This window comes from Phalacrocorax aristotelis, chromosome 8 (assembly GCF_949628215.1).
Source record: "Phalacrocorax aristotelis chromosome 8, bGulAri2.1, whole genome shotgun sequence".
Classification (NCBI taxonomy): domain Eukaryota; kingdom Metazoa; phylum Chordata; class Aves; order Suliformes; family Phalacrocoracidae; genus Phalacrocorax; species Phalacrocorax aristotelis.
Window position 1 is genome coordinate 20,023,099 of NC_134283.1, and position 67,073 is coordinate 20,090,171.

The window sequence follows — 67,073 nt, forward strand, 5'->3', positions numbered from 1 at the left end:
TTTACCAAGACCATGTAATCCCATATTTCTAGCAATTTGCTCAGCCTCTAAGGGACCTACTTCTAGCCCTAAAGCTAGAACCCGTCCATGCAGAGCTGGGGCAGATGTACAGCTGCTTTCCAAGAAAACCCCTGCAAAATTACTCTGTGGGTTTCTGGGAGGCTAGTGGGGAAACTCTGGTCTGGACTTCCAAGTGTCAGAGTTGGAATTTGAAAAATGCCATGGGAAAACTCTAAACAGGACATTTAGGGTCCTGGTCTTCTAAGATTTTATTGTTTAAAAAGCAATCTGCTTGACTGCAAGCAGACTATTTAGTGTTGCCACTTAATGGATTCTGCCTACAAGTGGGATCTTCTGGAAGCAGAAGAATAAATGAAAACATCACCATCCCATAATTGCCATCTGTCTGATATTCTGTAGCTGCCTTCATTAGAATGGACATTTCACTTTCTTTCTAATACTGCCTGGTTTAGTTTTAAAAACATAAAACCTCAGTACACATTTTCTCTACCACACATTTAGAGTTTCCCATTCTCCCCTCCAAACACCTTCACATTGTTTCCCAAAGATGCCAGTATGATTGTGCCCTACAGAATGAGGGGGACCACAATCCTTTTCACTTCTCCTCTGAATGAAAGCACTGTAGGAAGAACTCCTGCAGTAATGTTTATTCAGCTGTGAAACAGTCTTCCAAAGGAAGTAGCAGAATTGCTAACACCTGAGTCATTTTATCACAGTGACCCAAAGTACCACAGAATGTATGTCCTATACCAGCAGAGCAGAGGTGATCCCATATTGCCAAAAAACTGTAACCCCATGCTCGCTTGTTTGAAGAATGCGAAATCACATATAAATCAATAAAATTAAGGTTGTGCATCGGTTCTTCTTACTAGGCAATAAACACTTTGTTAAGCACCTGATTCTTGTTCTTTTCCAATCCATGTTGCATGGAAATGCATGCAGTTTCATGTCTTTCCTCTGGATAGGTGACGGTGCATAGCCAGCAGAAAATGGACACTCTGGAGAACACATACTTACTGAATGACTTAGAATAATGAAGTGATTGGAATTTAACAGTTTTAATGTAATCCCCCAATACACTCTCCCTCTAAGTATTTAGTTGTAAACCTAATCTTCCTCGTAAACTACTCCCTCTTTGATTTCTCAGGATGTCAAATACATTTTCAGTATATTTACTCATTTCATTGGCACAGATATCTATCCACAGGAAACATGACATTTACAGTGAAACCAATCACAGTCCTAGTACACATGTTAACCATAGCACTTCTGCAGTATCATAAGTATAATTCTTTGGCCTGGATCAGAAGTAGAAATAAAAGATGGCAGAGAAGGAATCAAATTCAGATGGCTCCATAATGCCCCCTGCCTAACGTTGTCTCATGGTCTTATCCATTTTCTGCACATGCATGACAGTAATCCAAAGGACTGTGCACTTATTAACTGGTCAACCTGTAAAAGAAGGTCCTGTTTGTGTTACTGAATTGCTAGCACTACAATGGAACAAATTTTAATCACGTAAATATTAATTTTTAAAAAATTCATTTCATGTTGGTGTAAGTGCAGAAACTTTAGATTACGTCTAATTTTTTTTCAATTTGAATCTTCAGACAGAGTAAGAAATATCACCCAACTGCAGTTGCTGAACCAATTCAGGCTCCAAATGGTTAACCTCTTAAAAAAAAAACAAACACACACTAAAAGCCCACAGCATTTTTCCTTCTGGGCTTCCTCGCTCCAGCTGAAACTGAAAACAGAAGTGCCAGAATACCACAATAAAGGCTGCTCTTACTGTATTTTTGAACTGACTAGAAGAGACACAAAGATCAAGAAACCCTGTGAGACGTAATAAAAGACAAGCACTTGAAAACTGAATTGTGATGTGGCCACCAGAAATACTACTCTCAGAAGCAAAAGTACTTGCAAGGGCATCCCTAGAGAATGGACTGCCAAGCCCTGGCTCAGCAGCTCTTCTCTTTTTTCAAGCTAGATTATGCAAGAATCTTCTGCGAGCGCATGGACAAGAAAAGCAGCATTGGCTTTTCTCAAGCATCAAGCTATCATGAAAATCTAGGAATTACCATATTAGATTAGGCTATGCCCCCTATCAAGTTCCTTTTAGCCATCATTAGTCCCAGATGCTCCAGAGGAAGCTGAGACAGTTCTAGTATATCATATTCCCCAGGAGACCTTTCCCCTGTTTCCCATAGTCAGCATTTGGATGAAGCACTGAAGCATCAGAGAACAACTGCCACTTCTGTGCTCAAAAGAGCTCAGAGGAAACACATATAACTTGGCCCCTAACTGGTAGGCCTCTGGATCCTTTCAGAGTAATTCATGGCTAGCTCTAGTCCAAAGAGCATCTCATTCATAAATATTTTTAATAAAGCAATGGAAGCCACCCACATTCTACTGGAACGGTATGGGTTTGTGTTTCTGAGCTCTTGAACCATTTCAGAAAAAAACTGATGCACACCAAGATCTTCTTGAATCTCATATCAGGCAGTAAGTGATATTTTGCATAGTGAGCTGATTTATTTTTTAATAAAAAGGAGTCATCTAATTAAATTTCTTCTATGAACATACGGAACAGTAGCCCTGCACTCAAATGTTTATGTAAGATGAATACACAGCTCAGTTTTCTCCCCTATTACCTTATCAGAGGCAGCAAGGCAGCCTCAGGCAGGCCTCTGTCTCCTTGGGAACGTCACTGGGGAGGTGTACCACTTCAGACTTCTTCAAAATAGGAAAACATTTCAAAACTAACCATACACTTTAATTACTTGAAATTAGAAATTCCTGGTTTTGTGTGTTTACAGCTGAAAAATGTTAATGTGTGCCAGTTGTGTCAGAAAGTTTGATTAAGCTGTTTAAACTGAACTTGAAAAAACTTACAGCACTCCAAACACTCTATGATCAGAGTATCTTGGAGGGCTTTCCAAAGTGACATGTAGAAGTCAGAACCGCTTTAGTAGTCTCCTCACTGTTCCCAGTGGACCACAGCTTGCCTTGCAAAGGCACACACCCAACATAGTTGGCAGAAGAGGTTTCTATATGGCAGTTTTACAAAGACTAAGTAGCATCTTAATCACATCTAAGGTCACTATCTGAATGGTAAACTGGAGTTACAACTGAGGTTCAGATGAATATACCTGCTGTGTAGTAGGGTATATGCCTAACTGGCAGATATGAAATGAGATAAAGGTGAGGCTGTATGGGTTAGACTCTTTTTCAGTACGCAGAAGAGCTGTGTTAGTAGTTTTCTTAGAAAATTAAAGACTGAAAGAAAAGAGCATCAATAAGAAAGTGTTGTTCGACTAAGTTCATAAGCAAAATACAAAGAGAACAAAAGTTCTCTTTTTCTGGCCTAACAGAGATGATATTTCCATAGATATGTAAGGCTGATGATGAATGCTTGCTACAGAGCTCTCCATGTGTCATAAAATATGAGCAATAAAATAAAGTCAAAGAATTGAAGAGACAAATGACAAGTCTCTGTGCATCATTAATGAATGATGAGGGCAGAAAGGCAGAAGATAACCCTCCATGCATATAATAATGATGTCTTTGACTGGTGGTTCTTCCCTATGTCTGCACATTTAATAAGATGTGTTAGAATTAAAAATTTAAAAATCAAGCCCATGTGCTCTATAAAATATGAGGAAAGAAGCAACTCCAGCCTAAGTTAATATCTTAGCATTGTACATCCTATTAAAGAATGCGATGTGTTGATTTATGCAAATACTCATAAATGAAGCATGGCAGTATTCTAATCCTGATAACAAAACAAGTCATACAGTCAGTAATCTCATGTCTCATTAAAGGAAGAATTTTGATACTTAGCAAAGAGTTGGTAGTCCACAGAAAACTATCTGTTATGTATCAAATGATATTTTGTCAGCTCCTTTATACTTGAAGCTGCTACAGACACCAAGCTAACTAGTAGGGCACTGTATTTTTTTCCTGACCTTCATGCATTACAGAGAAGACACTGAGAGTTCACATTTTGTTTGTAACACTGTCCACTGCAAAGGAGCTGAACACACTGTTTAATGAGCAAACCCATGTGGTACAGCCCTTCCAGTATCACATGTACTTCCTAGAGGAGAAATGAAAGCACTACGAGTGACAACTTTCTTTTTGCACAACTTTAAGAAGTGTTTTTATGCTGTGGTCTCTATTCCACTGACATACAACCTAATGCTATCCAATCCAACATGCCTCTACTGGGAGTCAAAGCTGCATTTCAAACTTCCTCCAGGACTAATGACATATCCACTATGTTCCCACACGCATCCTCGGACAAACACAGACAAAGTATTTTAGAGACATCTGAAAAGCCAGCCTTAAAAGGGTGATGTTGAAGAACTGGAGGGGTGGCAGTGGGACCTCTCAGCACTGGTCTCAAAAGGCAAGGAGATATCAGCAGCCACAGGAGATATGCTGGGGTCCCGGTGAGAGTTGGAAGGAAAGGCAGCTTTGTGCTGTTGATTGCAGATGACCCAGAAGACAGTCAGATTCGTCTGAGATTCCAAGTCATGGCTTCATGAAAGGGATAAAGACCTGCCTATTTGCCTGCTTTTTGCTTACTACAGTGAGGACACAACCACATATTCAAGTCATGGAATCCATAAAACTGTGATCTTAGGGGGACAACTGCACCTCTGTAACATCCAGTTTGAGACGGATTATCAACTTCCTGAGTGTCGTGGTTTAGCCCCAGTCAGCAACCAAGCACCACGCAGCCACTCGCTCACTCCCCCCTGGTGGGACGGGGGAGAGAATCAGAAGAGTAAAAGTGAGGCAACTCATGGTTTGAGATAAAGACAGTTTAACAGGTAAAGCAAAAGCTGCGTGCGGAAGCAAAGCAAAACAAGGAATTCATTCACTACTTCCCATGGGCAGGCAGGGGCTCAGCCACCTCCAGGAAAGCAGGGCTCCATCACGCGTAGTGGTTACTTGGGAAGACAAACGCCATTACTCCAAACGTCCCCCCCTTCCTCTTTCTTCCCCAGCTTTATATACTGAGCATGACGTCATATGGCATGGAACATCCCATTGGTCAGTTTGGGTCAGCTGTCCCGGCTGTGTCCCCTCCCAGCTTCTTGTGCACCCGGCAGAGCACGGGGAGCTGAAAAAGTCCTTGACCTGTGTAAGTGCTACTCAGCAACAGCAAAAACATCTCCACATTATCACCACTGTTTCCAGCAAAACTCCAAAACATAGCCCCATACTAGCTACTACGAAGAAATTTAACTCTATCCCAGCTGAAACCAGGACACTGAGAGATTACCACCATTCACCACTCCACACTGGAGCTGGTAGCTCCCCAATTTACAAAGGGAGAGAAATAGCCTCTTAAAAGTCAAACAAGCCACGTCAGTACAGCAGCTATTTCATCATTCTGTTGACTAAGTATTTAGTTCTTTCCCAAATATTGCCAGTAAGACCAAACTGAAAGGCACCTGATGTTATCCTAACCACACCCCAGCCATGCTGGATTGTTTTTGAAACATCCAGCACAATTGTTTGTGGATTTTTTTCTTTTGTTATTGTTATGGGTAGGTTAAAACATGTGGAGTTCACATCTTACTCTCTCTTGTTCGTATCTACACAGATAGCTGAGGTCACTTCCCCACATGCCTTTGTTGCCTATCACATTACTCTCATCCCCATGTCTCCTTCACTCAACTACTGAAAGTACAGGAAAGAACAGGCAGCTATCTCCAGTAAAATATGCAACATTTCCTGTATTCCAGATATTATAGGCACAAATTAGGGTGCCAGTGTTACACTCTGGGACAGATTTCACCAGGCCTGGCTTCTCTGCCACCATAATCTCAGCTGAACTTGCTGGCTAAATGGCGTTGACAATTGTTTTGTGTTACCAGGCAGAAAAAACCCAAATCCCAAACTTGCCAACTCTAGCTCTGTATATTAAAGTTGTGCTGAAGAGCACAGATATGGCAGATATTTCCTGGCTTGTCCAGAATCTGGGAATGGCGCAACTCCCCTTGAAGTTAATTTGATTCCATGTTTTCAGACGTAGGACAAGTATTTTGCAAAGCATGCAGCAGTGTCTGTTTCCCGTGGGCTGGAGCCTCCAAGGAACATACACATTTGAGGAAGAAGAGAGGTAATTTTGGAAGTGTCGGATCTTAATGAAACAGTGGGTGCATGCTGCTTAGAAGTCTGGGATGTGGGTAAATCATAGGGTGGAGGGACCCTGACTTACCTTAACAACCACTTAGCAGGTGTCTTTGACTTAAATCACAAACAACCCAGTGGTTAAAACACAACAGTGTAGATTTTGTTATTACAGCAGGTGCTAAATGTTCTGACCAAATTTGCAGAAACAACCAATTAATCTCTGAATTATTTTGTACTATTACCTTGACAACAATAAAAAACTGAAATTAAAAAAGTACTGGTCACAGGAGTTTCTTTAGTAAAGTAACCAGAAGTAGAAACAGCATGACCATGATGGTACTCAGAAATGCCATAGCAGTGAGTTTTACACTGAATGCCAAGCACAAGCTGTGCCTCGGGAGAGTGTGCTGGAGGGGCAGAAAGAAAAGTGGGTGTGTGCAACCAAATGATGGGGTGAGGCTGAAGTCCTGGAGGAGAAACACATCATAAAACAGGTAACGGAGTAAGATCATGTCACACCTTTTAAAAAGAAAGACTCACAATCCATCATGGTACCTCTCATACCTTGACATATTTTTTCTACAAACACCATTAACAACTCTTCTTCCCCGCCCCCCTCCAAGCTTTGTTAGAATTTAAAAATTATAAAAATGTGCTTTAATGAACCATTAGTGTCTCTCAGCATCTTCCAGGCAAAGTCTACTCAATTTACAAAGCAAGGGATTTTATTTTCTCTTTTTTCTTCCATGCTGCCAGCTCTGCAAATGCAACCTGGAATCAGGAGTCTAATCCTAAGTGCTCAAGTATCATTAGCAATAATAAAAAACTGGTAACTGAAATTTACCTGAGAGTGATGCTGTTAATGTGCCAGACAGAGCAGAAAACCAGCTCACTTTCCAAAAACAATATTGGCTCTTAATTCTTAGCAATGATGAAAGCTCACTTCTGTTAAGAAAACAGATACATCAGACATATGGGGAGCAGGTCTAGGGGGCGAGTGCCTTTGTTTTATAGTCATTTCCCTCACTGTAACAGCATTTAAGATGTTACTTGCAGCATATAAACTAGAAGTAGGATGTGCATGTGGGCATTGTGTGAGAGACAGCTGGACTGAGTAAAGCATGTGGCTTTTATACAACAGAAATCTTAAACCTTAAAGCAATTAAAGGTCTTTAACCTTGCCCTGTTCCCCAGTGAAGTGAATGGCCAACCTTTCAAGGTCTGCAAGAGGAAGAGTCCACCATCAAAACTTTCAGGAGTAAAACACCGGGTATCTGTTTTACTACACAAAACACAAAGGCTTTTGTTGTAAAGAACTCATAATGTTAAGGTTCTTAGTTATGCAATTTCCCTTAGGATCTAGAAATTCCAGTTTACTACATAATGAGACCAAAATTATTTTTAGCAGTACATTCCGTACAAAAAAGACTGTAAAAAAAAAAAAGACTCAGAATGAGGAGAGAGGACAGGCAGCACCTTTAGCCCACAGGGGCAGGGAGAGAGAGAAACTTTGCTGGGTTGTATGATGAAAGGTTCTGCCCATGCTTCAGGGGAGTATATTACACATCTTCTAAATATACATTGCTGCATAGCTCTCAGAATGAGAAGCAAGTAACAGACTTTACAACTAGTATTACATGCCAGTAAGAGGGGAATGATTTTTCCACATAGCCTTGCCTATTCACACTTCTATTACAGCAGTGTACTAACACTGAACAAGCTCACTTAGCCAGCCCAAAGTTACTGTTTGGTGGAAGTGCAAAGCAGAACAAATGCAGTAAAATTTAAATCCAAGCCTTGGTGTCATGGGAGAGAAAAAGGTAAACTTCTTATAAAAGGAACTTGGAGAATGGTGAGTAAGAGCTGTACTGAAATAATATTTTTAAATTATTTTTATCCAGCAGAATGACAGAGCTTGTCACTTCTATGTAGTATAAATGACTGAATAGTTGGGATGAACAATAATAGCATGGCAGATTGAGTCAAGCCAAGATTTTATTCTTAGCTCTGCTACCAATTCATGCAGATAAATCATTCAAAGTCTTTGTGCTTTGACTTTCCCATCTGAGAATGGAGATATTCAGCTTAGTTCACAGAGGTGTTGAAATGTTGATCATTTTTATGCACACAGCAATGTGAACTCATTGGATGAAAGGTGCTTTAGAAGTATTAAATATCCTTCTTGCTATTACGCCTGCTTTCCTCTTCATAGTGCTATTCTTTTGACTGAACTTCAGTCCATTAGAACTTGACAGTATAGAATTTACATTCTTTGCAATGATAAATGCACTTAATTCCCTTCAAGCAAGTACATTCCAATTCAGCGTTTAAGCATAAGACTAATCTCTTTTGTTTCACACGACTATTGAGTAAAAAAAAGTGTTCAAATGCTTTGTCAAACTGAGGCCATAAGAGTTTCTGCAAGAATAAGCAACAATTGGCAGTTGAACCCTGTAAATTGAAAAAAGATCTCTTCCAAATCTTGAAGAAACTATCAATAATTTGGTTTCCATCCCACCAAAATGGATGTGGTGTAGTAACTCTACACACAGGTTTAAAATGAATAAATACATACATACATACAAATTTCCCATCATCATTTTGACTGTTTTTCTGGAGCTGCAATATCCCGTTACATCTTGCTCTGACTGTGGAGGGGAAAGCAGCACTAATTGCAGGTCTGAAAAGTTTGAGGGAAGGGACAGATTCTTCCCTTCATCATCCTTAGAGGGACAAGGATTTCTTTTGCATTTATATCAAGTGTGGTGCATTTCCTAAAACCATGAGGATCTAATGCACTAACAATGTCTCTGACCATTCCTGCTGGCTTCCTGTTTTACATATCAATAGTACTTATATTTCTTACACAGTCAAACAATTGATCCAGAGTATAAAGATTTTTGTGAGGCCTATGAGATATAAATTCATTAATTCCTCTAGGGGGGACATGCAGTGAAATACTCTATATCAATGCATATTTCATTGATTCAGATCTGTATATTCACATTAGTAACAAGCGATTGCTATGAATCAATTCCCATGATACCTGCAATAAACCAGAAAGTAATATAAACAGTGCTTACTTAGACTGGTGTTCCTGAGACATTGTATTAGGTCAGAGACTCACTGTGATGAGGGCTGCAACATTAGAGATCATTAGGATTCCATCTGACTTCAATATAAATATGTTTCATTGATCAGAATTAAATCCAGAAGGCTGAGGATGATCCTTTTTTCCCCCCATATCAAAACTTTGAAATCTTGTGATATGACAAGCCAAGCAGTCCTAGCCCCAGCTCTACACACAGTATCAGGGAACCTTAAAGGGCCTAATGAACTCAAGTGAAACAAATGAACATGGAATTTCTGTACACACAAGCTAATGCACCTATGAAACAGCCTAGCACAGAACACTCTACAGGTAAGTTGTAGTAAGGCTGAATTAATGAGCAACATACACACAAATATTCCTTGAAGTGGTTAATTCTGGGAGGATAAATCTGGGCCTGTTCTGTCTGAAGCAGAAAACCAGAAGAGATGTGTAAAAATCTCCAATGGACACAGGATGCAAAACCTAATAAAGCATTTGAGTAGTTGGGATACATAAAGAGTCCTCCTTCCCCCTAACTCAGGTATTATTAAGGTAATCAAAAATTAAATTCCACCATCAGGGAAGGTATTGGATCAGTTCTTTTAGAAATATGGTAAAGACTAACTTATGCACAATTGTCAGTACAAATGCTGCACATCATTATGCTGAGAAAGGGGTGGAGATGGAGGACTGGGTCTTGGACCAAGAGTGTGAAAAAGCTTCTTGTCTTAATTCACAGAATCACAGAATCATGGGTTGGAAGGAACCTCAGGGATCATCTAGTCCAACCTTTCTAGGAAGAGCACAGTCTAGACAAGATGGCCCAGCACCCTGTCCAGACGACTCTTGAAGGTGTCCAAGTGTCCAAGTCAACCACTTCCCTGGGGAGATTATTCCAATGGTTGACTGTCCTCAGTGTAAAAAATTTCCCTCGTGTGTCCAATCGGAATCTCTCCAAGAGCAACTTGTGTTCATTCCCCCACGTCCTCTCCATGTGACTCTGTGTAAAAGGGAGCCTCCATCTTCCTTGTAGCTACCCCTTAAGTACCAGTACATGGAGATGAGATACCCTCTGAGCCTCCTTTTCTCAAGGCTGAACAAACCCACTTCTCCCAGCCTATCCTCGTATGGCAGGCTTCCCAGTCCTTTGATCATCTTGGTGGCCCTTCTCTGGACCCCTTCCAACCTGTCCACATCCTTTTTGTGCAGCGGGGACCAGAACTGCACACAGTACTCCAGGTGTGGCCTGACCAGCGCTGAGTAGAGTGGGATAATGACTTCTTTCTCTCTGCTGGTGATGCCCTTTTTGATGCAACCCAGCATCCTGTTGGCCTTCTTGGCCGCAGCAGCACACTGTTTGCTCACGTTGAGCTTCCTGTCCACCAGGACCCCCAGGTCCCTTTCCACAGAGCTGCTCTCCAGCCAGGTGCATCCAGCCTGTGCTGCACTCCTGGATTATGTTTTCCCAGGTGCGTGACCTTACACTTCTCCTTGTTGAACTTCATAAGGTTCTTGCTGGCCCCTTCTTCCAGCCTATCCAGATCTCCCTGCAGAGCAGCTCTCCCTTCTGGAGTGTCTACTTCCCCACTCAACTTGGTGTCATCAGCAAACTTCATCAGGCTACACTTAATGCCATTATCCAGATCACTTATAAAGATATTGAATAACATTGGGCCCAATATCGATCCCTGGGGGACCCCGCTTGTGACAGGTTGCTACTTGGAAAAGGAGCTATTTACCACCACCCTTTGGGTGTGGCCTGTCAGCCAGTTCCCCACCCACTGCACAGACCACTTGTCTAGGCCATAACGCACTAATTTCTCCTAGAGGAGACTGTGGGGGACTGTATCAAAGGCCTTGGAGAAGTCCAGGTACACAATGTCCACTGCCTGCCCCATGTGAACCAGGCAAGTCACTTTATCGTAGAAGGCCACCAGGTTTGTCAAGCACGATCTGCCTTTAGTAAAGCCATGTTGGCTTTTCCCAATCACGTGCTTCATTTGACTTGTGATGGCCCCCAGGAGGATTCGTTCCATAACTTTCCCAGGGATTGAAGTAAGGCTGATGGGCCTATAGTTACCCGCGTCCTCCCTTGAGCCTTTCTTGTAGGTAGGGGTAACATTTGCCTTCCTCCAGTCCTTTGGGACATCCCCTGTTCTCCGCGTCTTCTCGAAGATTATGAAGAGTGGCCTTGCGATGATGTCAGCCAGCTCTCTCAACACCCTCGGGTGGATGGCGTCAGGGCCCATCGATTTGTAGGGGTCAAATTCCTGTTATAATTCATGTACTAACTCTTCCTTCACTGATGGTGGGTCGGTGTTTGGGTCAACTGGGAATTTCGTTCCCAAAGCCTGGGACCCAACAGTGTTGGTAAAGCCAGAGGTGAAGAAGGTGTTGAGGACCTCTGCCTTTTCAGCATCATTGGTGATTGACTCTCCTTTTCCGTTTAACAGTGGGCCTATGTTTTCCTTCTTTTTCTGCTTAAGATCTTTTTGAAAGATCTTTATGTGACTTATTGACCAGTTCTATTAAATTGTAGATTTTGTTTAATTTATTATGTTCTGTATATGTACCAAGTAGCTTTTCTTGTGGGTTGGTTTTGTTTGTTTGTTTGTTTCTGATGGTAAGGTCACAGACTGGCCTCCATACACAGGATGGGGAAATTGAGCAATTCCAAACAATCACCTAATCCCACAGAAAGGCAGACCCATCCCTTAGTAGACCAGACTAGATGATAAACCTTGAAATACAACCCACAGCTGTAAAAACAAAGCCAAAAAAGTCCTCTGATTTTTTACCCTGAGGAGGCAGAGTAGCCAGCAAGACTATGAAGTCCATTCAAAGAACTTCATGGAAGTCGTTGCAGTAATGGGACAGCAGTATAAGTACCCTGGATAAAAAACATATTTCATAAGAAATTCAGGTGAATCAAGGTGTTCAGTAAGATGAAATAAACTGAAACAAATTCAACTGCTATAAGAAAACAATGCTCCCTGGTACAACAGATTTAATATACAGCAAATTATTCTGCTACATACTTGCTTAAGTCCAGTTATAACATAGGACAGAAAGAGATGTAATTGATCACTGCACCAGTCCGAACTCTTCAAAAATACATGAATTTCACCTGCACCATCTGAGTGAAAGCACTGCCTCAGTTTCCCTTTATGTGAAATAAGAATTCTCCCACTCCCTTGCCAAGAGTCCTGGAGTGACTACCTGATCCATACACAGCATTTTAACACCCCATCTCTACAAATAATAAATGAGAATATAAGTATCATACAAACTGTGTGTCATCCCCCCGTTTCATTTTCTCCCCTACCAATACAGATATTTTAAATATTTGAGGATTTTAGAAGGAAAAAAGGGGGCAGGAAGGTGAATCAACTGACTTCAGGCCCCTCAGTCTTACCATTTTTCCAGAGTCTCTGTTTTAAAAAAAAGCCCATTCTGTTCTCTGAATCTGCTGTAATGAAATGGAATTTGCATTCATCATACAGCACTAGTGGTCAAAGGGAATCACTGTCTCTATCAAAGATTGTGCACTTTAAATCCTTTGCTAGTTCTACTGCTATATATTTGATTTTAATTAAAAATCCGTCATGAATTATAAAAGACCAGATCTTCAAAGTAATTAATTAAGGCCCCTCGGTGTCTGAATACTAACATTATAATGACAAGAGAGATGTACAGTGCCTATCAACAAGCGGCTGCACAGCAGCAGCAGCAAAGCAAGCAGAACTATTATTCTGACATGTTCAGGATTGCACTTGCCGATTGTTACAGCAAGGAGATCTCCCATGAATACAAACGTAACAGCGGTGGGGAGGAGTCAAGCTTTGGCATGGCACTGTTTGTAAGTAATGTGCCTCTTCCCAGAATTTGAGAAATGGGTCGCTCAGTGAGGTACTGTTTAGGGTCTGTCTCTGAAATTTGAAAAGCAGAAATTCCATAGCTCTGCACTATGGGGCTTAGGAGCTGGTCACAAAATCATGTCAACTTAGCTCTTGCTCTTGCTATGTGTGTAGTAGTGGCTACCTTACTAGCTATGGGCTAGATCCCATCATGCTTACTCTCCTCTTTCATTGCAAGGTGCCTCATTTAAGGGTAACAGGCTCACTGCCAATACAACGCAAGCCAACATCAATATGGATGGCAGGATCTGTCCCCAGTGCTAATTATGATCATGCTGAGTTTATCAAGCTTAAGCAAATACAGAAGCATCGGGAGTTCATTCTTCTGCTGAGCCACCAGTGATCTGGAATTTCTTCTAAAGGCAAGTTAGTTCTGCACATTTTATCCACAAAAACCAGTTCTTTTTCATATAAAGAAGCCATTGACCAGATGATGCTTGATAAAGTAAAATACGAATGAACATAAAATAGGTGTTTTTCACATGTTGCAACCAGCCGGGCAAACTCTATAGGTAAGCAATAACCTTCTTTGTATATCACCATGGAATTGGATGCTTGAAGATAAGAGGAGGAGTCAATATGTGAAAAGGGAGAAAAAGGAGAAGTATAAAATCAGATACTAACAGTCATGTTTTTCTTTGATGTAATACAAACTGATGCACTTCTTTATATTTAAGCAGTGTGTTGGGTTTTCATTGGAAACAACCCAGGTTTTCTGTGCCCTTTACAGACATGCTGTCCTCAGAGAACACTGATAACTCAAAACTAAAAAAATCCTTACTCAACATCAGCTTGACTCACTTTCCAAAATAAAGGTTTCCTCTTACTCCTCTGCAGCTGAAAGCTTGACACTAAAACTTTTTTCTCACCTCACTGCTGAGGAGCAGTTTAAACTTTGTTTTCTCTCCACAAACCCCAGGTGGTGTGGGCAGCCAGCCCTCTTGGAGCTAAAAAGCAAGTCTCTTGAGGAAGCCAAAGCCATCTCCTCACGCTTTTCTTTCTTTGAGTAGTTTATCTTGATAAACAGACCAACCTGATTTCCTTTAAATTCAACAGCCCTATAAGCCAGAAGGGAGTTCTTCAGACTCATTTAGAAAAACATTATCAAAACACACTTTCACAATATTCCACTCTAGTCCTCCAATTTATGATCTTCTCTATTATTAATTGTTCTTGCATAGAAACTATTTCTCTAAGTATTTTCACAGTTTCACCATAAGGAATTGCCTTATATTGCGCTCCATTTATGGCGATTTAGGAATATTTCCCCATTCACAACCCTCACATTATTAAACTACATCATTTTTAATGAAAGCACTATACTTTTCATTTTACTGGCATAATTTTCACTGAAGGAACGTTTAAATTAGCGACCTTAATGGTTAATAGGTCAGGCATATGCTACTTACTATAATCAGTCTCTAAATCAACATACCTAAAATACATAATTTTTCAATTTTATGTATTCTCTCTCTGAAATTTAGGGGTGACCAGCAGGCAACAGACAACTTCAAAAAACAGAAGTGGTTGAAATTAGTTTCTAACCAAATTCACAAAGGCTTTATGATTTCTGAACTAACTAGCTAGCAGAATGATCAACAGCAATGAGTAATTTGAATGCCCCAAATTCAAGGTACAAGAGCTCACAAGATGTCAATTTATCCTACCAGATACTTGAAATAAAAATAGTTAAAACAGGTACGAATTACATTGGGAAAATGTGTAGGGACAAGAGATAAATTTATCAAAGGACTCTGCATTTTAAACCTTCTCTAGACTACCTAGCAATGTTAAGAAGCACAAAGAAGTTTTTCCTGGTGACACATATAAAGTTGGCCTGGGGTTTTGCCTGAAGCAGTTCAGCGTATTTCCTCTGAACTAATTCACCCAACAGAAGCTTTGCAATGCCAGTTAACACCAACTGAGGACACAAGCAGGAATTCCTGGTTTAGGCAAAAGCATAATGAACAAATGCAATAGAAAATGCTTTGTCCAGAGTAACAGATTTACTTAAAATTAATTTCTAATTCAGTAGTAAGCTAACAAATTAAATCCATCTGTCAACAGAACTTCACATCCTTAGGACCTATCTTCCCAAAACAGAAGGGATGAGAGAAGCAAAAGCAAAAATATAATCGCTACCTTAAATGCTGAAGATCACATCTGGTACCAACTGTTGACCCTTTGTACACCATCCCGCTCTCACCCCTCTATGCATACACACACATACAGACACACAGAGATTTCCAACAGTTTAAAGACTCCCTCATGTGGTGGTCAGGTATGGTGAATTCGATCACTGGAGTCTGAGCGAGCCGCTGAGCAGGCAAAGAGCATATCTAGACAATTAATGATGTGGGTGTTTAAGGCTTACGATCTGTTAGGATCAACTCTTCAACATACATGTCTTAGATGAGCTCACTTGCCTGCAATATAAATGAGTTCTCACTGAAGTTATTAAACCCTTTAAACTCAAAAGGGGTCTGCTGTGACTAATCATTGTTTCCTGGAGACAACTTCACTAAAACAGATAAACTGCTAATATTATGCCTTTCTCTGTTCCTAAAGGGGCACACACCTCCATCAGTCAACTGCAGCAGACACCCGCCATTTCTGTTACAGGCACCAAACAGCAGATACTTGAACCTTAGTGTCTTGCCAATGCCAAGCACCAGGAAGAATGTAGTCCCTTACTGTATTAATACTATTACTTGCATAGATGGTCCACCTTGAGCAGAGGTACCGCTAAAAAAGTGCAGTGAGTAGATAAATAATACAGATGTACCTCAGGTTCAGTAGGGCTTCGGTCTGGCACCACACCTTGCTACTTTCTATTGCAGTGCCCTCCTACAAGTCAGACACATTGAAATGCACCAAAATCCATCCTTCGGTTTAATCCAGTCCTATGCTTTCTTCCATAGCTCTTCATTTTCCTGGTCCTTACAAATTCCTTTTTCTCAGACAAGAATAAAGAAGGCACTGGAATGATGATCCGGGAGAAATTACAGAACAGGATCAGTGCAAAGGAGAATGAGTCACAAGACAACCCTGGCACACTGAGAAGGATAAATGGGACCTGGCATAGTCTCATGGGACCCTTCCTGAAGCCCAGGTAAACTTCTCCATCACCTGAGCTTCAGGTTTTCCAGCCGCTTAAAAGTTCTGAATCATAGAATCATTAAGGTTGGAGAAGATCTCTAGGATCATCAAGTCCAACCATCAACCCAACACTGCCATGTCTCTTAAAACATACCCTGAAGTGCCACACCTACGTGTCTTTAAAGTACCTCCAGGGATGGTGACTCCACCACCTCCCTGGGCAGCCTGTTCCAATGCCTGACCAATCTTTCAGTAAAGACATTTTTCCTGATATCCAGTCTAAACCTCCCCTCATGCAGCTTGAAGCTGTTTCCTCTTGTTCTACCGCTAGTGACCTGGGAGAAGAGACCAACACCCACCTCACTACAACCTCCTTTCAGGTAGTTGTAGAGAGTGATAAGGTCTCCCCTCAGCCTCCTCTTCTCCAGACTAAACAATCCCAGTTCCCTCAGCCGCTCCTCATAAGACTTGCTCTCTAGACCCTTCACCAGCTTCTTTGCCCTTCTTTGGCTGTGCTCCAACACCTCAATGTCCCTCTTGTAGTGAGGGGTCCAAAACTGAACACAATATTCAAGGTGTGGCGTCACCAGTGCTGAGTACAGGGGCACGATCTCTCCCCTGCTCCTGCTGGCCACACTATTCCTGATACAAGCCAGGATGCTGTTGGCCTTCTTGGCCACCTGGGCACACTGCTGGGTCATGTTCAACTGGCTGCCAATGAACACCCCCAGGTCCTTTGCCGCTGGGCAGCTTTCCAGCCACTCTTCCCCAAGCCTGTAGCTTTTCATGGGATTGTTGTGACCAAAGTGCAGGACCCGGCTCTTGGCTTTGTTAAACCTCATACAGTTGGCCTTGGCCCATTGATCCAGCATGTCCAGGTCCCTCTGTAGAGCCTACCTATGCTCAAGCAAATCGACACTCCTGCCTAACTTGGTGTTATCTGCAAACTTACTGAGGGTGTACTCGATCCCCTCATCCAGATCATTGATAAAGATATTAAAAAAACTGGCCCCAACACTGAGCCCTGGGGAACCTCACTTGTGACCGGCTGCCAACTGGATTTAGCTCTGTTCACCACAACTGTCTGAGCTCGGCCACCCAGCCAGTTTTTTACCCAGCGAAGAGCACACCCATCCAAGCCATGATCTGCCAGCTTCTCTAGGAGGATGCTGCAGGAGACAGTGTCAAAGGCTTTGCTAAAGTCCAGGTAGACAATGTCCACAGCCTTCCCCTCATCCACTAGGTGGGTCACCCTGTCATAGAAGGAGATCTGGTTCATCAGGCAGGACCTGCCTTTCATGAAGCCGTGCTGACTGGGCCCGATCCCCTGGTTGTCCTGCACTTGCCTGGTGAGCTCACTCAAGACGAACCGCTCCATAATCATCCTCAGTACCAAGGTCAGGCTGAACAGGGCTGTAGCTCCCCAGATCCTCCTTCCAGCCCTTCTTGTAGATAGGTGTCACATCTGCAAGCCTTCAGCTGTCTGGGACATCCCATTAACCAGGACTGCTGGCAAATGATGGACTGTGGCTTGGCAAGTTCCTCTGCCAGTTCCCTCAATACTCTAGGGTGGATCCCATCCAGCCCCATGGACTTGTGAGTGTCCAGGTGGAGCAGCAGGTCATAAACTGCTTCCTCCTGGATTATGGAAGATTTATTTCATTCCCTGTCCTTGCCTTCCAGCTCAGGGTGCTGAATACCCTGGGAATAACTGATCTGACAGCTAAAGACTGAGGCAAAGAAGGCATTTAGTACTTCAGCCTCTTCCTCATCCTTAGTGGCAATGTTTCCCTCTGTGTCCAATAGAGGATGGAGATTCTCTTTGGTTCTCTTTTTGTTTTTAATGTATTTGTAAAAACACTTTTTGTTATCCCTTACAGCAGTGGCCAGGTTGAGTTCTAGCTGGGCTTTGGCTTGCTAATTTTCTCTCTGCAGGACCTAACAAGGTCTCTGTACTCTTATTGTGTTGCCTGCCCCTTCTTCCAAAAGCAGTAAACTCTCCTTTTCCTGAGTGTCAGCAGAAGCTCCCTGTTCAGCCAGGCCGGTCGTCTTCCCTGACGGTTCATCTTGCGGCACTTGGGGACAGCCTGCTCCTGTGCCTGCAAGATTTCCTTCTTGAAGACCAGCCTTCCTGGACTCCTTTGCCCTTCAGGACTGCCTCCTAATGGACTCTCCCAACCAGTGCCCTGAACAGGCCCAAGTCTGCCCTCTAGAAATCCATGGTAGTGGTTCTGCTGACCCCCTTCTTACTTCTCTGTCGTGGTTTAGCCCCAGTCAGCAACCAAGCACCACGCAGCCACTCGCTCACTCCCCCCTGGTGGGACGGGGGAGAGAATCAGAAGAGTAAAAGTGAGGCAACTCATGGTTTGAGATAAAGACAGTTTAACAGGTAAAGCAAAAGCTGCGTGCGGAAGCAAAGCAAAACAAGGAATTCATTCACTACTTCCCATGGGCAGGCAGGGGCTCAGCCACCTCCAGGAAAGCAGGGCTCCATCACGCGTAGTGGTTACTTGGGAAGACAAACGCCATTACTCCAAACGTCCCCCCCTTCCTCTTTCTTCCCCAGCTTTATATACTGAGCATGACGTCATATGGCATGGAACATCCCATTGGTCAGTTTGGGTCAGCTGTCCCGGCTGTGTCCCCTCCCAGCTTCTTGTGCACCCGGCAGAGCACGGGGAGCTGAAAAAGTCCTTGACCTGTGTAAGTGCTACTCAGCAACAGCAAAAACATCTCCACATTATCACCACTGTTTCCAGCAAAACTCCAAAACATAGCCCCATACTAGCTACTACAAAGAAATTTAACTCTACCCCAGCTGAAACCAGGACATTCTCCAAGGACTGAGAACTCAGTCATGTCATGGTCGCTAAGCCCAAGACAGCCTCCAACCACCACATCTCCCACCAGTTCTTCTCTGTGAACAGCATGTCAAGCAAGGCACCTCCCCTGGTAGGTTCTCTTACCAGCTGTGTGAGGAAGGTATCTTCCACACACTCCAGGAACCTCCTAGACGGTTTCTTCTCTGCTGTGTTGTATTTCCAGCAGGTAAATTGAAGTCTCTCACTAGAACAAGAGCAACCAATTGTGATACTTCCTCCAGCTGCCTGTAGAACACTTTATCTACCTCTTCATCCTGGCTGGGTGGTCTAAAACAGACCCTCAGCAGGATATCTGCCTTTTGGCCTTCCCCCTCATCCTTACCCATAAGCATTCGACCTTATCATCACAACCACTAAGCTCTACACAATCAAGCACTCCCTAACATACAGAGCGACAACACCACCTCTCCTTCCTTGCCTATCCCTTCTGAAGAGCTTATAGCCATCCATTGCTGCATTCCAGTTATAAGAGTCATCCTACCATGTCTCTGTGATGGCAACTAAGTCATAGCTATACCTCTGCACATCGGCTTCCAGCTTCTCCTGTTTGTTACCCATGCTGTGTGCATTGGTGTAGATGCACTTGAGCTGGGATATCAGTTTCACCCCCAACCCTGGCATGCCACTCCTAGGCTCCTCTCTAGGGGGCCTGAAACACTGAGGACCTAAGAACACCACATTGGCTCTTCCTGACAATTTTGATCTGTTATTTCTTTTTGAAGGACCCTGCTAAAGTCAATGCAAGTCTATCTACATTAATCAAATTGTTGTTTTGCTTCCTAACTATGAAGATATAAATTGTCAATGCAGAACCTGGAAGAACTAACAAATACAAGAAGAGGTTATATACACATACCACAATAGCTGTCTTGGAGACACACATCCCACTGCACCCAGTTACAGCCAGCTGACTGTAATCAGATGATCGGCTGCTTTCTTGAGATCTTAGTTGTCCTGATGATTATCTATTTCTTCAGCCTAGCTACAGGTTTCAATATAAAACATGAGAGCCCACTAAGAATAAATCCATCATTCTCCCATGGACTGTGATCACTGACACTCCACCTAACATATTCCTCTGGAACCACCAGGAAATCATCAGCTTGTAATAAAATTTTGGAATTAGTGACAGTAGGAATCGTTACAGTGCATTTCTGGAGGGATGACTACTGTCAGAACATTACCCAGGACACCATCTGAAGTCTAACCCTGAAACTGCTGAGTGCTCCTGAGTAATTTTAAAAATAATTTTCTGAAAACAGAAAAATTCGTTGATGAAAACAGCAAGTTAATACATGCTCATGTGTCTCTTGGCATAGTCAGATCTACTGAGACATGTAGCTTACAGCTCACAAGACATCATTATTCCCTTTTTACTGTTATTACTGAAGTATGTCCTCAAAAGAAGCATTTGCCATCTCAGGCTGTGTGGTTTCTGCCATACAGTTCCTATTAATGCAAGAAAGTAGGCATTTAAAATTCAAATCTGGCATCTTACTCATAAAGTAGATGATTAAGACTTTCAATATGGAGTGGTTCTAACCTGAAACAAGCACAGTAACTAGGGAGGAGCTTTTTATGACTCAGGAGAGATTAACGTATATATCAACAAAATATCTTACCTAATGTGGAAGTTAGGCAACACTGAAATGACTTTTTTCCACAAATACATAAAGGCTATAGTTGTAGTTATAACTGTATTCATTTTCTGTAGTTAATCCAGAGGTAGCATCTATGCACAGAAAATATCGCATAGAGTGAGCATTAACATAAGAGAAGTGAGATCACAGAATCACAGAATCACAGAATGGCAGGGGTTGGAAGGGACCTCTGGAGATCATCTTGTCCAGCCCCCCTGCTTGAGCAGGCACACCTAGAGCAGGGGGCACAAGACTACGTCCAGGCGGGTTTTGAATGTCTCCAGGGAAGGAGACTCCACAACGTCCCTGGGCAGCCTGTTCCACTGATCTGGCACCCTCACAGGAAAGTTTTTTCTCATGTTTAGCTGGAGGTTCCTGTGTTCCAACTTGTGCCCTGTGCCCCTTGGCCTGTCATTGGGCATTATTGAAAAGAGCCCAGTCCCATCATCCTGACACCCACCCTTTAGATATTTATAGGTATTGATGAGATCCCCCCTCAGTCTTCTCTTCTCCAGGCTGAACAAACCTAAGTTGCTCAGCCTTTCCTCATAACGGAGATGCTCCAGTCCCCTGATCATCTTTGGTAGCTCTCTGCTGGACTTGCTCAAGCAGTTCCCTGTCTTTCTTAAACTGAGGGGCCCAAAACTGGACACAGCACTCCAAATGTGGCCTCACTAGGGCAGAGTAGAGGGGGAGGATAACCTCCCTCGATCTGCTGGCCACACTCCTTTTAATGCAGCCCAGGATGGATACCGTTGGCCTTCTTGGCCACAAGGGCATGGTGCTGGCTTAGGGTCAGCTTGCTGACCACCAGCACTCCCAGGTCCTTCTCAGCAGAGCTGCTTTCCAGTAGTTCTGCCCTCAGCCTGTACCGGTGCATGGGGTTGTTCTTTCCCAGGTGCAGGACCTTGCACATGCTCTTGTTGAATTTCATCAGGTTGCCCTCGGCCCAGCTTCTAGATCATAACCCAGATCTAGGTTACTCTTTCAGCTTTTCCATAAAGTTGGTAGATGGCCTTTTGTTCCCTTCTCAGGGGGGCTTTTCCCACTTTGTTTTGTATTGCTTCTTTCCTTAATTTTTAACTGCTATGAATCTATTCAGAAGTCACTAATTAATGTTAGAGCTAACCTCTTCAGAGTATTGAGTGTTGAGGAATGTTTATGCACTAAACACTAATAGCAGTTAAACCGTCAATCTGTCAACGTCGAAATACATCAGTTCAAATGTTTGAGTCTGTCTCCTTGATTTTAAGTTTATCTAGTCTTAGAACAGAAAACACATCACACCTTGTCTTTTCAAAGTCAGTAAGAGTGGTAGGATCACGGAGTAGTTTGGGCGGTAACAGACCTCAGGAAGTCATTTAGCCTAACCTCTGGCTCAAAGCAGAGGCCTATCAGCAGCAGAATTCCCCTACTTTCAGGATTTAGCACCACTGCATCCCTAGCCTGAAAAGCAGCACCTCTGTAGCCAGGATGATCCCACGGGCCTTAAAGAGAAATATAAGGAGATAAGAAACCTTTTACCGCAAATTTAGTCATAAGACAGTAGGACTTCTACTCTCACAAAGAAGCATCAACAGCATTTATTTTGCTTTGCTTATCTGAAAGAGGGCATCTCAGCTAGGATCTCATAAACTGCTACTGATCTCATGCAGTAATGGAAGAGAATGCCTTTCATTGAATAGTCAGAAACTCAATATATGGGTTCACCCAGTACCCATAAATCCCATTTTTCATTACATATTATGTTTCCTAATTGAACATAACTTGCTTAACTGCTCACTATCTGAAGTAGTACCAGCAAAATTGCAATCAAAGATGAGAAACAATGCTTCACTGCAGGTCTGTACGGTTTCTGTTACTTTGGTGATTTTTTTTTTGTAAATATATTTAGAAGGTGACCTCTACCAGCTCTCACTGCCAACAAAGATAAGAAACAAAATACGGTGAGATTTTCAAACTGCACAGACCTCACAGCCCATTCAAAAGTTTCCTCATCCATTTCTGATTTGACATTCATTTAGACACACTGAGAATTGAGCATTCATTAGATTTCAGTGAGGCTTATGCGTGCAACAGGAATGTACCAGGACACATTTGGCTTTAAATGGCTTCACTGCAGCTTCCTTCTAAATGAAAGCTACTAAGCCATCATAAATTACACTAAAATTCTTATGAAAATTATGTGTTTCTTAGGCTTTAAGATTTGCAGCAGCCCTTGACCTACTGGAGAGCACAGCAATAACTGCAGAATCTTGCAACAAAACATAATATTTTTACTTGCTCAATTAAGGATAAATTAAGAGTAACTTGGCACATCTAGTGAAGGCTGTCTTAGCCTTTGTCCTCTTACAGTTTCACGTGGCCAGACACAAATATCAGCTGTCATCACAAACAAAGCAGGAGACTCATTCCCCACAACCAAGTGCAGGGCTGTGGAAAAACTGGATCATATTTTCAGGACTGCCATTTATTAAAGCAACTCCTAGAAATGACTGTGGTTTTTTGCTGATGGGGAAAAGCTAAAAAAAAAAAGTTGTCATTTCAAAGCTGAACCATTAGGGGAAAGCTGTAACTCAAGTGCCATTGGAATCATACATGAAAGGGCATAAATACAAAGCCTTGTGCTTACAAAGCAAGCTCCATTCACGTACAAAGTTGCCGCAACTCTTCTTTCTCTCTTGAGTGTTAAGTGCTGCTTTCCATGGCTGATTCACCCAGCGGCAGTGCATACAGCTGCTGTGTTGGGTTGTCAATGGAACTGTATGGGCAGCAAAAGCTCCTACTAATGCTTTCTCCCTGAACCCCTCATCCCACCCTTTGAAATTCTTGCCTTTATATGACTATTCAATTCATGAATGATGGGGTGCAGTTAGCAAAATAGCTTGATATTAGCATAAACCAAAGAGCTGTCAATATTAACCATATACAATCCAATATCAAAATATTGTGAATAACTACCAAACACCAGCAAAGTACTTCCTTTTCATTAAGAGCCCTATTTGGTAACAAGAGTCATATCCAGAAAACTGTCATTTAACATTCAGTGGAAAGCTGTAACCACCTTTATGCTGATATACAGCTCAGAGGAACCTTGATGGCTGGACTCATGTTTAATAGAAAGTGTTCTGTGACACTTGGCTGGCCAGAACACAGTTTGCATTCATGCAGAACTGCCAGCCTCCTGTCTTAAGAAGTCACGAGCCAAGACCCTAGATTAGGGATATTCAGCTAAAAAAAATTTGCCACTTGTAATAACATCTCAAAGCTGACAATATTATGAATGACATAATAAAAAGACTGTCCATAACAATGGCTGCATTTACAGCAGAACTTCAGACTGAGGCAGCTGCACCAGCAGGCCAAACCTCCAGCTTAAGCAAAACCTGATTTTTGTACAATTCCCCTGACGTCAGTTATTGAGGATAATTTCTATTGCTGAATCTGCTTGATGATCTCTTACCCCATAGATTAAGGTGATACACTGTGCCTGTTGGTGGCAAAGCCTCAAGCTGGTTTTAAAACCAAACAAGCCACAAGAATCTTACTCAGAGAGCTCTGCATGCACGTTCTGCACAGACCAGGGAGGGAGCAATGCTCACGCCAAGTGCGGGTGAGCCCTGTGTACACAGACCTACCGTTTATGTAGCCTAAGCAGGAGAGGGACAAGAGCCTCACTTGGCTGCACTCCACCGTGCAGGCTCTGCCTCAAAATCCATAATCAAAATGTTTACTGTTAGTCACTGTGTAGGAGTGTAATCACGTATGACTAAAGCAGATTATTATGTCTGTGGCAAGAAAATAGGCTAAAAAATAATAAAAATACTTAGCTAAGAAAATAATGTTTAGAAATTTTTTTTTCTCATTTAAAATATATGTGGGGCACTTCATCTTCAAAATTAAGTCAGATTTGCTTTTTGCTGCTCTCTGGCATAGAGCTAAACACTTTCATATATGCAAATGAGGAGAAAATGTGGCCTCCTTCAGCAGTAATAAGTATCTGCCTGTTGCTACCTTAAAATCACAGCAATCACATCTGGTAACTGCCCTTTTCTCATGTTTCCACTAGTTTTCAGACTTCCTCTTGTGGTAGCTTGAGACTGCGCATCTGGATGTTTTAAACATACAAAGGAATTGCTAGAGCAAGCAAAAGAGAAAACGGTGCAGAGAGTTAAGATGTGCAGATAAGAAACTGGTGCACTGTGCAGCTAAAGTAACGGGCAGACAGTTGGGGAAAATCTTTTTCCAAAGAGGAGAGCGCAAGTTTAGGCAGAATGAAGACTCACATTGTCTGTGGCTTCGTTTTTAAAGTACTATTCATCCAAGTATATCTTTTTAACAAAACCTTAGCTGCGCCATCACCAATCATTAAGTTTCCTGGAGACAGCACTCCCAAAACAGACAAAGAACTAGCAGTGGTAAGTGTTGGTTTCATCTTTGCTTCAGATTTATGTTGTTGTTTCATAAGCAGATGTTTCTTTCTTGTTTCAGCTGAGGCTAAGGAATGACTGTAGCATTCTCTCCCCAGAGTCTCTGGAAGCGCTAGCTAGCTAGCAAAGGTATCAACTTTCAAAAGTTAAAACTAGAGCCAAGTAATGTTTCCTCTCTTAAAATTTTTTAAGCCAGCAAAGTAAGTCTTTTTTTTTTTCCTTAAGTATGAACATACAAGATTATTTCATGAAATCATTGCGACTATAATCAAAATATTTCAATGGTTAAGAGGGGAGAAGGCATATAATAGACATCTAATTTTTTATGTAAATCAAGTAGAAGTGAGGACTGTTGAGACTCACTTGATGTATGTATCACAGCTTCCAGAAGTTTGTTTTCCAGATTGTTTACCATGCATTGCATAAACACAGCTTTAAGGGACAATTATGATTGAAAGCTGGCTTGAGTTTCAGAAGCCATTGTAACAAGTTTTGACTTTGAAAAAAAAAATCTCATCAGAGGTTTAATGAAATTCTTTTTTCCAAAATCAATCTGGAACAAAAAAAGGAGTTTGGATTTCTGTGACATTAGCAAGTTATAACTATAACTCTACAGCATTTTATTCTAACCTTATTTTAGCCCTGTGGACCTTCATAAAAATGACATTATGGAGAAGTCCATTTAAGGGGAGATTGAGATGGATTATTCTTATTTTAGCATGTAAATTATAGACATTTCTCTTCTTCAGCAGTAAGTCCATTCTAAGGAAGATTGAGATAAATTATTCTTATTTTAGGACATAGAGGATTGAAAGTTGGTCACTTTTCTTTAGGAGTTCTTGTGCATCTTGGGAAAGCTTGCCAGCTTAAAGAAGGGCTGGGGGAGGGTAGAGAGAGAACTTCCAGATGGGAGCTGCAGTGGAAAGTTTAGGAAAAACAGACAAACTGACCCAAAAAGGGCACTCCTCAGCCTTTAAGAAAACAAATTCACCCAAGGTTTTGCCTTAGCAGCACAGCAGCTACAGGATGGGGGGGGCAGTTCAAGTGGGAGAAGAGAGTGGGGTCACACATGTCTATTAGTAATTTAACCACTCGTAAATAATCTATTTTCTTAGACACAGCCAGGCTTTCATTCAATAACAGCAATCCACATCTCCCCTCATCCCTATTTCTTTCTAACAACCTATTTATTGTGTGTACTCAGAGGAAAATTACAAGCTAGTTTAACACTGCACGTCGTCTTTGTCATTTTTTGTAGTATCCTTTGGTAATGTTAACTGGCTGCCTTTCCCTCACACCCTCCATCAGAACAGCCCCAACACTCAGCATCAGAACACAAATTGCTATGTTGCAGCTGGACCCCGTTTCATTAATGGGCTGGATCAAAATTCCAGATCACCACAGCTCCCTGCTGACTTTGGGAAAACTGAATTTTGCAGCCTAGGCCAAGATGTGGTTTACATAGACACTACATTTTCTTCAGGATTCACTTCTCACAAAACAGCTGGTTATGTTCATTTTTCATCTTCAGTAAAATCTCCATTTTAGGAAAAAATGAGAAGGGTTAGCTTTTCATTTAGAATCCCAGCAAGTAAAATCCTCTACCATGCCTCATTTCATATTTTTGGTTGTATCTTAATCCCAAACCTAAAATGGCAAGAGCAGCATCCTGCTTCTTCAGTAAACGTCAGTTCTGATGTATAGTCTGTATTATATCATGGTACCTCATTGGGAGATGTAAATAGAAGCATAAGAAAATCTATCAAACTACATTAAAATGAAAACTGGGATAAGAATAGACCATCCATACTGGCCTGTTTGATTATGTTCTTAAGGGATTTCACATAATTTCCACCAGGCCCCATTAAGCATGAGTAGACAGCAGCTTAGTGGTAGCAAAGGTCAAACCATCCCGTGGCCATTATTTGCCAGTGCCACAGTCTCCACTGGAGAAATACCACCACATCAGAAGTTATAAAAATCACAAAAACTGGGCATAGTCTGTGCTTAGTCAGTAGGTGGATAGAGGACATTCTGAGGGAAATGGGGTAACATCTTGATTAAAACCTTTTTCTGAGTAAGCTCTGAACCATTTCCTGTGCAGGGAAGATGAGGTACGCTTGGACTTAATGAGGAAGTGGTGAAATCCGGGCTTGACCAACTTGCAGTCATCAAATACCCTTTGCTATATTTTGCTGATGCAGTGGTCTCACCCCCAGTCTGCTGGGTGAACTTCAGTCAATTAATTAGACACAACAAAGTAAGGTTTCCCTCAAGAATACTTCCTGGCACAAGAACTTAAATGTGCGGTCATTTTGTCAAGTTCCTTGTAATCCTCAGTTAGAAATAATTCTTTGATATTTCTGATACATTTTTTGGCAAATATACCTTTATCTTATTTAGAGTGTTTTCCTACCTTGGATTTGCAGTTAATATTTTGGATACAATACCTGAAGAATGCTTCTTCCTCTGCTCCAGAACATTTTAATGGAAAGAGCAGTAACTTGCAACCTTCCTGTCTAACAGCATCATTGGAAGGGTGTCTCTCAGCTCTGTGCCATGCTAAGCACCAGCTGGGGTGGCCTACACATCAGTTTGGGAACACCTGCCATTTGACATGGCTGTAGCTTTTCTTTCAGAGCTAGGCATAAAGTATTGCAAACCCAGACTTGAGTGTGGAGTTTCCGAAACCTATGTGCAAGAGAACCATAAGATTCACTTTCCTGGATAAAGCCTACAATTCCAGATAATTTAGTCAAGCTGTTTAGAACCTGTGAATGAAAATAATTAGATAATGATAAGTTATTATCATTACAGAAGTACCCAAACTAACATCTTCATCATAATCCATTTACCTGCTCCTTAAGGAGGATATAAATTCAACAATCTAAAGCTGTACATAACCTAAACAGTGTGACTGAGCCTGTCTGTGCAACAGTCCAAGCTAAGGCAACAGCTTGAGCTACAGGTTTTCTCAAATTCAGTCTGGATCCAAACACTGAATCCAAAACCTCTAGCTAGCCAGCAGTCTGTCATGTGGCCATATTCATAATCTCCAGTTAGGAATGGAGTTGGTAGAGGATTTTATACAGTTGCTGAAGATATAACTGGAAGTTTTCTCATTTGCTTCTTGTCACTCTTTTTCATTTGAATGACTGTTTTTATGGCAGGTTTCACCATGTGCTAGAGACTGCCAGGCATTCTCTCAGGGTTGGTCCTTCCCCCAAGAAGCTCACACTTATTCTGCCAGTCAACACTGAACTTAAAAGAAAAAAAATACTAAAGGGCTTGTGTGAGCTCACTTGTGTATTGGACAGAAGGTGGGGACCGTGTATGGATATTCAGCACCACAGCTGTTTCTCTATATGTTTCTCTATAGTTTAGTTTAACATAAATACGCCACTTACCAACACATATCTGAAAGACATGGCTGCTTACCTGGAACAATTGCCGGTGAACAGACTAACCCCCATTGCTCCTCTGCAATTAGAGGCAATGGCAAACAACAGACTGACTTTTTTTAAAAAAAATTTTAACTGCACTATACCTTCTAATTAGGTCGTACTGATCAAAACGGAAAGTGGAAGAGACTTGAGTGTGTATTATTTTAGATAAGAGATTAAAATAATGGGATTTGTGCTGCCTGTTTTGATCCTTTATGACCACTGTTTTCTAAGGAGAGATAATTTTGTGATCTGCCACCATGGTTGTATCAGAAAGACCAGTCCGGTGGTAATCTGCTGGCGTGTTTGATGGCTTTAAGTATGCAGATATTGATTGGCTGAAGCGTGCAGGCAACTGAGTTGTTACCAAAGACCTTCTTCCTCAGGTCTTTGCAATGTTTGACTCAAAAGCAAACACAAGCAACATTCAAATAGTTCTACACAGTTTGAATAAACAATGTTTTTCTTCTTTTCAATTAATGTTGTCTCATTTCTGTGGTTGCTTTGATACCTTGTCAAGTTTCTCAAAAATCCATAGAGTCTTCCAAGAAAAAAATACACAAAATCTAAAACTGTAAGCAGATTTCTACATCATAATGAAACCAAAAACGATAAACCCATTTTTACTTTGTTCTACATTAAAGCTTTATGCTTCACTTACTAATAAAGCAATTCATTAAGTAAAGGTGATAGCTAATAGTGGAAATGATTGCTTAATTAGCAAAGCTGTGTGATCAAGGATGGTTTGTGTCAATTAGGAGATTCTGCTGGTGTCTCAGTTACTAATAATAGTAAGTTTGAAAGGAAAACTTGCAAATTACAGAGAGAAAGATAACATGGAATTACAGTATTTATTTGTAATGACTATTTCTTTTATGAATTTTTAAGTCTTTGTTCTGTGCTTTTTTTTCAAGCAATACCTGAATAAATACTATGGATGCCCGAAAGACAATTGCAATTTATTTGTCCTGAAAGATACTTTGAAGAAAATGCAGAAATTTTTTGGGCTGCCTGAAACAGGAGATTTGGATCAAAATACTATTGAGACAATGAAGAAACCCCGCTGTGGTAACCCAGATGTAGCTAATTACAACTTCTTTCCAAGAAAGCCAAAATGGGAAAAGAATCATATAACATACAGGTACTGAATGGTGATGGCGGGTTTTGCTCATACATAGCCACAGCATTTTTAAGAACCAATCAAACAAGGCTCTTAGAAGTGGAGTAGCTGCTTAGTGGGCTAGACAAGATTTCTTGAATTAAATTCTCTTTGTGTTTGGATAACGTGTCTGAAATTTCAAATTGTAAAATTTCAGGAATAATAATCTAAAGATCAATTTTATGGTTCTGATTGAGTCTAAAGAGGTTTTGGTTTTATTCTTTGCTCTGCTGCAAGCATCCTAAGGGAACTGGAGCAGGAGTATCTCACCTGTCCCTCTACACAGTGGGGACCATGGTACTTATTGACTGCCAAGGCCATGTAGGAGGACAAACTCCTCTGCATTGAGCAGTCATAAAAAAGGAGGTTATCCAATAGATTTTAAAAGAAAACAACCGTATTTCAGATATATACAGACATGATTTAAAGAAAACCTATTGCAATAGGCTTGGCATGTTTTAATTTCTTACTCTTACTCTGAAGAGGTAGGGACCAATACAGCTCTCACTGAAGTCAGTAATAAAAAAAAAATCTCCTTTACTTGGTCTGCTGCCTCCTCACAAGTTATGACTCAAAGCATCTCTCATTCTGCTATCAGCCTAAGAAACACTGAAAAAACCTGTGGCAGCTCTCACAGTCCCCTCTTGCTGACTATGTGCTTCCTCTGATTTTTTCTCATTCTCCTTAGGCACAAAGTAGTTTCCCTCACTATGCACAACCCTAACAGCAAAGAATTGGAAATTTGTCTTTACTTGGAGATTAGCTGGCTATAATATAAGGCACTAAGAAGTCCAATTAAAATATATGAAGAAGAAGAAGAAAGCATTGCACTTAAGAGTTTGTCCCTTTCTCATGTCAGGCCTATGGCTCTATTTTACATGCTTTTACCTCCTATTTCCCCATGTATCCTATTGCCAGCGTAACAAGTAAAGGATTAGTATTCAGCTGGGCTGAAATATACAGCTAACTACAAAGGTGAGGGAGAAGGGCTGTTTTAATGTTGTTATTATTAAAGAGCAAAACAATCCACACTTGAAACTTTCCAAACGTTATTGAGCTCTTTTTCTGGCAGGTAAATCTTACATATCAAGATGTGCTTGTATGTTCATGGCTAAAGCGACAGTACAACTTGCAAGCTAAGTAGTCTACAAACATGTAAATCTCAAACCTAATGGAGCAAAAGAACATAAAGTGATGCCTTGCCAGCACCTCAGCACTGACGCAAAACCCTGAATATTTTGTGCAAGGCCCTCTGCCATGCAGGCTTTACAGCCTCTGGCTATATAATTTTCTTCATGCTGCTGCATCAATTCCAAAGGAAAATAAATAGTAAGTGCCACATCTAAGCATGTCTCTGAATCAAAGGAAAGTGTCTAGATCTTGTGTGGAGCAGTGTTAACCTCTTAACCGGTTTCACTACTGAGTCTAATTAGCATTTTAATTAGTAAGCAGCAAATACTAGGAAGGGATTTACGTGTTATTTAACCCTTTCTCTTACCTCTAAGGATTATAGGATACACCCCAGATTTGGATCCTGAGACAGTAGATGATGCCTTTGCTCGAGCCTTTCAAGTCTGGAGTGATGTCACACCGCTGAGATTTAACCGAATAAATGATGGAGAAGCTGACATTATGATTAATTTTGGCCGATTGGGTATATTTTTCTATTTTTACATATGTTTTTGGTTTTGTTCCTTTCATTACTCCTTAATATTGGAATGATCTACCCTCAATAAGTAGTACCCATGAGCCTTTCTGGCAAACCTTGTCCTAGTTTGCACTTGGCTTACACAGGCTAAGGTCTAATTTCGCTAAGATCTTTTTTTCTTTCTTATACACGAGAGAGAAAGATAAGTATTTATACAATATCCTTATACTATATTTATTTTTCCAAAAGAGAATCACTAGGGGCAACATTTTATTTTTAAATTTACAGATCAGAAATAGAACTGGTAAATATTGGTACAGATCTTAAGATGATGTGAGCTGGCTTCCCACCACAGAAGAGAATGGAACGCCATCATACTGCTTATTTATAGCTCCGTACTCAGTTTTCCAGTGATAGTGGTGGAGGTTCTAACATACTGGAGCTTAAAAATGGATTTGTGGCTTGCAATTTTGACTCCATAGCTGGTGGCTGTTCTTTAGCCCAGCAAAATGCAGGCTTTCAGTGCATTTTTTGGTCTTGAAGAATTTAAAAATATGGATCATTAAGCTGAATTATGGTTTGAGTCCAGCTGATGATAGGTGACTTGATTCATTTTCACTGTGCATGCCTTCTCAATTAATTTTGGTTTCCCCTGAAAGAATGTTTATAACTTTTCAGTGTAAACCTGGGACATTTTAACTTCTTATGGACAATCACAGAATTTTTAATACTAATGAAATACTCACGCAGCCAGTCACTTGGGAGGTAGACTTTGGAAGTGAACTGTTCAAAGAATAACCAAGTTTTTGTAAAAGCCTCCATTTCAAGTTGATTTTCTTTGCTTTAGCTACTGATGAGTTGACCTCAAAAGCTTCAGAGATTCTGTGCAGAACTCAAAGCTTCGGATCCTCATCCAGGCTGGCTTGGTAGGCAAAAAGAACTCTTACAAAAGCAGAAGTGTTTCTGCTGGATTTAGTCCTTGCTGGTTATAGTCAGCTCAGAAACAGTGGGAAAAGAACCCCTTCCACATTCATTCATTCTTATCGTTTTATTGCACGTCAGATTCACAGGAGCTGGGACATCCACAAGGTTTTTCATTTTTAAGCTTTCTCTTAAGCAAAGGATCTACTTTGAAATAAACAGGAGTAAGACATCTAATATATGTCAAAATCTTCTCCTTGACAACTGACACACTAGCCTACTGAAATGAGTGAACTGAACTAGTATTAGGAGAGTGACACCAGCACAAAGTCAGTGTAACAGAGTAGAGAATCAGGCCTGTGTATTCAGTGCTTCTGTTAGATGGCAAGACATCAGATCAAAAGGCCTGAAATGATGCAACTGGAGACGCTGGCAACCAGCTTTGATGCACAGGTCAGTGTGGTGGGAAAGCTATGAATACCAGGGTTATGCCCTTGCCAGCCTGCCTTACCCACATGCCGTGTACTTCCAAGAAAAGCCTACAGTGTAATAACAGGAGAGCTACTTAACCTGCTGTTGCCCTGTGAGCTGCCTGAGTCTTGGAGTGGTTGATGTGGAGGAGGAATAGGCTCATTCACAGGACTCAGAGCACTGCATAAGAGCTAGCTTTCCAGAGGCTCACTACTGAGACACTCAGCTGATTTGTTTTCCTGCTTAAAGTAATGTGCGCCCTGCACAAAGAAAACAGCACAGCAATCTGAGGTGCAGCAGAAAAGAGTAGCCTGCAAAAAGAAATCTGCCTTTACTTTCCAATCTCTGTGTTGGAGACTGATCCAAATTATCTGAAAATACCTCTCATCTACAATGTTTATTTTACAGCTCCTACCCGTCTCCATTGAGAAATAGCAGCATGGATGCAGTCATACAGCTAAAGCAGAATATTTCACTTCCCTTCACTGTCTTTGATTCCCTTCCACAATACTTCCAAGATATAAAATCGCATGCTTTGACAACTGAAGCACTGACACTTAATGTTCTTTGTAAGAACTGGCTTCTTCCCTTCTGGTTCAGTCTTGCCAGCACAGCCCATACCAATGACCTCACTCACTATTCTGCTGTTGTCTTGGATGGGAAAGTGCACATGATAATCGTCATTCATGTATAGGTTCTGACAGAGTTGAGGTGATTAGAAACTGCTCTTTTTTGTCTGCTTTCTCCTGCAGAACATGGTGATGGCTATCCATTTGACGGCAAAGATGGTCTCCTGGCTCATGCCTTTGCGCCAGGGTCAGGAATTGGAGGAGACTCTCATTTTGATGATGATGAACTGTGGACTCTTGGAGAGGGACAAGGTACCAGATCTTTTAATGTTTCAGAACATATGGCCTGCTGGCTGCTATGTTTTAATGATGTTTCAGGCACTGCACTAAATGTTTCCATTAACATGTTAATAAATGTTAGGAGATGAAAATTAATTTATACAAATTAGATTGTTCTCTACAAAAATGTTTAGGTAATTCCTAAATAAATGTTAACTAGGATTTCCTTTTCTGTTCCTCTACTGTTGCCCCCTCAAAAACTGAATTAATAATGGCGTGATGCTGCACATCCGTCATGAATTGGGGAAAAGTACAAAGTCACGACTATGATTTTGAATGCTTCAGTTCCCAGAGACTCAGACTACAACATCTTAAGTTCATTTGTAAGAGGCAGACTTGCCAGTGCTTTTCAGCTGACAGACCCTTTTTAAGATGACTTAAGCTGTGGCTCCAGTTGTTAAAAATGGAACCACCCACCTGAATAAGGATTTATATACTCATGGTATCTGTCAAAACCAAATAGAATATACATCCCCCATGCTGATAACTGAAACAAAATTAACATCAAACAGGCAATTAAGAACATCTCCAAGAATCTTCAACAGGCAGTTTGCCATACCCTTTAGAATAAAATAGCTGAAGATAATATCACCTGAACTAGATAAACAAGACCAAGTATTAGTAGTTTTGAACCTCTTTTTTCTGCTTGAACTTTGCCACAATCATATCGTGCTAATTATAAGTCTTCAACTGTAAAATAATTTGGAAAAGGTACGAGTCTGCCTCAGATTAACAAATAACAGGAGGAAAACGTTTTCCATATTACTAGAAATACTCCACAAGCATCCAGTTAGTTACTGCCATTAAAAGAAATGCTATAGATAAGTGAAGTATCTATATGTTAACATATATTACAGCTCCAGTACTGTAGTCTTACGACTACATGTGAAAAACTGAAATAAACCCCAGGACCTGGGTGTGTCTGCGTTACCACCCTATCCCCCCGTGCAGCAACAGATGTCATTTGAGTCGAATTGGAAATATCAAAGTGGTTTATGAGGCACAAGGCATGTTCAGCTCATGCTTAACTTCTGCCTGGAACCTTTCAAGCTATACTGAATATTTTAGACCATATTACGAAAGAAACTAAATTACTAAACGTATTAACAGCATGTTTGTAAGTTCGCATTGCCATAGTAACAACAACATATATATTTTTCTGGGCTGATTTTAAGGACTGTTCATTCTAACACTTCACCATGAGTAATATCCATGTAATTCTTTCAAAATTACCGGTTATTATTTCAGCTATGATCATCTTGCCAGTAGACAGACCAACAACATATTGAATTTCAAAGTGGAAATGCAGACTGCATTTCTATACCAATGTCCTCCAGGAAAAGATGTCCAGAAACTGTATTTTTCATATCAGTTGGTGGCTAATTTCACCACTGCATTTACTCTCTTTATAGTGGTTAGAGTGAAGTATGGAAATGCGCATGGTGAATACTGCAAATTTCCCTTCTGGTTCAATGGCAAGGAATATAACAGCTGCACAGATGCAGGACGCAGCGATGGATTCCTCTGGTGTTCCACAACCAAAGACTTTGATGCAGATGGCAAATATGGCTTTTGTCCCCATGAGTGTAAGTAGATCATTGTTTCTACTGTTTTTTTCCTGGTAGACTGTTCCGTAATTATTTTGCCCATAGACTTCTTGTACTTTTTTAACTCCCTTTCTGGCAGACTTAGATTTGCTGCTCTTTAATATCTTCTTAGTATCTAGGTAGACAAATAAAGGTTCCCTTGGTATAGGGGAGTTTGTAACTAATGATGACCCAGGCCAGGACATTTCTCTAAAAACAAGGACATATTGAAGATATGTCTGAGGCAACGTCGGCCCTATATATACACATCAAAGACACTACAGGTTCAGTTTCATGATCCAGGAAATACAAACACCTTTTAGAGTAAGGATAGGGCCAAATTTGGAGATGGAGCACACTAAATGACAGAAATCTCTCCCTAAATTGCAGGCCATTCCACTAACAATTGCACTGCATCTCCTTCAAGAGCAGTAACTGAAAAACTAGCAGTTAAGGATGAAACCCATTAAGGCAAACCTCTAGAAATTCACATACCAATTTTACCCACTGGCAGCCCAGGTCCTCTGAGTCTGGGAGGCCTTTTAGTGCAACATGACACTATTATTGTCACAAAACACCCTTTAAATGACTTCACACTGCTTTTCAAAAAATGGCTGCTACTGCTGTGTCATAAAAACTAATAAGAGAGTTATGAAAGGACGAAACACAAAGCAATGGAGCTTTTGTGGGACACATGTTAATCCTGCTTGGAACAATAGTACTAAACTTATAAAATACAGGCTATAGGCAGTCAGTACAAGGAAAGAAAGGGCAGATTGCCAAAAGAATCACAGAATCACAGGTTGGAAGGAACCTCAGGGATCATCTAGTCCAACCTTTCTAGGAAGAGCACAGTCTAGACAAGATGGCCCAGCACCCTGTCCAGACGACTCTTGAAGGTGTCCAAGTGTCCAAGTCAACCACTTCCCTGGGGAGATTATTCCAATGGTTGACTGTCCTCAGTGTAAAAAATTTCCCTCGTGTGTCCAATCGGAATCTCTCCAAGAGCAACTTGTGTCCATTCCCCCTTGTCCTCTCCATGTGACTCTGTGTAAAAGGGAGCCTCCATCTTCCTTGTAGCTACCCCTTAAGTACCAGTACATGGAGATGAGATCCCCTCTGAGCCTCCTTTTCTCAAGGCTGAACAAACCCACTTCTCCCAGCCTATCCTCGTATGGCAGGCTTCCCAGTCCTTTGATCATCTTGATGGCCCTTCTCTGGACCCCTTCCAGCCTGTCCACATCCTTTTTGTACAGCGGGGGCCAGAACTGTACACAGTACTCCAGGTGTGGCCTGACCAGTACTGAGTAGAGCGGGATAATGACTTCTTTCTCTCTGCTGGTGATGCCCTTTTTGATGCAACCCAGCATCCTGTTGGCCTTCTTGGCCGCAGCAGCACACTGTTCGCTCATGTTGATTATGAGAAAATTAGTGATGCTTAAGATGCAAAGCTAAGAAGAGATGTTCAGAGTTTTGTCAGACCAGGAATGCACAAGCACAGCCCAACGTGTCACAGGCAAGCTTCATCAACTACTGTAAAAAACCATGAGTGTGCATTAATATATATGTGTCAGTTAAGGACACATAACGTTCCAAAAGGCCACAAATATGTCTATGTAGAAAAAGTTCTTATACCATGTCTTCAAAACTTCTCTGGTATCCTATCCACTAAATGGATTCCTGCTTGACAAATTTTGGGATTCGTCAAGTTCATTTGCAAACCCATACAGTTTCCAGTATAAGACTACAAGTTCTCTGCATCAAGATGCTACTGGTTTGCAAAGGCATTCTGTTTTGAACATATTGGTCTTTTAGCCCTAACATGACAAATTTCCAAAACCCTAATTGCCCATTATAGATCACATCTAGAGCTCGGATGTACCATGGTGACAGCTATTTATAAGACTACAGGGGATGAGCAAGTAGAAGTGTAAACTTTTAACAGACTTCAGTTAATTTAAAAAAAGTTATCATTAGTTACATGACTTTCAGAACTAGTTTCTTTAGCCCAACATTTACTTCAGTAGATTATATGCGTACACACACACATACCTGCTCAATCTTGTTTACCTAGAACTTTGCCATCTCCTTCATTCCCCTCCTTTCCCCAGATCTCCCCTCCCTCAGGTTAATCCTGAGCTGGAAAGGAACAAAATTGGGTTTATTTCTTTAAAGTACCCCAAATGCTCATATATAGGGAGAACGAAGCCTGGATTATAGGTAGCTGGACAAAACGAGACCCACATACCCTGACTGATACCTTTGTAAAATCCTGAAGTCATACATGACCAAAAATGTAAGCAGTGAAGCACTCTCAGGGAGAGTTGGTTCTGAAAGTTGATGTTCCTGGAAATGCTTGTGTCAAGGTTTCTGAAACAGAAGGGGTTTGGCCTTTTGTTTCTAATGTAGTTGTTTCGCAAGACCCTTGAAAAGTTATACACAGATGTTTCTTATTAAATTGTGAGCAGCATTGTTCACTTATTATTCCAAGACAATATTTGCTAAAACCCCGCTAATAAATTCGGATAGGGGAGGATTTACATCATAGAGTCTCTGTCGGGGGCAACATTTCTAGTCGTCAGCGTTTGTTTCTCCCCCATATAATTCACTGAAGTTAGTTTCAGTTCGTGTCATAGAACCACCCTGCATATTTGGAAACATTTTTAAAGGTATCATACTGCACCAGGCTTTTCTAAAGTTAATCCCAGATCTGTACCCTAATTTTGTCAACTGATTAAACTACCAGTTGTCAAAGCAGAATAAGGGAAAGCAGAAAGTTATCTACATACTACACAAATCTTACGCAGGTGTGCTGCACCTCTCCTTTACCACATGGGATCAAGGGACCTTGAACCTCTCTCTTTGCCAAACTCCACTGACATTACAGGAAGTCTAGGCTCATTTGGTCCTCTGATATCCAATGTTACCGGTATCTGTCCTCTGTCTGTACCTCCCTCACACCAGTCACAATTCTTGTAGGCATCTGCTCGACTGCTCCCCCAGGCAGAACCCTCATGTAGCTGCAGCTACCTCCACCCTCAGTCTGTGCCACAGGGGTTTTAGCAGCCTTCCAGCCTGAGGTTTCCTTATATCACAACTAGCTGATTTTTCTGGGAAGAGCTAACAGTGCAGTGCAGCTCACAGGTTAGTAATGTCCGGTCTGAATCTGCTCTCCAACAGCATATCTTCACTGATTTTTAAACTACTGAGCTTACCATGAAGCAGAACAAGAGTCAGACCCTTTAAGATCCCCTTACAAGTAAATAAAACTTTTGTTTTGTTTTGTTTTGTTTTGGGAGAAACTGACCTAGTCTCTGTCTTTAACCTTAGTTTACATTAAAGCAAGTAATTTTCTCGTTAAGGCAGGGGAAGGAAGGGAGGATTTGAAAACTTAATAAACCATTGTTGTTACCATCACATGATGTTACTTCAAGCAAAATGAAAAACTGCATTTTGACTGTGACTCAGAAAGACTCCATGCAAAGCAGTAAGAGATTGACTTTCCATAAGGTTTTTGCAACTTAGCCACATTTAAACCAATAAAAAAAAGGACTATTAAAACACAGAGTTTGCCAGACCTAGAACTGGGAGCAGCTCATGTGGTAAATGAGTCATCTAAACAACTCAGTCTAATTTTGCCTTCCAATTCTATCATTTCTTTATAAAAAAAATAAAGTCTTTCTCTAATCACGATAGCCACAGTCCTAGTTGGTGGATGTTTCCTAACTTATTGCAGCAACTGAGACAAATACAAACACTTGCAGCTTGTTCTTTTGGGGAGGCACAGTGTGTGTTGCAGTTATCCTGATGAGTGCCTTTTGCCTAGAGACAGGACCTGTGTGTGGCTGCTTCCACGTCCAGGATGCAGAATGATACAGATGAGAGCTCAGCCAGATCAGAAGTTCAGTGAACTTGTGTGTATGAGCCAGGCCTGCAAAGCTCCAAGTCCTCTCCTTACTGGGACTGGAACTTACCAGTTCATGTCCCTGATACTGTGGCCAATTACTGATTTAAGTGGAAAAGGCAAAATGAATCATCTGTGTCACAATACCCCATCATTAGAACCCTTCCCAGTCCCCTTTCAGCTAGAAAAGGTCTTTGGTTTTTATTTCTTGCTACACTAAAGAGTGAAGCACGCTTATAAATAACATCTCTTCCCATCGATGTATCAAACTAAGCAAAGGCAAAACCCCTCAAATCCTACACAAAGACACTGAGGCTACAATGGCTTTTTGGTCATCAAAAATTACAATAGCAAAGTCAGAAATAACCTGCCAAACCTTCCCACATACATGTTTGGGGTTTAGCTCTAGGTTTAACTGGGGGAAGGAGGAAGAAAGGTGTCCCCTTGGGCACCTTAAAAAAAGGTCAGATCATGCATACTTTACACTGGGAATTCCCACAGATGTGTTTCATTCTGAGGTGCTGTTCTTAAATCGCAAGGGGAAATAGCACATGGCTGCATGAAGGATTTTTTGTCTCTGTTCAGTGCGAGGCCTGGCCCAGTTTGTTGCTCTCTCAGTTTCTGCTCACCAGCACATGGTTCTCATAGACACTGTCCTACCATTAAGGGTTCCCACAGACAGAGTGGCCAAGAGAAAACACAGGCAGATTCACAAGATGTCAGATGCTTCAGGCCACCTGCATTTTCATGTAATTCAATCTGGACATACATTTTTTTCAATAGCAGCATAAGAAATTTTATCTGTCTTCCTCTAGATATTCCAGAAAATTTACCAAAACCCTAAAACAGATCCCAGAACTCTTGACTCAGTTTAATCTATACTCCTTCATCCACAAGACAGATTTCTGTTTCTCAGGGTTGAGCAGTGGGGCCTTGTTTGTGTATAAACAACCCCTAGAAGACCAATGCACTACATTCAGGAGCATTAACAAAGCAAAAGATAAGAGAAGCCTCGAGCGTTCAGCTTTGTCAGAGGAGTCATATTTGTCCTCTCTATTGAGTACCTGAGCCCAGCTGCATGGATTCTTAGAAATGAAAAGCAAAGGTAGAGGAAAAGCCTACAAGGTATTATCTGACTTCAGCTGTACAGCATGGTAAAGAAACTGAAAACATGCACCGAGGGCTGTTAGGAAAAGTGATCTGGTATGTCCGTGGCTCTGTACAAAGTTTGCCATTCTAGCTAACAGTTTTGATGCAAGGTGAATGAATCAGCAAAGCACTAAGGAACATGAGTGACTTTCCCAGCATCCTCTTTCTAAATGTTGTTTCAAGAAGGGATATTAATTTTATGTTCACACAATTCAAACCACATTAAAACAGCTTGGTAGAACTTTCTTCATTCCCAGTTCATTTATAAAGATCAATTTGTCATTCCTTTCTATACACTTGTGAGATTGTAACATCCCTAGTCTATCTTGCCAAAGCATTTCATAGTTGGCTGTCTAACTTCTGTCAAGACCTTCGCACATTACCACTGGCACATTGTGATCCCTCGTTGATACTGAGCATTGCGTATTGATGTTTTTCTCTTTCGTTCTCCCTACAGCACTTTTTACAATGGGCGGTAATGGTGACGGGCAGCCATGCAAATTTCCCTTTAAGTTTCAAGGCCAATCCTATGACCAGTGCACAACAGAAGGCAGGACAGATGGATACCGATGGTGTGGAACCACTGAAGACTATGATAGAGATAAGAAATATGGATTCTGTCCGGAGACCGGTATGAGGAGTTTGCATAAAACAATGGCCAATTAGACTGCATTAAGTAACAAAAGTCTCCTTTTGCACACTTTCACCAGAGCACACAAAAGTTGATGAGAGTTAGGCACAATCTCAGCATCAGTGGCCAAGGATGCTTGGAACCTTGAGGTCCATTCAGGAGGCTTAGAACAGGAGTGATCTATTTAAATGATAGGGTATGCCATGGCACACCAAGTTTATCAGGGATACACAGATGTCACTGAACCATAGGACTGAATGTCTACCACTGACTGCAGGATAATTACATGTAGATTACAATTTAATGGCCCTGGAAGAGAAGTCTTATGTGACGGAAGAAAGCATGAATAATATTTTAGTTTAATACTTACCATTTACACCCGAAAAAAGAAATCCTGTTTAGTATGTTAAGCTTGAGTTAACATATCTTTTCAGCAATTCAAACGAACTAAGCGAAACGGTTTAGAGAGGCAAATAGATTTCTGCTTTCTTTACAATTTTTTATACTTATTAACTTGAGCTTTATTACAGAAAGGAATAGAAAATAATTTATAGCCTTGTATAGCTTGGCAGGTGTTCAATTTTAGGTTACAGACTAGAGCTATAAGTATTTAGACTGTGGCTTTGGCAGTTCTAAAATCTCATGTTTTTAACAGAGCCAAGGTGAAGCTACATTCAAACTTACATGCACCTTGTTTTTTGAGTCTTTTGAAAATGCCTAACCATTTCCAACAGGGATTTTATGTACTGATATTTGGCTTCCTGTTACTTTTGATAACCAGGTGTAACCCTTCAATTTTGCCTTACAGATATTTAAAAAGAAAAATAAAAGATAGGATCAAATTCATTATAAATTGCTACACAGTTAGGAAGAGAAAATCAAAAGGATGGTACATCAAAAAAAGCACCAATATATCTAGAATCAATATTTCCAAAGTCCTAGGTAACACAGTCTCTATCACTGGATCAAAAAAATACACTTAGTTTAAGCTTTTTTTTTCAGCATAAAAGGTTATTGCTTGAGGTAGCTGTGATTTCTTTTTTGGTTGGTTGTTTGTTTGGGTTTGGGGTTTTTTTGTGTGTGTGTGTGTGGTTTGTTTTTTTTTATAATTTCTGGTTTATTAATTAATAATCATGAATGCAAAATACATAATACTAAATAAGAACACAACCAGCTTTGCCTCTGTGTTGCTCTCCTGTACCTTCCCAAAAGACAGACCATAATTTGAAAGGAACTATAATTGCCAGGTAGCACTATAAATTAATTTAAATGAGTTTTATATTCTTTTCATATTCTGTCTATGATACCTACTTTAAAGTGTGATTTTACATTTAGTTAAACCCTCTTCCCTCTAGAAAATACTTACACATGCATATAACAAATGTTATTTCTTATATATATTACTGCCATATACTACATAGATTAGAACATTCTTAGGGGAAAAACTTTCAAGTTTTTGCAAAAATACTGGTTAAAAAGAAAAAAAAAAGTCCCCCACGTTTGATATCTTTTTCTTTATAAAATGTTTAAAACCATATGCTGTTAAACTGCACCCTACTGTCAGCATAAAACAATTCCTCTATTTATTTGATATGATTCCTCTTCTGGACCTTTTGTTTGTTTGTTTTGTTTGTTTGCCTGTTGGTTTGTTTTATGGTGGGTTTTTTTGTTTGTTTTGGTTTGGTTTTTTACTTAAAGCTCATACTTCAGGGGACATCTACTACCCAGGTGGATACTCAACAGCCCTTTAACCTTTCTGACACTAAAACTACCTTCAACCTATTTGAGACATGATTTCAAACATCACCAGGAAAGACCATCAAAATGACAGCACAAAGATACTTGCTGCACAATTACCCTCCACAAAATACTGTTAACTGTTGCTTTCTCAGAGCTGTGAACATGAGTCCAGGGCTCATTTTTATTCCCACCAAAACTACTGGCAAATTCACTGCAATGGCAATGTCTACATTTTTTCCTTTTCCTCTGTGACAGGCAATTTTATTTTCAAATATAACTTTTAATCTTACTCTTCATGTTCTTAAGAGGATTGCAGATTTCTCCTTGCTTTCTGTTTTTAATGTGCAGTTTAGGAGAAGACGCATCAGCTTAATCTCACAAAGGGATTCCCTTCTCACTGTGTTTTTCTGTTGTTTTCCACAGCCATGTCAACCGTTGGTGGAAATTCAGAAGGAGCCCCTTGTGTTTTCCCCTTCATCTTCCTTGGCAATAAATACGACTCCTGTACAAGCGCAGGTCGCAATGATGGCAAGCTGTGGTGTGCTTCTACCAGTAGCTATGATGATGATCGCAAATGGGGCTTTTGTCCAGACCAAGGTAACACAGTTTGTCAGGGCAATACAATGGTAACAGCAGATTGACAACACCAAGTACATCACGCTTAGGATGATTTCATTCTCATACTTGTCACTCCTGTCTGGTTACAGCACTTCTGAGCACAAAATCTGAGCAAAGCCCCAACATTCAAATGTAAGACTGTCGTTAAAGAGTCAGTCCCAGAGCTCATCTACCTGAAACATTCAGATTTTCTAAAATTATAACAATGAAGTACCTTTCCAAAATATAAAAAAAACCAAGCAACCAACCAACCAAACCCACACACACACACACCCCCATTTAATAAATAAATAAATGTTTTTCTCATGACCAGTTTTTCCTTCTAAGGCTAAAATCCACAAGTACTATAGTATTTCACTAGTATGTAATAATTATGCTCCGATATTGGCCAAATTACAAACAAATTATGAACAAATGTTAAATGTAAAAAATTAATATATTTGTGACTGATATTGCCAAAGATGAAAAACATGTTTAAAAAATGAGATTGACAGTGTAAGGTTTGTATGGTGAATATCAGTATTTAAAATTATTTTGGTTAATCTTTGTCCTTATTTGTAACATGAGTAAAATTAAATATAGCAGAGGGCTTTTTACAACATTTTACAAACAAATGCTAGATTCAGGATTTTCTTTTAGGAGGAAATAAGTGCCAAATTTCAGAGACTGTTTGGGCAGATAAAAGATTTTTTTTGTAACGTAACAATATTTGGTACCACAGTACTGATTTAGGATCTGTTCACAGATATACAGACCTGCTTATCACTTGCATGCCATTTCATGACGAACAGTAAGAACTAAGGTCTAGATTGCAAGTTTAATTCTTCTATGCTTAGAAAAAAAAAAGTCTGATTTTATTTGCTACACTTCCTTTTTTCACAGAAGTATTAAGACTCTAGTCAAAGTCACTTGCACGCGAGACAGCAGCAAACAAGAGCTACAGAAGAGGTTTTAGAATCTCTCTAATGTAATGTCATTTCTGGCCATTGGAGGCTGTAAATACTGATTATGAAATTTATTATTGGAAGATCTTTGATGGGTAGCAAGCAAAACATAAGACTATGAATAACCTGCGTGGTACGCTTCTCTTTAGATGCAAGCAGCTAATACTATCTTGTTACGTTATTTAGGATACAGTCTCTTCTTGGTTGCTGCTCATGAATTTGGCCATGCTATGGGATTAGAGCACTCTGAGGATCCAGGAGCTCTTATGGCCCCTATCTACACCTACACAAAGAACTTCCGACTTTCTCAGGACGACATTAAAGGGATCCAGGAGCTATATGGTAAAGTCCTCCCTCATCAGCAGAACTCATCAGAAAAGCATGCAACACAGGCTGAAATCTGGGACACAGAACTTGCAGTAAATTACATACTGCACAATACCACCAAGGCCAGAAACATCCTCTGTTCCTTTCTCCCTGCTTTCTTCATGTTATTACCAGGGCTCCTACTTCAATCAAATACCACAATTTAAGGATGAGGGGGTCACTAAATTTACTGAACTAACAGGAGTACCCAAACTTCCCATAACCAAGCTTTTACATGAAAATTTCTAATGCCTTTACTGGGACAATGAAATGCTGTGCTTTTCTCTAGCTTGAAATACCTGATGTGGGTGGGTTTTGGTGTTACTGTCTACAACACTCTAAGCTTCCCAGACTGCAACTCCTTGCAAGAGGTGAAGGACGTTGTTTCCTGTCCCATCTTGGAAACAGTTCATATTGCCTTCCCATAACAATTCAAGCTGTACTGTCACAATAACATTTGCAGATAGTCTGCAGGATACTTTGACATAAATGTGTTTGGCAAGCTCCTGGAGGAAAACTGGATTTCAGCATTTTTATTTTGGTACATTTTATTTTTTCCAGAGATACTCTTAGTAAAATGCAGAAGAATTATTAAAGTTCCTTAATTAAAGTATATATTTTCTACCTTGTAGAGGCACAAGTATACTACAGTCAGTCCAGCAGTTGAAGAAAATCTATACCATTTCTCTTTTTGTGCTTTTCATTTTTCTACTGAGATATCTTCTTAATTGTAAGTTACTATATTCTACAGTATTCAGCGCCTTGAAAATGATAATAAGAATACGCCAAAATGATTGCCACATGAGACACATTTTTATCAAAAATCTGATTTGAATTTGAATCTTTTTTTTCCCTTGTTCTCAGCTGCTTTAATTAAGACTGGGAAATGAGACATGGGCAAGGTTAAGTGAATTTTCTAAGCTCTCATGGAGTATCTTTGATAGAGTTCAGAATTTAAACCAGTTCTCTCAAGGCACTTTTCAAAACCTGTCTTTCTCGCCTCCTAATTAGTGATATAACCCTTTACAAGCTAATTTCTATATAAAACATGTATTCAAAAAAGCCTTGGTTTTCTTCCGTTATTATTCTCTCAAATCAGCTCAAATCACTTTGTTTCATACAGGAAATCAAACTGATGTCTAAGAAAAATGGCAAATGCCTCATAAGGCAATACAGCAGCAGCCAAAAAAAAAAACAAAAACAAAATAAAATAAGCCAGATGGCAAAGTGCATGTTCTACAGAGCATATTTTGATTATTGATGAGGGCATAAAGATCATGCATTTGTCTTTGTAACTTGCAAAATATTGGCACTTCTAGAAAGAAGAGAAATCCACTTTAACATCTCTCTCAGCGGAGTTGCAGATAATTCTGAATAGAAGGACTCTGAAATGCATTTCTCTTCTTTTTAGAAGCCAGTAAAATAAAAATCGTAATGTTAACATCTGAACCCAGTACAGTCACTTCTGAATATCAAGTTAAATAGGCAGCTCAACATGGACAGACACTCACCCAGGCACAGTGTCTTGAATGAGGCCACACAGCAGATTAAGGCACTGCTGGAAACTAAAGCCTTCTCTGCTGCGCTCAACGACCCTTCTGAAAAGTTTTCATTATAAGTTTTTTCTTCATCAAGTACTGCCTCCAAATTATTCCCTTTCTAGAAATTATGATAGTTCATGTTCTCTGTGTAACCTGTGCAGCACTGTATTTCAGTGTAACAGAGTATCTCCGTTCACCATTGCAGAAGTATCAACCGATGTCGAACCTGGACCAGGGCCAGGACCAGGGCCAGGCCCACATCCAACCCTTGGACCTGTCACTCCAGAGCTCTGCAAGTATGACATTGTATTCGATGGAGTTGCACAAATTAGAGGAGAAACATTTTTCTTCAAAGATAGGTAAGTGAGATAAATGCTTACAAATGGGGCCTCAAGTGGAGGTATCTGTCAGACCCATTTATTAAAATTTAGATATTTATTACCAGGCACAATCTCTGCCCTTTCTTTTGTGTGTTCAGACACAGAAAAGTGTCCTAATCAACTCCTAAGGGAAAGAGAAGGCAAATTCTGGCTTTATGGTTAAATAATACAGCCTTCTTTGCCACAAGGGTATACTGTTGGCTCGTGGTCAACTTGGTTTTCAGCAGGACCCCTAGGTCCTTTTCCACAAAGCTGCTTCCCAGCCTCTTGGCCCCTAATATGTACTGGTGTTTGGGGTTGTTCCCCCCAGGTGCAGGACCTTGAACTGGCCTTTGCTCAACCGCATGAGGTTCCTGTCATCCCATTTCTGCAGGGGTCAAGGTCCCTCTGCACGGCAGCACAACCCTCTGGTGTATCAGCCACTCCCCCCAGTTCTGGGTCACCAGCAGACTTGCTGAGGGTGCACTCTGCCCCATCATCCAGACCATTACTAAAGATTTTAAACAGTCTTCTACCCAGTACTGACACCCAGGGTCTACTGCTAGTTACTGGCCTCCAGCTAGACTTCACACCTCTAGATGTGGCAAATCAGCCAATTTTCAGTCCACCTCACTGTCTGCTTACCTCACCCATATATCGACAGCATCTCTATGAGACTTTTATTGGAAACAGGGTCAAAAGCCTTTCTGAACTGCTCGCCCTTCATCTACCAAGCCAGCCATTTCATCATAGAAGGTTATCAGGTTGGTCAAATATGACTTCCTATTTGAGAAACCATGCTGACTGCTCCCAACCACCTTCCTGTCCAAAAGATTGTCTGTAATTAGAGATAGGTGAGATGATGATGCCATAAATTCACTTTTTCTCAGACCTACTCTCAAACTTCTTTAAGAGTCTGGATTTTTCAGCTTCACTCATTATTTTAGGGAGTTTTGTGGTGGTTTTTAATTTCTGGTTTCTGCCCGACACTGGGATTGCACATGCCAAGATGCTATGACAACGATTGGGCTGGTGGTATTCTAGCTAAAATCAGGACAAGGAAATGCCACAAACTTCACAAAAAAGCCCGCTCTCATGATATTTTCTGCCCAATTCTACAGATTAGAGAGCAAAAATTAACCCTAGTGTCAGTCTTGTTGGCTTCTGTGGAGTCACACAGGGGTTGCCTAAAAGGGTAAAGTAGCTGGGAGACACATCCAAACTTCTAAATGCTTATGCAAACCAGATACACCCCAAAATCTTTGGAGATTTACCCATCTGTAATGTTAATCACAAAATTAGCAATGGAAGAGATGTATTAGCCAGTCTATTGCCTGCCAAAGGAGGATTCATTCCCTATAAAATATTTCTGGATGTCTTTTGTAGCAAAACCTACAAGGACTGTAATTCAGCAATGGAAATCCCATCACTTTCAGTGAGTAGAGCTCCAGAGGTACTATCCTTCCTGATTTCATATAGTCTGTACTCTGGGGGAAAGCATCAAATCTGATTGCAGGAAAATTTCCAGTCTCAACTTCTAAAAACACCGCTCAAAAAAAGTAGTTCATCCAAAGCTAGTGGCAATAACCTCAAATGCCTCTTCCACCATGGAGACACTCTTTAAGCAAACCTTCAATTTTAGCATAGCTTTCATTATGATCAACTGGTCCAAAGAAGATCAGTTCCTTTCCCATGTTCATAAAGGTACAATCATGGAAATCTGTGAGCAAAGTCATGTTTAATTAAGAGTGGTTTAATCCCCTTGAGCCCAAAAATCATAAAATAACACTATTATGTGACTCACGACTGCTGTAATAACATATCCAGGACACTGGTGTTTGGGATAGGCTCCATGTGTGCGAGGCCTCCAAGGCAGAAGACACAAAAAGCATTTTTGATGCAAGGGCAGAAGCATTCCTGATAAAATGGAGGTGGCTGCACAGCTGCAGCTCCCACTGCCTTTGCCAGGGCCTGTATTACCCAGCTGCTCAGCAATGAAGAGCATCTCCTAAGGACTCCAGGACTTGGCAGCACCATGGTGAGATACAATAAAGCTCCTTTTTCCCTGCCATAAATTAATGCCCTATTTGAAACCATTTATCCTCAGTTACCCTGAACATTCTCCAAAAGACACTGTAGGTCTGGGCCCATGCATATTCACTGTGCATGCCTAAGTCAAACACTGTCTTCTATCAGAGAGGAACATATAGAAGCATCTGAAGCTGATGGAAGTATTACAACTCACCTGTTCATTGCTCCTTGCCAGATGTCAGCTGAAATTTAAAAGGAAGCAGGAACCAACAAGGTTCCCCTCACAAAACAGAAATTTAATAGTTATTTGTACCTCCTGGTGGTGTAAAGTCCAGACATCTCCTCCAGATTTAAATTTTCAGGTAGAAGATACAATGAAGGATTTATTACTATGCTGCATGGTTTAACTCTACTCACCAGCTCTTCATATCAAAAAAATCACAGTCAGTTGGGTAATTTTACAGGCTATGGTATACCATAATTCCTTCAGTGCATTTCCTTCTAGTTCCCATCTATGTGCTTTGGGTTTGAAGTTTGACTTAATTCTTATCACAGGTTTTGTGTTTTAGCAATGCAGAAATGGGATTTAATACTTCTGGTTATAAGAACACAATGTTCCCCATTTCTATTACAGCTGCTAGGGACACAACATGTCTGTGAGGATACCTGTGATACCTTTTGTTCTATTCGTCTTGGCCCCATCAGCAACAGGCTAAGACTCCTTACAATCCAGTTATCCCTACTGGCAAGAAACAGCCCTTTCTTGGCCACAAAATGTCCTCCCAGTACCAACAGATCAGCCTCACAGAAAGCCAGCAGTGGACCCTTCCACCACCAAGCTGCACAGAGTTGGCCCCACCACCCTGGCCTAACAAGTGTCAAAAACACTTTTGCTAGCATAGTCATCAGAGCACTAAAGTATTCACCTCAGCTCAGTACCTTCAAAGGGAAAAACATATTCTCACAGCAGGAAAAAAACCTTTCATGTTCCACAATACTCACAGCACACTGATCCTCTTTTGCTCACTTGTGGGCCTTGTTTTCAGCCAGACCTCCACCTTGCTTCTGCTTTTGTAAACTGGTAATGACGCGAGGCGTGATTCAACAAGGAACAATTTTAAATCTATTCTTAAATCAGCAAAGCGATTGAGTATTCTGTATAATCCCAACAAAATAGAAGTATTTTGTATTCAGATACAGTTGGTCAAAGAACTATGCAAATACCAAACCAATCTGTAAAACTGACTCATGCTTTATCTAACATGCAGCAAAAGCAGACAATTGTTGAATTGTTTTGCTCTGGAATGGCTTTGCCCGTCAGTCTTGCAGCTTTCCAAATATCAGGCAAGCACCATTATGACTCACTATTGAAATTCAAAAAACAAGTATCTATCATGTGTTGTGTGACTTCTATGATTCATGAAAATTACCATAGCATCCAACTGTCATATTACAGAGGCAAAAGGAGTAAATAGCAAAAAGGAGGTCAGATCAGACTAATTCTTTCAAAAAAGTATTTTTCTCTCCCCCTTCAAACCAAGGAAATAAAAGGGAATTACTGGAGGTGCTGTTGGCCAAAGAGAACAGTTGAGCTTTTCCACTGGGCACAGAACCCTCCAAGCAACCAGAGTGCCTGAGCACAGCATTTACACAGATGTTTTTGTTCAGAAAGTGAACAAGAATTCAAACTTCTGAAGTTTACCAAGATATTAAAAAAGACCCACTGATTTGGTCCCTTTACATAACTGAATAATAATAATAAAAATAACTTGTGATTATGTTAAAATATATTGTAAAATACTGTAACAAAGTATTAAATCTGTCTATAAACATAATATTAAAATGTAATCTGAGTTAAAACATGTTGGCATGTTCAAAGTGAAGTGAGAAAGCCAAATAATTAATTTCACCATTTCCTCAATAAGATGAGAGCAAATAAAAATTCCTCATACCTGATTCAAAAACATAAAAATTCAGCTTTGACAAAGTTTCCCTTTCCATGAGAAAACCTCACCATTTTAACAAGTCCCTTGAAATATGTGCCTTAATAAAAACCTGGTGTTTAAGTTTCAATTGGCTCTGGAAAGTTTGGAATTCAAGCAGATAGTGATTATTAGTACTGACTAAGCCATAAATCAGGTCCAAATCTGAGTGAGAATTCTGTAACTTGGATTTTTAAAGGAGCTACTTTTATGAATGCAGTGTTAGAAAGATTTGTTTTGATTTCCATTTCATATCATATTGGATCTGCTCTTCTGTCTAGTAAGAGATGCATGAAACAAGTTATTACCTTTTAGAGTTTCACATGTGTTTAAACACAGTGAAGAGCAAGAGTAATTAGCTAAATGCCTTATTCCTTGCCTCATTTTTAAATGAAAATTATTGAGTTTTGCTCAGAGATATTTTTGTACATGTTAGAAATACATACATGTATGCAAAATTAGAATAAGTTAGCATATTACTGTCTTAATTACTAGTACCATATGTCAGGTTAGATTAATATATCTTTTTAATTAAGAGACAAAAACCAACACCCTTGCCAGTTGTATTCTTCCTCATATCAAAACCTACAGAGTATCATAATTCAGTATGCAGCAACTAATTATAGTTGCAAATACATTTCAAAATGTTCTATTTGTCTCCGCTTGCAGTCAAACTTCTCTTCATAAAAATACAGCAATTTATTAAATTGATTTAGGACTTTCCTAAAAAACTTTCCTCCAAGTAGTAGGCAAAAGCAAAATTCAGTTTCAGATTCTGGGTTTCTCAAAGGTATAATTATTCTAGGTAGGAATGGGCAATGACTATTTATACTCTGCACAAAATAAGATGTCAGTAACACCTTGAGCTTCAGCAACATAATAATGGTAAAAGCTGTTTGACTGGAGAATTTAATAGCCATAGCTTGGTGCAAGAGTGATTCCACCGGCCTGCTGATTTTTCATTTTATGACCATGGCAAAACTTTTGTTCCACTGGGGAAAAAAGTTGTTCATTCTACGAAGGAGGAAATAGCAGTACCATTTTTAATACCAAAAGGCCTCGGCACAAAGCTCTGCCATTTAAAGATAACTACAGCTTTTTAAAGCGTAAATCAAATTATGATCCTACTTATACATAAAATGGCCAATAAATTACCCTTTGCATTTCTCTAATGAATATTTTTAGTGCTAGCAGTTTCTTTAACAGCCAAGCTCACTTCCAAGCAGTTTGATATACTGTTATTAAATTTGAACTTTTAGTCACTACAATAGTAATTGCAAGAGCAATTCACGGAAATCAGATCTCTGCTTTTGACAAATGCTCATCCATCTGCTCCATACACAACAGCAGGAAAGCTCTAATAGTTTAAAATGCCTTGCAAATGAGTTTATTTGTATACTCAACGCACAGGACACATTTTGCCCTGATGCAAAAAGCAACAGGAACTCCAAAGCAATCAATGCAAGCAATTTCACCTGCAGTCCAGCACGCAGCTTATTGTGCAACTGTTTTAGCAACAGGCTTCTAAATTAATTATTCGGCTGTTTGGTCACTGTAGGAAAACAGTTACAAGCGTGTGTTGCTGCTAATGTGTGTGTGCGCATGTGTGTATATGCATGCTTATGTGGCCTTTGCCAGAAATTATGAGAAACAGATGTGCTGCTGAATTAGTTCATTGTAAATCTTGTACAATTTTCTGATCTGCTCAGATTCATGTGGAGGACTGTAAACCCCCGAGGAAAACCCACAGGTCCTCTTCTTGTTGCTACATTCTGGCCTGATCTGCCAGAGAAAATAGATGCTGTCTACGAAGCCCCTCAGGACGAGAAGGCTGTATTTTTTTCAGGTATTGGTTTTAAGTTTTAAAATGTAAGTATCCTTCTGCATAAATATTGCATTCGAGCTCAGTTTCCTCTGAGTTGTAACTGGGCCAGGAATGGTCTGCCTAAGTCAGCATAGCCAGCGGGTATGAGTGACAGACCTCAAGCATCCCATGCTGAGGATTTTAGGACAAAGGCTGGATCTGAAATACTTTGAATAGCATTCAGCCTCCATTACAACAAAGGGGAGCTATAAGCACCTAGAAAGATACATTCAACAATAAGCAAGACTAAACAAGAGTCATTATTTAAAACAAAAAGCAGAAACAGCGGGAGCTCTGTTTCATCAGTCACTGATCTGGTTTTCTTCTGTTTCCTCTCATTTTAAGCTACTGTCTCAGTACAAGTTGCTTGAGAAGATTAGACCATTTTTCCCCCACGCCTTTCCTTGTCTTCCCCCCTTTTGCCAAAGACTGACTTCCACCCCGGCTTCCAAGTATCTGCCTTGGTGGCTCATCAGGCAGAGGATACAGGTGGCTATGCGAGCTTCCTCCAAGGGAGAGGAGGATAACAGGAAGCACTATGACCGTCATAAGTCACACATATGGGTCAGCCGTACTGGCCAAATTAGTGGAGCTGGGAGGCTGTTTTCAACATGAAAAACTGAGCCAGCAAAAACTGGGCTCCAGTATCTACTAAATGCATGACTAAACATCTCCAATCACATAAAAACCATATGGCCAATGCCGCTACATTTTCTGTACAGGAGGGAAAAAAGTAATAATAATCTATTCCACAGGTCTCAAAGGCCATTTACTTTAGTTTACATGGAGGAAAAAAACCAAAAGCTTAACAAAGTTTTGTTTCAGCCAAGCCAAAACACTTTAAATATTGCATATACTATACATAATCCTATTACATCTACACCTCTCTCCCTCTATAATTTCCAGGAAAATGTAACTAACCTGCTTTAAAAAAAAAAAAGAATAAATAAATAAGACCTATCAAACAAACCAAGATTGGTTTGAAAGTTATCTGTAACCCAACTATCTTAAAATACTTGGTATCAAGACCCACCCTTTGCTCCTGAACAGTGAAATAGTAACTTCTCAGGAGCTGAAATGCTACATTACACTTTTCTTATATTAATACTTTACTTTCTTTCCCACTAACTCTGTCACAGAATCAAAGAAATGGTCTTTCACAAATGAATCTTCCCACTGCTTCCAGTGAATCCAGTGAGGGTACTTACTAAGTAAATTACAATTCCATGTAAAGAACACAGAATCAGTCCTCCACTAGTACAGATTTGGAGAGACATTAGAAAACATCATATGACAAAAGACAACTCTGGGAAAAAACTTCCTGTTAGTTACTCATGAAAAATTGCTGAACAAAACAAACCATGGAGGTAAATTGCTGAATAAAACAAATAAAGAGTGAGCATGAGCTGCTGCATTTGACCTCCAGGTGCCCATGCTTGGTTTCAGACCACCTTCATAATAAAAAAGATACCCATATTAACTACTTGCTTTAACATAACGCCAACTGTATGGTTTTTAGAAGTAGCTGCACATTAGACTAAGACATATCTTCCTCAAAGATGGGGCAGCCAAGAAAAGAGGAAGCAAGAGCAGACTGAGGTGATATATTTTGCTGAGAGGCAAGAAACACTTGAGAAGCAAAAGCAGAAACTGTAAGCACAGTACACCTGCACTCTAATGTAGTGCTTCACAGATGGTAAAATACTAGAAAGACTAGTAGTACACTTAGTGCAATAAAAAGTCCCATAACAAAGCATAAAAGAAGAAATATTCCTCTGTATCTGATTGATTAATAGTGTGTGTTGCTTTGTTTTCTCCCCTACTTAGGAAATGAGTACTGGGTTTATTCAGCCAGTAACTTGGATAGGGGCTATCCAAAGAAACTCACCAACCTAGGACTACCCCCTGATGTGCAACGTGTTGATGCTGCTTTTAACTGGGACAGAAACAAGAGGACATATATTTTTGCTGGAGACAGATACTGGAAGTAAGATGCATTGAAGGGGTGGTGGTATGCTGTTAGCCGAGCTGTGTCTCTAGGGCTGAATGCACACTGAGGTTCAGGAGGCAGGAACCAAACACAGGGGTTTCATCCTTTGAGAATACAAAATTCACACTGACAGCACTAGTGAGCACAGATGCCAAACCAGGGAGTAAGGCTAGGAAAGCGCTTCAATACACCAGCAGGAAACTAGCATGTATTTGAGAAAACAGCTTGCAAGGGAAGTAGATATCTGGGAGTCTCTTCCAGGCCACTCACCACTAACAACCCATACCTCAACCCCTATGTACCAGCAACCACCCCACATCAGTCTCAGGTTCTTAAGAGAGGCAAGCTGTTTCTTCTGTCAGCTCACAACTGCTGGGAGAAGGCTCTGAAAGAAATTCCTTCAAAATGGACTGATCTCCAATCACTTGAAGCCAAAAACTGTACCTTTGAAATTCTGTCACTAAGCCATCAGGTTTGGAGGTGCTGAATATAAGACCGCAGTGTGACCAGCACAGCATGCCGGGGATGACTGTAAAGCCTTTCAGTAGCTGATTTACCCCTCACTAACACATTTGCTCTACTAATAGAGTTGGCACTGAGAAGATCTGAGCAAACCACAAGACGTGTATCTATTAGTACTTTGGGGAAAGTCTTAGCTTCAATTAATTTTGACAGTCTCTACAATCCTTTTCATGTTTCCAGTACACATGCAGGGAAGTTTTTGTTGTAAATAACACCACAAATGTGATATTCCACAAATGCCTGTAACTCTACATTGTAACTCTACCTCTGCACTGAGGTTCCTGTTTGAAATACTGTATGAGAAGCAAAATATGGTGCAATGTAAGCAGCCAAACTCAGGTGGCCTGCTACCACACTCCGTCCAAGAAAGATTTTGAACTCTCAGAACAAGGAGGAATGCCCTTAAAATGTCTCAAGACTATTACTGTGGTAGAATTAAATATCCTACATTACACCTGATGAAGAGTCTACTAATTCTATTTAATAGAATTTCATTATAATAGCTGGCAGGAAGATCTGGCACTAAAGATCACCTTGAAAAGCAGAGGCAATTTGGTGCTTTGAGGAACTTTGTGAGTTACCTCTTTACTGCCTATCAGAACGCCATGAGAATAAAACAGAGACACTAACTCCTGCTTACACCATCCAAGGTCTCTTCCAGGGACAGGACTTTACTTCAGGAATGCAGACATTACACAACAGGCTGAAAGTTGAACCTTTCATGAACTGACAATTTAGGGGAAAGTTGAACATCAGAAAAAACACCAGATTTCTAAAAGATTCTCCTAGCTATAAGAGTTCCTTCTGAGAGATGCTCTATATAAAATAGCACAGGAGGTCTCAGTATAATTGAGTCCATTTTATGTGAACATTAATTTCACGTTATGATTAAACTGGATGAGTGTCTTTATTATACCCTAATGGCTGTGGATTCCTGTAAGTAAATAAAATACCCTTTCACAATTGCCACCTGATTATAGCTTTCAATTACTTTGAGCACAGTACTCTTCTCCATTATCTAAAGAAAAAAAAAAGAACTTAAAAGCTAAAGAATGTTATTCATTTTTTAATGTCATATTGTAGAGACCATCTTAAACATTTGCAAGTAGTTCTGATACAGCCATCTGCAATACTTCAGATTCCTACCAAAACCAACACACTATGAGTTAGCAAAGCTGCTGGTCTCCTCTGTACCAATTGTTTTGATTAATTGTTCTCGAGGGCCTCCAAGAAATTCATCACCCTAATCACAGACAGTATTTCTATCAAAGGACCTTATCAATTTTACTGCAGAATGCAGGAAGCAAAATAAATTTAAGTGATTTTTATCTGGGTAAAGAAGAAAGCAAGCAGTTGACAAGTATTTCAGAAGAAAATGCATCTGTTTAACAGTGACCCTATACGCCCAAGTATGTGGCTGATTTATTTTATACAAGGACTTTGCCACATAGAATCAAAATAGCTACATACCATAGTCCTTCCTGTGCCATTATCACACTTACTTTAAACGGATTTTTTGGAAGCTTTCTCCTCTCCCTCTTTCCAGCTCCAAGCTATTTTAGTGTTATTATAGCAAGATTGTTAGGCAAAGAGGAGTTTTGTGAGGGAGAAGAGTTGGCTCAGATTCCACAGCTGAAGTTTTAAAGCTACTCAGCAAAGTACTAGATTTTCTTTAAATATCTGAGGAAAAAATAGAAAGCATTTTAAATTAATAATTTAAATTGTTTTTGACCAATGTACTGCTCATTTGTACTGGTGTAACTTTGGATATAATCCAAGTAGTTCCATACAGCAATGAAGGAAAGGTAACCCAGGACACATACAGCTATGGATAAATAGAAATCAAGAACATAATTGCTTCCCTCCCTCCAGTACTAGTCAAAGATGACCTCTCTGAAGTCCACTGCTCCTGAAGAGGTGCTGCCAGGGTGACTGAGGCCTCCCATGCATTGGAAGCCTGTATCCCATGTCACCATTCCTCAGGACATCTCTGCTCCTCCTGCTCAGCACTGACTCCCACCTGTGAACCAGAAAAATAGGGAAACCAGGCCACAGCCTTGCTCCCTCCATCTTCACACTCAAGTGGAAAGCACACAGAGTAAATGGACTGATCATCTGCAGATGTGGATACAGACATATCCACTTCCTTCTGAAGGACACTGCAAACTAGATCCAACTTCCATGGAGTTAGGTGGATTTACATCAGCTGAGTTTTTCCTCTTGAAAGCATAGATTGTGAAAGCCGTTGTGGTTTTGTTGTTCCTCCACACCCGCCAAAGAAAAGCATATATTTTTATCACGGTATTTATCTGTTGATCATGACAGAGAGAGAGACTCTGTGAAAATAATTGGGGTTTTTCATGAAACTGTAGGGAATATAATTAGTAATTTAATAGCAATACATCAATTACATGGACTACAAGCATATTCAATACTAGCATTTCAAATAAGATTTTTAAAAGACAGCCATTTCACACTGAAATCTGCTATCTTCAGATGTTGGCTGCTGCCTAAAAAAAAGTTACCATTCCTAGAACTATGTTTGGAATTTTAAAGCTACATTTCTGAAAAGGGTTTTGCTTAGGAAATGCATTTTCAATTCAGCAAGAATTGCATTTCCAAAAGGAAAGATATTGAATTTCATAAGGTTTTAAAGCTGGGAATTATTATAATGAAATAGAAATAACATTACAATCTCATTTATTACATTTCTGTTAGATTGTTTTATATAGTCACATTTGCTGAGGTCTCCCTGAAAAATTAATGTTAAAAATTAACATTAAATACAGATTTGTAATGTAGGGATATAATTTTCTTCAGGTACAATGAAGAAAAGAAGAAAATGGAGCTTGCATCCCCTAAGTTCATTGCTGACTCTTGGAATGGAGTACCAGATAACCTCGATGCTGTCCTGGGTCTTGTTGACAGTGGTAAGCTGTAATTCTGACTTAAGCCACTAACAAGCTCTCTTATTTGTCTGCTGTGAAACATACTGGAGACTTCAATTTTCTGTGGTCCATGAGTAGGAGTCAAACTGAGCCAAAATGCCATTCAGCTTTGCAAACTACTGGTTCACACAAACTTTTTTTGTCTCTATTTTCCAATTTGATATCAGCTGATAAATAGCCTACCTAATCAGTTTAAACTTTTTAAATTAAACATTTAGGGAATACTACCTCTCTTGAATATTTTTATCCAAGCAAATAATAATAATAATAGTTATGCTCATTTCCCTTTTCATGAAGGTCATTTAATTTCAATCTGCTACTACTCTTCATCATTTACTTCTTTAATGCTGATTACTTTGCAAAGCTTAACAAGGCAAGACATATATTTTATTAGCATCTTCCCCCTTGTCTTCCTTGCTTTTTTTTTTCTTAAGAAAAAAAAGCTGTATACTGTCTTGTTTAAGTGTCTGAAGCTTCTTATTGCTTTCCATTGCTATGTTGTACAGGTCTAGAAACCTGCTATACAAAAGTCAGAGAGGACACGGAGGGAAGTAATGTGTGATGCAGTCATTTTTATGTCAAGATGTCCCTGAGGCTCAGATTTGGGCTCATGTTGGTTTTCCAATTTGGGCATGGGGAAAACTAGCTCTGTGGAGAATTCTCTTTCTAGTATAGTTTGAGACAGAGACTAAATTGACCTCTGCCACCCAATGCCTGATGCACAGGATGTCCTAACAGCAGAAGGCATGACTGGGCCAGTCCCCAGGTCCAGGTTTGGACATTTCCCCACTTCTTGACAGCTCCATAGGTTCCCCAGTACCAGCACGCAGTCACAGCACCATTTCAGCATCATCCTGCTCTAGCACAGCCAGAACTCGAGTATGATAATCTCCTTGATCACAGGCACAAATAGGTTGTGTTTTGCTCTTTTTTTTAACCTCCTATCAACTGCAGCTGAGAGCCTGGCCCCTGGTTTTAGGTGGCCTCATATTTTGCACAGATACATGTAAATGCCTGGAAGCACCACTGGTATCACAAGTCTCGACTCAATTATATTTTCAACATCTATTTTGCCAGCAAACATTTCTTCCCCAAAAATTCTGGCTCCCCAAATGGTAACCTGACTTCAGGCTCCATTTAACAAGGTCTCTCTTTTCCAGGATGGGAATTTTTATGTATTTTTAAAAGAAATATTTTTTATTGTGTACAAATATTTTGGGAAATAAGTTTTCCAGTTCATTAAGCTTCATGAAATCAAACAGATGAAAAAAGCTCTGATCAAAAATTATGTGCTCTACAATCTGAGTATGCTTTTTTGTTTACCTTCACAGGATACACCTACTTTTTTAAAGATCAGTACTACCTACAAATGGAAGACAAGAGTTTGAAGATTGTTAAAATTGGCAAGATAAATTCTGACTGGTTGGGTTGCTGAACTGTATGAGACATTAATAACCAAATATTTACTTTTTCGTTATATGCCTTATCTGTAATTAGAAATAGTTCTGAATGCTAATTACTGGACCAGTCTGGTACTGGCACCAAAACATTAAGTACCAGTACTGTACTCATCAGATAATTTAAGAGTGTTTGCCTCCTCAGTATACAAAAGATGTTTACGTATATATTCTGGTACAATTTTTCAGTTTTTATGCTAGTCAGAGTAATGCTAGTAACAGAACATCCATTATTCTTTATTCCCCTGGTGCTTAAACAAGGCATTGAAACCATTGGAGACTGGATCACGCCCCTGTGTTATACACATCCCAAATAGGCTCAGACGAGATGTACCAGCAGTGCACTTTGATTTTTTTTTTAAATACAACTCTGTTATAGAAAGAAGGTTTGTCTTGATGTTTTTCATCCTCTTGCGAGTTTGATCATTACTTCCAGTTATTTACATAATAATGCAGAAAGACTGTCAAAGGCACAGGTTGCCTCAGGATTTGATTTGTGTTGATGCATGATGGAATCATGGCAAGAAACTGTGTTAAAGTATTGTTTTAAAGTACTTTTTATTTTAATACCTTAGTTAAATTTAGCAATTTGCTTCATGCACTTTGTTACTACTACATAACTTGTTTATATGGACAGAACGACTCAGATTTTTGAAGTCAATGCATTATACATAAAAGTCAAGTATTATTGTTTAACTTGTTTTATTTTTCAGTTCTTTATAATATTGGGGTTTTGTTTGGTTAGGTGTTTTTGCTTATGCACTGGGCAACAGAAACTATTCTTTACACAATCTGATGGCATGTTTCTCATTAAAAAAGTAAAACAGAAAAGAATGTCCCACACATGAAGTCCCAAAGATACAAATAAAATCCAACTACACTGTCAAGACTTCTCATGGCCAGGCCTCCTTGTATCATTTGAAATCAGAAATCCAGCAGCATGTTGCAGTGGAATACCTGTCAAAGGAAAGACAGTATTACCCCAGAATTTATCTGCATACTGGATTTTTTAGGAACCTAGGTTTTCTCTGTTAGTTTTAAGATGTAACTGCAGCAATTTACATTAAAGAGATGATATGGTCCCATGCCTTCCCAAAGCCCGCAGCCTTCTCAGAACAGTTTACATGCCTATTAGCCATGCTCTTTCTCCTTATCAGCAGGCTACCTCACAACAACCCAGCCAGGAAGAGTCAGCATAGGCACAGCAGTATATGTATCCTGCAGCGAACGTAGGCTTGAGAAAGAGAGATGTAAAACCTTACTCCTGCCCATGAGATCAGACACCATTTGGTGAAGGATCTTACCCAGCTCCACACACATGAAACAATTTGTGAGGTTCTGTGGACTGCATTATGCAAACGGTCAGCTCAGACCCTCTGCAACACATGTCTCACATTGAGTCCATGATTCATAGGCCTGGCTAGTAACCAACTAATATCTAAGCCAATGAACAACTGGTTTCTTCTCATGTCATCTATAACTTCAACAATGCTTTCCTGTTCTAAGCAGAGTTATTTACAATAGTATTCTGAAAACATACCGCTTCTAAAGTGGCTGGATTTGCCAAGTCATATTTCCCTTCCACACTATCCAGATATAACTCCCACTTTGGGAAGCTGTTGATTACTACAGACAATTCTCACCTGGATGAACCAGTCCTATTTTCACCTATGACAAAAGAAAAGATGGCTTATCACAGAACCGGGTTTGAAATTCAGAATCTCCTTATCTCCTTCTGAGCATCCTCATTCTCTTCAGAAATCATTCATTGTCTTCCCAATTAGTCCTGCACCAGAGTCAACAAAATAAGGCATAAAACAAAGTAGTTGCAATTGCAAAATGTTAGTGTGTGTGCTTTTACAGAAACCTGGCAACCTTCTTAGGATTGCATGATCTACTGAGCCATTGCAGGGATGTATAATCAGTCCTGACCATAAACATCTTCCTACACTAATGTTGAAAATATTCTGTAGCTTTAATGACTACCAGGAGTTCCTTTTGAGCGTTGCAATAATTTCTCCCTAGAGAATTTAAGCTCTGTTTTAAGCATCCTCAATAACCAACCCATCAAGATTTTTATGTTCTTGTGTCAATAATGCCCCAAACTGCATGCTCTAGCATCTGTATTTAATGTGGAAGGGTTTTGAAACACAGATGTACTAGAGGAACATTTGCAATGGGCTTTTTCAGATCTGAACTTGCTAAAGCACATTTCAACTGTTGACTGAAATAGTTTCCTTTTCGTCAAAACTTACATATATGTTTTGCAACATTGGCAAATCTACCAGCTTACCTTCTGTAATAATAAAACCATAATCCTACAAAACTCCACACAGCTGGTGGGTTTAAGGAGTTCTGCTCAGCTTCTCATTTTGTTCTTGCCTGTGTAGGCAAGACTCCAGTGACTGCATCACTGGCAGAAAAACAGAAATAAATTTTCTATCCTTAAACCAACTCTCACTTCTTTGGGTTCAGTTTCAGACTGGCAACCCTAAGTTTATCACTTGTCATTTGTAAACCATCTGTTTCTGTTGATGAACTGTAACATTTGCCAGGTTATCACCTACATGTATCAGACCAGCTGGAAGGGTATACTGACCCCTTCTCATTAACCTTTCACATTTGACCTGTGAAATGCCAAAAGTCACAAAATGTGTCCTGAAAAGGTCATTGGCTCTAATTCCACTTGTTGGTAGCCACTTTTACAACCTCACTGTTGGAATGCAGAAACAACCTGCACCACCTCCAGGATATCATCTAGCCATGATAATTGAGAAGAAACTTTAAAGTTACTTCAATGCATTTTGTGCAGTTAGGGATGCTTTTCTTTTTCCTATGGCAAAACTCAAGAAAATGTACATTTCCTCAATTATTGTGTACCTCTTCTTTCCTGTTTGCAATGAGTCAACCATGAGATGGAAAGTCCTTGACTGAGCACCACTGCAGCTCTGCCTGTACCCGAGCATGTCCCACGCCAATCCGTCCCACTGACTTGCTTCCCTGTTTGACTTGGAGCTGCCCCATTACTATGGGCTTCTCTGGTGTTCCCTGGACTCTTGGCTGAACCAGATTACCCTCGCCAGCCCTGCTCTTTTTACCTCTATTGGGCACTGCGAGACTGTGCCCTTGTCAGCGAGGCCACTGCCCTTGTATTTCCTTTCCTCACCATGTTTCTCCTAGGACATTTTCAGAACTGAATCAAGATTTTTACCTAGCTTCTTTACAGAGGAAGAAACAAAGGCCAAAAGTGTAAATGTTTCTCTCAAAGCCACACAAAACTCAGCACCAAACTCTATCAAACCTTTACCTAACTTGTTCTACTTGCACAGTTTTATAAAATTGAAGTCAGGTTCACTTAAGACTTTTTGGTGTCAGGGTGGAGTTGCACAGGTGCTGCACAGGGGCTTGTTGCAACATGGACAGAGCTCAGACACTCTTGCTCTTTGAGCTGAAGGAAATTTTCTACCAGTTATGAGCAGGACAGGCTGTACGCACCCAGCAGGGCCGTTCCAATCCAATGGAGTAAAGGGCAGTGGTTTATTAACCACCCCGTCACAATACATAAAAGGCAGCCAAGGCCATAACGAAATGCCACAGTTTAAATACTTAATAGACACAGAAGCCTGAACTGTGAATCATGCTTAACAGTTTGTGTCTTACTAACACTCTGTATTTGTTAAAAATACGTTTTCCTCCTGCTATTCTGTTGTGATTTAACAAAGCAGCGGTTGGACCCATAAATTTAAGCAATTGACTGTAACTGTGCTGTTCTTTAAATCAGGAGGAAGTAGGTCCTTTGGGCCCATTTTGGACAAATTATTTGTATTTGCAAACCCAGGCATGAATGTTTTTAGCAGCAAAAACTAGGTGCTTCTGCTTTTGGAAGACATGAAGCCAACGTATGAGTAGGCATTGGGCTCTGTGTGATCGCTGCAAATGCAGAGATTTATACCTGCAAGGGGAAACAGACTTGTTCCAGACTGGTTATATAAACTGTTCCTAAGTACTAAGGTATTTCAACATAGGGAACTACAGTAGGGACAAAAGCATAAAAATGGAACAAACCCCCAAAACAACAACAAAACCAACAACTCTGAGACTCTGTCAGAGAAATAGCAGAGTCAGGCAGAACTGAAGGTGTCTCAAAAGCTGCCCGCAAGGTTTCTGCATACCAAACCTGTCAGTTCATAGTGAGTCATGTGCTATTACTCGGAATGCATCTCCTACTAAAAGACATTGCCTTCTAAAACAGAAGTGAGAGCAAAATGGCATCTTAGGGTAAATTGGCCCGTTCTGAGATTTACACTTGCACACAAACCACCATGATTTCATGCACAACGAGCCAGGAAGCTGAGTACACAGCTTCCCCCACCCCGACTGCAGCAACAAGTCTTTACCTGCAAAAATAAATTGGCTCAAATTTTCCAGGCATATGATATTCAGTATAAACAAGACAATTCAACAACATTCATTCATTCTCATCATTAGAATAAAAATGTTTTTAATAAGGTCTCCAATTAGTCTTTTCTTAATTGAGACAAATATTAAGAAACCCTGTTGTTATTATCTCCAAACTCTTTAATCTAATGGAGAAAGATATGACATGAACCACTGCCTAGAAAATAACAGAACCTGAAAAAATGCACACTTTATTAGTGGTACAAAGAATAAACTTGTGTATCAGGCTACCAAAAGAAGTGAGAGGTGTTTTGTTTGTGGTTTTCTTTGTTAGTTTGTTTGTTGGGGAGTGGGAGGGGTTATGTCTTCAGATCAAGACTCCCTGCCTTTTTGGAGAATATCCTTAACTCAAACGTAGTCTTTCTGGTGTTAATACAGAATATTTGAGAAAAGAAATCCTGGCCTGGACCAAGTGGGGATTGGATTAAGTGAACCAATAGCCTCTTCTAGCCTTCAACTGCCTTAAAGTTATATAAATTAATTTCATAGTCTAAGAAGTATATAGAATAGCTTCTTAAAATTATAAATTAAGTATGTGCCTGCATGTGTACATGCATATACACACACAAAGAAATAGCTCATAGATATATCACAATATCTTATGTAATATTAAGGATTTCCTATGAATGTTAGAATAGGGTATTTCAGTTCGAAGAGACCTACAACAATCATCTAGTCTAACTGTCTGAATGCTAATCGACCTTCACCTGCTTAGCACATTGTACCAGTTTTTCCTTTCTCCAAAAAATACACCACATTCTGAGCAAAGGACAATACAGTGAGTAAAAGTACAAGTATTCAGTCTGCATGGGTGTTCTTCCTTGGTAGCTCTAGTGGAGATAACAGTCAAGAATTTCAAAATAATCAGCATTTTATTGGTTTTATTGCTCAAAGGACAAGTAATTTCTCCATAGCTGCAATAGCTGAGTCAGTGACCATTCAACAGGTCATAGCAGCTTCTGCCAACACTATCAGGTCAGTCAGCCTAACCAGAACTGGGAGGACTGCATCCACACTGCCTGCTGATATAATAATCTCTGGATCATTCTTTCACCTCTTTTTGCAAATCCCCAAACTCCTAGTATACTTCTAAAGTTCAGCTTCAGCCAACTTCACCATACGCATGCTCAGACTACCAGACAACGAACAAGTCACTCTGAAAAAAGGGAGACAAAAATGAAAGTCCTTGTGTCAGTACAGGTCTGCATTTCCCTTGCATACCTTGCTGCAGACTCTGCACAATGAACCAGAGGGTGACAAAACAGAAAACCATCGAGATTTCAGCTGTCTGTTACCGCCCAGTGCTTTCCTCTGGGACTTCTCAGAACTACTCCTGGGTGACTAACTTGCTTTGCTGTTAAGAATTTGCTGGCATTGCCAAAATAAACTTAAAATTGTAAGAGGATAATTGTTTTAATTTACATTAGCCTGGAGCTTGGCAGCCTGTCCCTGGAGTTATTTGGAGGTGGTCTGCACTTCCAAAAAGACAGGAATTCACAATATTAAGCTACACAAGTTGGCTTGTTTTTTGTTTCTCTAACCACTGCTCTAACCTTGGACTGCTTCATAGCTTTATTCTGTCTTCCCTATGCCTATTACAGCAGCCATAATATTGCTGCCAAAAGGGCTGAAGCTAGAAAGCAGCTTTACGTTCTGCAGCTGAGTGCTAGGCAATGATGAAGACACAGCACCTCCACTGCACAGTTTCTAATCACTACTAGCCAAGGTATTAGGAAATGCAACCACAGGTCTCCCTTCCAGTGTCATATCATACAGTTAGTTAAGCCACAAAGACTTTCTTCTGTGGTCGGGCTTACAATAGACAATTCTGGCCACTGCCTCTCTCCATTGCTCTCCTTTGAGTCCCTTAATGTGACTTACGTGCAGTTCACTGCTACAGGACGGCAGCTGACTATTGCATTAGACAAACTAAGTTGACAAGAGGCAAGTCCTGCCTGCAAAAGGAAGATAATCAGTCTGCTTCTTCTGTGGTCAATGCACTAACTGTTGAATGTGGTCCCCTAAAGAAAGAGAGTGATTTCTCACTATTTGAGGACTTGGCAAGGCTCATTAAACTCTTGCATTTTCATGCTTTTCCATTAAGAAACATGTACTTTTCAAGATCACTGACAATTCTCTTGTTCAACAGCTCAAAAATACAAGGTAGGAGGACCCACCCTGAAAATCCTTTTTCTGTTGTTTCCCATGTCGTCAAAGAGACTTCTATTTATACCCTTTTGATATCCTCATTTGTAGGACTTTGTAGGACTCTTCTTCATGAATAATGCCTTTCATCCATTCTTATATTTAGATGCCTTCCTATGTAGTACTGCACAGCACTGTCTCAGTCATCTCTCTCTTGTCTCCCATCACTAATAATGTGTGTACCATTATGGCTTGATTCTATGCTCAGATAGGTAAATTCCAGTTCTTCTCACTTTCATGCAGTATTTTTGAATCTAGGAATATCCTGAAGCTAAAAGGGAATAAGTTTTCAACCCAAAAGTTAGGGTACCTGCCTAACAGATCTTCAGCTTCCAGTTTTGCTTTGGCTTTTGCTTCAAGCAAGTTCTTTGAGATGATGCATAATATATCAAAGCACTCCTGACCTTTACAGATTTTGTTTTGGTTTCACTGCACTTTTATCACCTCTTTACCCTTTTGTTCTTTCAGCTTTGTTTCCTACATAAACAACTAGACACTGGGACCAGAAAAAGAAATTGGCAGGGAGGAGTTAGCCATTACCTGTAAATCATCAGTTCAAACACACTGTAGGAAGAAAGACTATGTCACCTTCAGATTTTTTTGTCTACATACACTCTTTATTTTTGCATGCAAATTCTGTACTATGACCAGAAAAACTGGAAATATTACACAGTAGAAGTTACAAGCAGATTCTGTGCTTGATTTCCTGTCTTTTTTCAGTGAAACCATGAGCTTAAATAGAACTTTTCCATTTAAATCTCAGGCTGTTACTACATCCGCTAGACAGACTTCTTTTCAGCTTTTGATTCCGAGTTCAGAAAAAGGGAGTTTCAACTATATGTATTTGAGCCAGAGAGGCCATATAAGAATTTTATTGCCAACTATTTTATTGTATATTTATTTTAATAAATGTGTAGGTATGTATGTATATTCATATTTGCATAAAATACTGTATACCTGATTAAGCAGAAGGTCACAGTTGAGAGTAAACATTTGGT

General features: G+C 40.2%; 1 protein-coding gene across 1 annotated transcript; it reads left to right on the top strand.

The window, feature by feature from the left end:
* Window positions 1-24,891: 24,891 nt before the first annotated feature.
* On the top strand, window positions 24,892-60,299 carry MMP2 (matrix metallopeptidase 2). The gene is made up of 13 exons (XM_075101630.1): window positions 24,892-25,218; window positions 29,588-29,814; window positions 31,338-31,486; window positions 33,625-33,753; window positions 35,193-35,366; window positions 40,877-41,050; window positions 43,214-43,387; window positions 44,539-44,694; window positions 46,465-46,618; window positions 52,341-52,477; window positions 54,323-54,482; window positions 57,828-57,937; window positions 59,287-60,299. Exons 1-13 carry the CDS (start codon window positions 25,075-25,077, stop codon window positions 59,388-59,390), a joined length of 1,992 nt encoding a protein of 663 aa, XP_074957731.1. The 5' UTR covers window positions 24,892-25,074; the 3' UTR covers window positions 59,391-60,299.
* Window positions 60,300-67,073: the final 6,774 nt, after the last annotated feature.

Excerpts from the sequence above, each read along its gene's own strand:
- MMP2 (XM_075101630.1), top strand. The coding sequence starts at position 25,075 with ATGAAGACTCACATTGTCTGTGGCTTCGTTTTTAAAGTACTATTCATC. Across the intron at positions 41,051-43,213 it reads TGGATTCTGTCCGGAGACCG|CCATGTCAACCGTTGGTGGA; the intron begins GTATGAGGAGTT and ends TGTTTTCCACAG. Across the intron at positions 52,478-54,322 it reads GAAGGCTGTATTTTTTTCAG|GAAATGAGTACTGGGTTTAT; the intron begins GTATTGGTTTTA and ends TCCCCTACTTAG.